Source organism: Mustelus asterias, chromosome 11, assembly GCF_964213995.1.
Source record: "Mustelus asterias chromosome 11, sMusAst1.hap1.1, whole genome shotgun sequence".
Taxonomy (NCBI): Eukaryota; Metazoa; Chordata; class Chondrichthyes; order Carcharhiniformes; family Triakidae; genus Mustelus; species Mustelus asterias.
The window spans coordinates 77,580,046-77,645,392 of record NC_135811.1 but is presented as its reverse complement, the minus strand read 5'-3'; the positions used below and the strand labels follow the sequence as shown (position 1 = coordinate 77,645,392).

The 65,347-nt window shown below is 44.7% G+C and overlaps 6 protein-coding genes and 1 pseudogene across 6 annotated transcripts in view; all 7 read left to right on the top strand.

Annotated features, from left to right (window-relative positions):
• Positions 1 to 13,914: 13,914 nt before the first annotated feature.
• On the top strand, positions 13,915 to 19,050 carry LOC144500954 (interferon alpha-B-like). Its single transcript, XM_078224451.1, has 4 exons — positions 13,915 to 14,046; positions 16,535 to 16,624; positions 18,604 to 18,843; positions 18,952 to 19,050. Exons 1-4 carry the CDS (start codon positions 13,915 to 13,917, stop codon positions 19,048 to 19,050), a joined length of 561 nt encoding a protein of 186 aa, XP_078080577.1.
• A 2,850-nt stretch (positions 19,051 to 21,900) lies between these two features.
• Positions 21,901 to 24,669, top strand: LOC144500953 (interferon alpha-B-like; annotated as a pseudogene).
• Positions 24,670 to 28,651: 3,982 nt separating this feature from the next.
• On the top strand, positions 28,652 to 33,831 carry LOC144500952 (interferon alpha-7-like). Its single transcript, XM_078224449.1, has 4 exons — positions 28,652 to 28,783; positions 30,598 to 30,702; positions 33,391 to 33,624; positions 33,733 to 33,831. Exons 1-4 carry the CDS (start codon positions 28,652 to 28,654, stop codon positions 33,829 to 33,831), a joined length of 570 nt encoding a protein of 189 aa, XP_078080575.1.
• Positions 33,832 to 39,562: 5,731 nt separating this feature from the next.
• On the top strand, positions 39,563 to 41,887 carry LOC144500951 (interferon alpha-B-like). Its single transcript, XM_078224448.1, has 4 exons — positions 39,563 to 39,694; positions 39,789 to 39,878; positions 41,441 to 41,680; positions 41,789 to 41,887. Exons 1-4 carry the CDS (start codon positions 39,563 to 39,565, stop codon positions 41,885 to 41,887), a joined length of 561 nt encoding a protein of 186 aa, XP_078080574.1.
• Positions 41,888 to 45,822: 3,935 nt separating this feature from the next.
• Positions 45,823 to 50,999, top strand: LOC144500950 (interferon alpha-B-like). The gene is made up of 4 exons (XM_078224447.1): positions 45,823 to 45,954; positions 47,745 to 47,834; positions 50,553 to 50,792; positions 50,901 to 50,999. Exons 1-4 carry the CDS (start codon positions 45,823 to 45,825, stop codon positions 50,997 to 50,999), a joined length of 561 nt encoding a protein of 186 aa, XP_078080573.1.
• Positions 51,000 to 55,018: 4,019 nt separating this feature from the next.
• On the top strand, positions 55,019 to 60,112 carry LOC144500948 (interferon alpha-B-like). The gene is made up of 4 exons (XM_078224446.1): positions 55,019 to 55,150; positions 56,961 to 57,050; positions 59,666 to 59,905; positions 60,014 to 60,112. Exons 1-4 carry the CDS (start codon positions 55,019 to 55,021, stop codon positions 60,110 to 60,112), a joined length of 561 nt encoding a protein of 186 aa, XP_078080572.1.
• Positions 60,113 to 65,070: 4,958 nt separating this feature from the next.
• The window catches only part of LOC144500268 (interferon alpha-B-like), a 5,609-nt gene continuing 5,332 nt past the window's right edge, over positions 65,071 to 65,347 (top strand). The window contains exon 1 of the mRNA XM_078222946.1: positions 65,071 to 65,202. Within this exon, the coding sequence (XP_078079072.1) occupies positions 65,071 to 65,202 (132 nt within the window). The remainder of the gene's footprint in view (positions 65,203 to 65,347) is intronic.

Below are 65,347 nucleotides of genomic sequence, written 5' to 3'. Positions count from 1 at the left end.
CTCCCTCCCACCTCAGGATTTCCGGGACGCGACTAGCGACATCCTGGATCCCGGCCCCAGGGAGGCAGACCACCATGCGAGAATCCCGCCTACCTCCGCAGAAACGCCTGTCTGTCCCCTTCACCATCGAGTCCCCGATTAATACCGCCTTCCTCCTCTTTTCCTTAGCCCTCTGAGTTACAGGGCTGGACTCCACTGCGGAGACACGGCCACTGCTGCTTCCCCCAGGCGGGCTGTCCCCCCCTTATGGTATAGGTGCACTCACAATGCAGAGTATCCCAAAGCACTTTAAAGGCAATGTCATAACTCTGAATAGCCATTGTTGTTTCATAGCCAACCATACCAGACAATTTACGTTGGACAAAATCCCACATAAAGCAAGTCATTAATGACTAAGTGACCTGTATGTAGTGTTGGCCAAGGGAGAAATAGTTATCAGGGCAGAAGAACTCTTTGCACTTTTCCAAATAATACATAGAATTTCACCCACACCTGAGAAAGCAGTTTGATGTCTCATCCAAAATGCAGTTTTTCCAAAAATGCAAAGTTCCTTCAAACTGCACGCAAATAGTAACATTGATAGGTCACATCCTCTAGCCCATAGTGGAATTTGAACCTACCATACTTAGCAATGACTCCTAGTTGAGAACCAAGTGAACAAGAGATAAAAAGGAAAAGTAATGCATAAATAGGACTTGGAAATATTTGTAATTTTTATTTCTTTGTTAAATTTCCATTGGCTAGGACATAATACTAAAGATCCTTTGATGGTACAGAGTCCTTTCTTTAACTGGAAGTTTCCTTTATTGTAGAGAACGCTCTGATGCCAGGAATCCATAAGGACCCCTTTTGAAAAAGCCAATACATTTGCTTCGCACGGAGCACCCTCCAAAGAGCCAAATACTTTGTTTGAGAAGAATTCTTTTTTTAATAAAATAATGTGCTGACACTTGTCAATTAATAGTTTTATACTCCAAATATAATTTGTACTTTATATGCAAGAATTGAAACTGTTATTGTGATGTAACCATCTGCAGCAATGTCTTCTATTTATCACTGGTGAATAACAGTTCTTACAGTTTCAGCTTCGAAAATTAAAAAATCTGAAAAGTATGAAATATAAAAATGCTACTGTCCAATATTGCACAGTAGATAAAAACCATGCCCCAGCAGCATTCACTTTATACAGCTACAGCTCAGCTTTGTCTGTTAAAACCAAGGCAGTATATTTAATGAAAAGAGCTCTCAACTATAACTTCACCATTATTTAATAATTTGTGTAAAAATATATGTAAATATTGACTGCCAGTAAGTGTTGCAATGGTAAATTGCTGACCTGAAAGAGTGTATTGCCATGTGCCATGCCTAAAGGTCGAAGCTAGTGCAGATGAGGTCAGATCTACAAGTGTAAGAGTAATAGTCTGCAATAGCTCAAACTGTGGTCAGTATATGTTTTGTTATATCCTTGAGCTAAATTTGTTTCAAAAATTGAACTGTTCTCATTCATTTCATGAAGACAGTAGTCTATCTATCCCACCAGTCGTATATTCTGGTCTATTGTGTACAAATAACAATTACTGAAGACTATTACTCAGTGTCATCAATTAGGCATGCCTACAGGTAAAACTATTTTCTTCTACAAGATGACTCTATAACCAGTTGTGTGTATTATTTCAATTAAAGAGTTTAATAAACATATGCACAGAGTGGTCCAAATTACAGTAGTGGTTGGCTAATTTCTAAGATTGTTGCTAAATCCTCAGACTGTTCTGATAATTTAAGTGCCTTAGTGTGAGGGGGTTGACAGGGTGAGGGAAAGTTACTGAATTAGGCTAATCACTTGCAGGTTCCTTTGTCAGTATGGGCATTCACTGGAAAAAAGGTAGAGGAAAACCGATGCGGAACAGTCACGACTGCAGCTGCCAGCATTAGCAGCATATTAGATCAATTTTAAGGGCTGATTTCCACCCCCTCTTCAAGGAGACTGATTCAATAAGCGTCTGAGCAATTATTTTTGAGGTGTTAAAGTCAGGGCCAAGATCTGAATCCTGAGTGGGTTCACACCGACCACTCTCGAGTGCCAGTGGAGCAAGGTCCCATCAAGTAGGACAGCCAGAGCTGAGGAAATTCCTATCAAAGGTATGCCTCCCGCTTCCACAAGCATCCTGCCCAAACATCACAACATGTTCTGGGTGGACAGAAGAAAGAAACTGACAGTCTGAGCCCACTGCACTGCACTCCCAGTCAATTTATACTTGGGAAGCACTTTTGGACCCAATAGATGTTCAAGGCGTGTTGTATTTATACTGTATACAGTAATGCTTTTCTCAGATAGCCCTTACATATTAATACAAACTTTACCTGCCTTTGGGTTGAAACCATGCTGAGTGATATTAGTCACAAACCACTCTGTTATGATTTTAACAAAAATGTTAACCCATAGGTAACTATCAGACAAACACATTTCTCACTAATACAATCATAAGCAATATTGTATTTGTCTTTCTTCTACAGAAATATCCACCACATAAACAGATCATATTTTATTGTTGTGAAATCACCTTAGGGGCAAACACTAATAATTTAAGCACTTCCCTGTGTGGCTTCCTCATTGTCATTCAATATATATGTGGCATATTCAGTTTGGTTTACTCAAAGCTCGTTTTCTGTAAAATTAGCTCAAACGCTGCAGAACTTGAAGTGACAGATAGATGGAGTTTGGTGCTTGGCTACTTAGCTATCTACAACTTGTTAATCGGCCTGCACAATATCTTGAAACACACGTAAATTAGATAAAAAGTTAAACTGATGGGAAGGTTTAGAGTAATAAATGTAACATTTCTAATCTCTATAAGATGTACATAGGAATAGGGGTACACCTTGAACCTCTTCCACCATTCAATTAGGTCCTAACTGATCTGTATAAATACAACACGCCCTGAAAATCTATAGGCTCCATTTAGCTGACTTGGTTCCATAAGCCTTAATACACTTACCAAACGAAAATCTATCAATCTTAATTTTTGACATTTACAATTGATCTAAGCTCAACAGCTTTTTGGTAGAGATGCTTCAAGAAGTGCTTTCTGATAGCACCCAGAATTCCCTGGCCTAATTTAAGGTCATGTTCCCCTTTTTCCAGGCTCTCCCTCCAGAGGAAATGGCTTCTCTCTCTCCCATTGACTCACTTCATCATCTTACCACATCTCAGTTAGATCGTATTTCTCTAAAATCTAAGTTGTGAAGTGAAGTCACTGTGAGGGTTTGTAATTCCTTGGCCTATGTAAAAATGGGAAGCCACCTAAGGCAGGAAACTTAGATATACTCAAAGTGCTATATGATCAGAGTGCCAAATCATATCGGGGCATAACATTTTGAAATTGACTCCTTTGAATGCATTTTTACACTGGGTTTACAACCTTTACATTAGACCTGGACCTCTGAAGGTGGTAAGTTAGCTGGTGGTACAGGAATCATGAAGCATCGATTCAGGGTGATCAGACACCCAGAAAAGTACTTGTTTGTGGAAGGAAGTTGGAACCAAATTTATAAGCAAGTTTGTGTGATGAATTTTACTTTCAAATGTATTGTGAGGGTGGGAGGAAAACTGTCTTGGAGAATTTCTCTTTTTGCAGCAAAATGATTGGGCATTTTTTTGGTGTGAAACATGATTAGGTGTAGTTTTTAAGTGAAATGTAATGGGGAGAAACAAATTGGAAATATTGGTATAGTATAATTGGTAAATAACAAAAATAGAAAATGACTAATTAGAAAGGGGAAAATGAAACTGATCCAGAGGGGAAGAAGAACATTGATCAGATGTACATGACACACTACATTGTACATCCAAGACCCTGCATTTTCAGCATAGACTTGCTCAAGACTTTGCAATTTTGGATGAGTGCAGGAAATGGGGCAGGGAAGCATTACACTGGAAACATATCTATTTTGTGGCTGCCTATTTTAATGCATGCTTTCTTGTGGACAGCAGCATTTCTACCCCATTTTAATCAAGCTCATATAATGGAGGTTTTGATGTTTTAGCATCACAGGGGTGGGGTTCTTCTTTTTGAGGGAGGTTCCCAACAGGTCCGAACTTCCAATTGCCGAACCAATCGTTGCTGGATCAAGATCCTGGAATTTTCCACCCAAGGCCATTGCAGGAACAACACCATCACAAGAAATGCAGCAGTTCAAGAAGAAAGCCCATCACCACCAAGTGAAACCAAGGATGGACAATAAATGTGGCCTCGCCAGCATCACCCATACCCCATGCCAGAGTATGGTATTTCAACTCAATCTAATCCTTCTATGTACTTTAGACTGCCTACGGTGTCTGATTGCATTTACATGGGATCTGGGGTACCCAATTTATAAAAGTTCCTCCATGTATAAGACAAGATTTTTTTACATTTCATGCAAAGCTTTCTGTAAGATAAGTAAATATATGCAATAATTTGAGCAAAAACTGTATTTGCAGCTGAATGCTGGAGGTGCAAAGGATGCTACCTCATTCATACAAGTAATTAGAGTACCCGAATACCCTAAATGGTAAATATGCTTGGACGAATGCATTCTCTGAAAGTGTAGCTGATTCCTTATACTTTGCTGATCTGGTAAGATCATTAAGCTTCCTGCAATGAGAGGCTGTGCACAAAGAGTTGCACTGGCTATCCTGACCCACTCAACTCACCTGCAAAAGTGTCAGATGATGACCATCTGTGAACATTTAAAGTCAGGTGCATCTAAGTTGATTTAATAATTGTGACTTCTGATACAGAAGAGTAAATCAAAAACAAAAGACAGCGCATAACTATCTCCCTTAAAGTTCAAAGGCATTGCTATCACTGAGGTCCCATCATTATCATCCTGGTGGTTAACATACCAGAAACTCAACTGAAACAGACACGTGATTGACATGGGTACTCGTGCAGAGGCTGAGAATTCTACGGAGAGCAACTCACTTCCTAACCCCGCCCCCCTCCCCCCCCCCCCCCAAAGCCCCAGGTGTATGATGAAAAATATTTTCCTGGATGGAGACAGGTGCAGCAACACTTAAGAAGCCCAGCGCCATCCATAACCCTTGATCAGCAACTCTTCCACTTGCCGAATTATTCAATCTTTCTACTGACAAGTCAACATGACTGAAATATGCATCATTGACAGGGTGCATTTCGGAAACTCACCAAAGTTTCATCTCCAAAATCTGGAACCTTCAATACCTTGAATGACAACGACAGCAGGTTCACAGGCATGCCCAAAGCTCCCCCCCCCCCCCCCCCAATTCACACGCCAGCCTGCTTAGGACATTTTATCACCATTCCATAATCGTCATTGGATCAAAATCCTGGAACTCATAACCTAACAAAACTATGAGAACACCTCTACGCATGGAGACCAGTAACTCAAAGAGAAGGTCCTCCGCCACCAAGGGTAACTCGGGCTGAATGCTGATCTTGCCATGCGAATGATTTTTATTTATTGAAAGAACTATTGAGGTGCCTTAGGGCACAACTAATAAATATTAAGAAATCCTTAAATCATCCTAATTGTTAATTTAACCTTAAAGTTTCAGAACCCATCCTCTGTACAGATACATAATTAATTGTTAATTTATAAACTATGGCCAAGGATGTTTTGTTGCAGGTACAGAAATCAGACATCTGACAACACAATGGGATGGGGTAGTTGATGGAGGGGTGGTGGTAGATGTGGAGAGTCTGCCTAAGTCATTCACTGCACTGGGTTTAGACATCCTAGCTGCCTTTCACACGGTCCCCCTCGGGAGTCAGAAACTGACTCGACTCCAAATTAAAAATGTTTCAACTCACCAATAGAGGGGGCTACACACTGCTTGCTGGATCTGTCCACGAGTATACACATTGATGCAGTTATTGGTAAACTTCAAAGTTTCATCTGATCATTGATCTTGGGAAACTCAGGAACCAGTTAGACATCTTCTTTGAAGCAATGCTTTAGCCAAAGGAACCCAAATGAAAAGATCTGAATGAATTTGCAACGCTAACTAACTTGATCACATTCCGAACAGAGTATTCTAAAAGCTGGGATGTTGTTTATGGCTTGCGGATATGTTACAAGCATTTCATTTGCATGTGTTTATTTACGTTCATATTTAAAATGCTGTAGAATGTATTCAAATAAAGTTATTGATTATTTCAAAAGTTAAAAAGTCCTGCACGGTCTTTAAGTTGACCCTGCTCAGCTATAAGGACACACAGCCAGATTCTAAAGGATCATTTATTAGCTCTGCCAGTTCATTCTCAAATAACTTCACCGCACGCCACTGCAAATGTTTTTACACTTGTACAGAATAAGGACTATTGAAGCATCTGTGTCCAGAGAGAGTAGGAAGAGTCCTGGAGAAAAACACACAAATTTACTCCCATCCTCTCTGGAATGTAATTCATGCCATCAGGTGGCAGGGAGTAAAACATTGTAAAAATTTCAATGTCACTACAGTTGGTATGGTAACACACTGGAATATCTATCCTTTGTTCTGTTCCCATTCTCCCCAGGTGCTGCCAGACCTGTCGTGTATTTCCATCCTTTTCTGTTTTTATAGCAGATTTTCAACATCCAGGGTATTTTGCTTTTGTATTCACATAATAAGCCTTTCACAATGCACTTTAGGTGGCATGATGGCACAGCAGTTAGCACTGCTGCCTCACAGCGCCAGGGATCCGGCTTCAATTCCAGCCTTTGGTGATTGTGTGGAGTTTGCATGTTCTCCACATATCTGCATGTCTTTGATTGACCATGCTAAATTGCCCCTTAGTGTCCCAAGATGTATAGGTTAGGAGAATTAAAAGGGTAAATACATAGGGTTACAGGGATAGGCCCTGGGTAAGATGCTTTCTCAGAGAGTCTGTGCAGACTCAATGGGCCAAGTGACTTCCTCCTGCACTGTAGGGATTCTATGATTTTAGATTGGCTCTGACCTGAAATTACATTTGTGATGGAATACTCTCCACTTGCCTGGACGAGTGCAACGCCAACAACATTCAAGAAACTTGATGTCGTCCAGGACAAATTGGCCCACTTGATCATAATTTATCATAATCATAATTGCCCACATACATAAATATTCACTCCCTCCACCTTAGTATTCGATTACTAAGAATATTTTCCAGAGTAGTAATTTCAAGAAAGAATCTGACAGATATGAGAACACAGTCCAGAGGCCAATGCGCATTATTAAAGATTAAGGCTGTATGAATTTTGGCATATCAGCCCCTAGATCAATGGGTTGATCAAGAGTTTCAATATAAATTTGAGAAGTGTACTAAGAGAAGTAGTAAACAAGGATTGTGAGAGCTGGGTCATCTTCTCACCAGACTTAATGTTGCAGTCCATTAAGTTGCACAGGCCTCCATTGGATTTTTATCTTTCTAATTTCTCTACAGTGGACTACCCCATGGTCCAACATATTGGGCCAGAACTTGCTGGCTGTCCAGCGTTGCATTTGGGGAGTACCCCAAAGATGCACAAAGAAATCTCTTGGAAGCGCTCATGTGAGGCTTTTCCTGGCAATTGTACAGAAGGGTAAACCTCCCCTGGACAATTGCACTGGGCTGGGAACCTTGCTACAAAGCAATTTAAATTGCAAATTTTAGATCTTTCAGCCAGTTGTACCCTCATTGTCTGAAAGAGTTAAAAGGAAAAAAAGCACTTCTAACTTCAAAGTAACTAATTCAAACTTCCAGACCAAACCCAGAATAGGACATCCACAACACCCCTGACCTCAAGGGGACCCCCAAATGCCCCCCAACTAAACACCCCACCCACCACAGTATTCCCCAACCCCCAGCCACACAGAATTCCCCACCCTCTCAGCCTGACCCCGAGACCTGACACTGCCCCCCACACCCCCCGATCTGAACAACATCTGACCTCCCCCATGTCCTGACAACACCATGACCAACCCATATCATGGCCAACCCCACTCCAATATCCAACCTGAACCCCCCCCATGTCCGGATCTGACTCCCCTCCCATGATCGACCAACATCCCCATATCAGGGTCCGAAAGCGCCCTCCCATGACCGACCCTCCACCATGTCCAGGCATGATACCCTCCATGTCCAGACCTCACCCTAAAGACCAGGCCCCTCTTCCCATGAATGGGACCCCCGCCCCCCCCCCTCCCCGCCTCTCCTTACAGCCAATTCACTTACCTTAGAAACTTACTTTCACCCTTTCAGTAGGACCTTTAAACTCACCTGCTTCACAGCAAACAGTGTCGTTAAAGTGAGCTGTGTCCTCCTTTTGTATTCTGCCACCAGAGTGGGGACATACTTCATTCAATTATTCCGCCTCACCCAGCTTGAGTCAGGAAAGTTGGGTTGTGCAGGCATTTTGGAATTCAAGCGTAGGTATGTGGCTACAGAGTGGCAACCTGCCACCGATTGCCACGTGGATCAATTTGTTAAAGCCAAGAAGTATCAGGCAAGTGAGCAAGCTGAAGCTTCTTTCTGAAACCCAGGCCTGAGAAATAGGGATAATTCAGCTGGCTCAAAAACCAGAGGCACATCATTGATTAAAATTTGTCAAAATTAACAGGAACATTGTCTGCACGTTCTCCCTGTGTCTGTGTGGATTTCCTCCAAATGCGAGGTTTTCCTCCCACAGTCCAAAAAACATGCTGGTTAGGCCTCTTTTAGGGAAGCACGTGCATTGGCTGTGCTAAATTCTCCCTCAGTGTACCTGGAGTGTGGCAACTAGGGGATTTTCACAGTAACTTCATTGCAGTGTTAATGTAAGCCTACATGTGACACTAATAAATAAACTTTAAACAAAAAGATTCAGCAGTTTATAATTGTGTGCAGAATAATTGAATTATGCAAGACTATTTGTAGCTATATGGGCAAGATTAATTAACATTTGCACTCAGGAGCAGACTTACAGTGAAATGCAGCATGCTCAAGCACAAGGCCTCCAAAATGCAGGTTGTCTGGTTCATGTGCTCACAGCCAGTCAGGTACAGACATTTACTGCCCACAGCTGAAAAGCCAATCACCATTTTCAACCGAGCACGAATAAGAGACTAGGACTTGTCTGATTTGTTGCAACTCTCAGTTCTGCACAGATGCTATGAAGATATTCACCCGTTCTGAACTACGTTATCCATGCTGACAAGTATGTGCACACTGAGGGGAGGGCGGGTCTGGAACCCGCGCACTGAGGGAAGGTCGGATTTAGAACCTGCGTGCTGAGGGGAGGGCGGGTCTGGAAGCCACGCGCTGAAGGGAGGGCAGGTCTGGAAGCCACGTGCTGAAGGGAGGGCGGGTCTGGAAGCCACACGCTGAGGGAAGGGCGGATCTGAAACCCACCTGCTGAGGGGAGGGCGGGTCTGGAAGCCACACGCTGAGGGAAGGGCGGATCTGAACCCACCTGCTGAGGGGAGGGCAGGTCTGGAAGCCACACGCTGAGGGAAGGGCGGATCTGAAACCCACCTGCTGAGGGGAGGGCGGGTCTGGAACCCACACACCAATGGGAGGGTGGATGTGGAACCCGCGCACTGAGGGAAGGTCGGATTTAGAACCTGCGTGCTGAGGGGAGGGTGGGTCTGGAAGCCGCGCGCTGAGGAGAGGGCGGGTCTGGAAGCCACGCACTGAGGAGAGGGCGGGTCTGGAAGCCGCACACTGAGGCTCTGAACCGCGGTGTCTGATGGGATACGGTGGCGGTTGGGAATTTGAATTTGAGCGCAAGCGGGAGAAAGTGGGCGGGGTTGGAATTTGAGATGCGCACCTGTAAATCTCAGCGTGGGTGCAAGATCACAGGCGTTTAACCCCCTTTGCCTCATACCCATTCCTTTACTCCCCATCTTCCCTCATTCCCACCCGCCAGCCTCCCCACCCCCCCCCCCCCAACCCCTTCATAGCCCCATTTCCTTCTTTCTAAGACAGAGATGCACAGGCTCTTGATCGGTTAGGGGATCAAAGGTTACGGTAAAAGGCAGGAGAATGGGGTTGAGAAACTTTCAGCCATGACTGAATGGCGGAGCAGATTCGATGGGCCTCATCCTGCTCCTATATCTTAAGGTGTTATGTCTCCCTCCATCACAGCCACATTCCCTTCTTTCACCCCCTCCCCCAACCTTCACTCCCCATCACCCCTCCCTCACCATCCCCATTCTCTCTCCTTCATTCATGTATGCCCTCCGTTCACCCCATCCCCATGCCACCCTCCTTCCCAGCCTCCTTCTCCCTTCCTTCATCTCCAACCCGCACCCCCCATCCCCAATCCTATTCCCCAGGAGGAAAACGCTGATTGTGTGTGTGTCCCACTTTCAAACTCCTTCAACAGTGAGCCACTCCTGACAGCGGCCTCCACTCTGGGAGGTGTCCCCTGGCATTGTAATGCAGATGGTTCCTGGAAGTGTTCGAGGGGCAGCCACCATCGCAATAGGATATGGCATACAGAGGTGTGCCACCAGCTCACCAGGATAGAGGAACACAATCTGCAGGTAAATCCCTCACCTTAGCATTAATGTGAGGCCAAGTCCGTCTACTTTAGGTCTGCATTCCCTCAGGGAGAACAAGGTGCTTTGCTTTTTGATTAATGTCCTTTCTTCCTTTGGCGCAGGAGCAAATCAAAGCAATGGCATCAATTACAAAATCTCAGCACCAGGCCTGTGATCCCTTTAGGCATGGAGAGAGTGTGTGAGGGAAGGGGGGAGAGAGAGTGTGTGAGGGAAGGGGGGAGAGAGAGTGTGTGAGGGAAGGGGGGAGAGAGAGTGTGTGAGGGAAGGGGGGAGAGAGAGTGTGAGGGAAGGGGGGAGAGAGAGTGTGTGAGGGAAGGAGGGAGAGAGAGTGTGTGAGGGAAGGAGGGAGAGAGAGTGTGAGGGAAGGGGGGAGAGTGTGTGAGGGAAGGGGGAGAGTGTGTGAGGGAAGGGGGAGAGTGTGTGAGGGAAGGGGGAGAGTGTGTGAGGGAAGGGGGAGAGTGTGTGAGGGAAGGGGGAGAGTGTGTGAGGGAAGGGGGAGAGTGTGTGAGGGAAGGGGGAGAGTGTGTGAGGGGAGGGGGAGAGTGTGTGAGGGGAGGGGGAGAGTGTGTGAGGGGAGGGGGGAGAGACAGTGTGTGAGGGAAGGGGGGAGAGTGTGTGAGGGAAGGGGGAGAGTGTGTGAGGGAAGGGAGAGTGTGTGAGGGGAGGGGGGAGAGACAGTGTGTGAGGGAAGGGGGGAGAGTGTGAGGGAAGGGGGGAGAGAGAGTGAGGGAAGGGGGGAGAGTGTGAGGGAAGGGGGAGAGTGTGTGAGGGAAGGGGGAGAGTGTGTGAGGGAAGGGGGAGAGTGTGTGAGGGAAGGGGGGAGAGAGAGTGTGTGAGGGGAGGGGGAAAAGAGAGTGTAAGCAGTGTGCGGAAGAGAGTGTGTGTGAGGGGTGGGCAGACATAGTTATTGGCAGAGTGGTTAGCACTGCTGCCTTAAAGCGCCAGGGTCCCAGGTTCAATTCTGGCCTCAGGTCACTGTCTGTGTGGAGCTTGCACTTTCTCCCAGTGTCCCCGTGGGTTTCCTCCGGGTGCTCTGGTTTCCTCCCACAGTCCAAAGATGTGCAGGTTAGGTGAATTGGCCATGCTAAATTGCCCCTTAGTGTCAGGGGGATGAGCAGGGTAAATGTGTGGGTTTACGGTCATAGGGCTTGGGTGGGATTGTGGTGGGTACAGACTCAATGGGCCAATAGTCTCCTTCTGCACTGCAGGGATTCTATGAAATCATGCCCGCCAACTCCAGCATCATGCCACTATTCAACACATCCTCTCGTCACTCCCCCTTTAGCATTCTGCAGGGATCTTTCTCTCCGGGACACCGTGGTTCACTTCTCCAGCAGACCCAACACCTCCCCCCCTTCCCACAGCAACTTCCCATACAATTGTAGAAGGTGCAATGCCTGCCCCTTTACCTCCTCCCTGCTCACCGACCCAGGCCCACTCTTTTCAGGTGAAGCAGCACTCACATGCACCTCCTTCAATCTGGTCTATTGCAGTCACTGCTCCTAATGTGGTCTACATCAGAGAAACCAAACGCAGACTGGGTGACCACTTTGCAGAACACGTTCAGTCCATCTGCAAGCAGGACCTTCTTGCCACTTTAATACACCACCCTGCTCTCCTGTGCACATGTCCGTCCTTAGCCTTTTGCAATGTTCTACCAAACCCCAACGCAAACTGGAGAAGCAGCACCTCACCTTCTGATTCGGCACTTTGCAGCCTTCTGGACTGAACATTGAGTTCCACAGATTCAGAGCATGAACTCACCCTTTCACCTTCACCCCCATTTTCATTATTTTTTGTCTCTCCTTTTCATCTCATTCATGCATTTGTATCACTTTTCATTCATACTTCTATTTTTCCACTTCTGTTATCTTGTCTCCTAACCGCCCCCGCCCCCCCCCCCCCAACCTTCAGGGCAGTGCCACGTTCCTCAGACAGTCCCTTAATATTATCTCTCTTCTGCCATTCACACATTCCGATCACTTAATGGACATTTCTCAGCCTTCATCATCACCATTTACATTTCCTTTGTCCAATTACGGCCCCCACCCTCACCTTTATGGCACAAATCTCTGCTGATTTTCTTTGCTCTCAGCTCCGACCAAGGGGCATCCAGACTGGAAAGGTTGGCTGTATTCTCTCTGATGTGGAGGTGCTGGCGTTGGACTGGGATAAACACAGTAAGAAGTCTCAAAACACCAGGTGAAAGTTCAACCGGCTTGTGCTACCAAATAAGCCTGTTGGACTTTGACCTGGTGTTGTGAGACTTCTTACTTTATTCTCTCTCCACAGATGTTGTCAAACCTGCTGAGATTTTCCAGCATTTTCTGTTCTTGTTTCAGATTCCAACACCCGCAGTTTTTTGTCTTTATCGCTGGAAATGACATAACTGGGGATCACCTTCTGCCACTCTTCTCCCCGACATGCATTCTCCTCCCAGACACTCTTCAAATTCCGGTGAAAAGGGAAAAGTGAAAGGACTCCCGAAAGACACTTTCAGCATAATTGACAGACGGATCACTTTCACTTTGAAAACAACAAGGAAATTGCCCATGGGATATTCTGACAGTGAACCAGGGGAAACCAGCATCAGAGACAAGCTATAGGTTCAGAATCGGTGAATATTGGGTGCCACAGTGGCACAGTGGTTAGCACTACTGCCTCACAGCGCCAGAGACCTGGGTTCAATTCCCGGCTTGGGTCACTGTCTGCGCAGTTTGCATGTTCTTCCCGTGTCTGCGTGGGTTTCCTTTGGGTGCACCACTTTACTCCCACATTCCGAAAGACGTGCTGGTTAGATGAATTGACCATGCTAAATTCTCCCTCAGTGTGCCCAAACAGGTGCCAGAGTGTGGCGACAAGGGTATTTTCACAATAACTTCATTGCAGTAAGCCTACTTGTGATACTTGTAAATAAACATTAAACTTCAAATATCCTCTGCAAGATAACCAGCACAAACACAGCACAAAAAAGAAGCAGAAATGAGCAACTTCCCTAGCATCTTAGTGCCCCCCGGGTGATGTGAAGCCCACACAACACTGAGCTGCTTGTGATTTTCTCCCGGGGATTTCTCACTCGCTGCTTCGGGAGTCTCCAGCTTTCCCATTCCTGACCTCACACAGAAACCGCACAAACTATTGATCTCCCAAAACCCCTGCAGCCCATTTTCACTTTTGCAATGTAATGGCCGCACATTAAAGCGGGCAGCCTGGCAGTGCCAGTGCCAGCTAGCAGCAGAATCCACACTCACACCATTCGGCAACACAGGCGCTCGCTCCCGGATCACAAGCGGCTCCAATTCCACTTCCCGACTTGAATTCTCTTCGCAAGAACCGTTCTCGCCGCTGAACCACCAAAGCCGCCGGTTTCTCCTCTTCCACATCGGGCTTTCCCTCTGACCCGGTTGGTCATGGCTTTGGCGAGGATTTGGAGATTTTGGATGGTGTCGCTCTTCTTGACCGGGACCCTCAGTCTGGGCTGCGAGAGGCTGCAGTTACAGCAAGTTCTCAACAAACACACACTCAGCAAACTCAATCAAATGGTGAGTTGAAACTGGGAATGATATTGAGGGGAGAGAGGGACCGGGAGAGATTGAATCTGAATCTGCTTGAAGGAGCAACTCTGATCTGAGAGAGAAATAGAAAGCAGAAATTGAGGAGAAGGGGACTGAGTGACGGATAAAGGGGAATGTGAGCCTGAGAGGGGGGAAATCAGAGACAGCCCATCAGTAACAAGCACTCATCATTATAGAGAGAGATTGATGGTTCAAAGTGATTCACAGGCGTGTTATCCAGAAACATTGGATCGCCAGTCAGACGAGGAGAGACTGAGGCAGGTGAGCAATAACTTGATGAATGAAGTTGATTTTAAGGAGCGTTGATTGGGGTAAAGAGGGGCGGAGTGGTTTAGGGCAAAAATTACATAGGTTGAGTGTTGAGCAGCTGAAGAGACACCACCCATGGTGGGTGAATTAAAATGGGGAATTCTGGAGAGGACAGAATTGGAGCAGAGCAGATATCTCGTAGGGAATCGCGGCTGGAGGTGATTACAGAGATAGGGAGGGATGTGGGACTGGCGGAGTTTGGAAATGAGGGTGAGATTTTTAAAATCAAGGCATTCCTGAAGCAGGAGCCAACATAATTCAACCAGCACAGGGGTGATGGGTAAATGGTGAGTGATGTCCCCATGGGGCAGCTTGGAGATGAGAATTAGAAAAGGGAGCAGGGAGAGACCCTCATGGACAGCAAAGGCTGAAAGTTGGGGTGCGTGGTGGAGTGGGGGGGGGGGGGGGAGAAAAGATGCGATTTTCGATATTCTCAGGGTACAATGACTTCAGTCAGAATGAGAGGCAGAGAGAGTTCTCCCAATCAGTTGCACCGTGGGGGAGAGATGTGAATGATGAGGGTCTGCTCGCCCATGTCAAAGGCTGCGGATAGAGCGTCAAGGAGGAGGGAGAGATTACCTGTGTCACGGGCACATTAAGTGTCATTTCTGAATGTAATAATCACCTTATGGAGCTCTTGTGGGAAAATGGGTTGGGCCCGCAATCGTGCCGAGAACTCAAGAAGAACAGCCTCAAAATCCAACAATCTGACCAACCGCAACTTTATTGTCCCCTTAATGTGAATCCGATGAACTTGAAGGCAATAATCTGTTTTTTACAAAATGGATATTAATATTAATAATATTGATCCAGATTGTTGGAACTTTGATCTGGAACCGAGCGCTGTTTGTGATTTTTCTATCGGGGACCTTCCAGTCCCTGGTTCCGGAATCTCCAGCTTTCCGATTCCTTACCTCAGACAGAGAGCAGACTGAAATCATAGAAATCATAGAAACCCTACAGTGCAGAAGGAGGCCATTCGGCCCATCGAGTCTGCACTGACCACAATCCCACCCAGGCCCTACCCCCACGTATTTACCTGCTAATCCCTCTAACCTACGCATCCCAGGACTCTAAGGGGCAATTTTTAACCTGGCCAATCAACCTAACCCGCACATCTTTGGACTGTGGGAGGAAACCGGAGCACCCGGAGAAAACCCACGCAGACACGAGGAGAATGTGCAAACTCCACATTGACAGTGACCCGAGCCGGGAATCGAACCCGGGACCCTGGAGCTGTGAAGCAGCAGTGCTAACGACTGTGCTACCGTGCCGCCCGTTTTATTTTTATAGAAACCCTACAGTACAGAAAGAGGCCATTCGGCCATCGAGTCTGCACCGACCACAATCCCACCTAGGTCCTACCCCCATATCCACCCGCTAATCCCTCTAATCTACACATCCCAGGACACAAAGGGGCAATTTTGGCATGGCCAATCAACCTAACTCGCATATCTTTGGACTGTGGGGGGAAACCGGAGCACCCGGAGGAAACCCACGCAGACACGAGAAGAATGTGCAAACTCCACACAGACAGTGACCCAAGCCAGGAATCGAACCCAAGTCCCTGGAGCTGTGAAGCAGCAGTGCTAACCACTGTGCTACCGTGCCGAGACTATTGGTCTCCTGAAGGACTTCCAAAACTCCCGCTATCAGATTTCACTTTAATATTATAATCACCAGCCCCTACGACAGCATGCAGGGACGGTTCCTCTCAGCACAGTCCACATATATACACGGATACACAGAGAGAGACACAGACACACGGAAAGAGAACTGAACAGTTCAGCCGATCACTCGGGCGTCAGAAGGGGAACTATTCGATTTTCATTCGTTTGAAAATAATTGTTGGCCTGAGTTGAACCCGGACCCCGTCGGTGTCTTATCCTCAGTCCGGGGTTTCACTCTGACTCGGTTGGTCATGGCTTTGGCGAGTATTTGGAGATTTTGGATGGTGTCGCTCTCTTGTCCGGGACCCTCAGTCTGGGCTGTGAGAGGCTGCAGTTACAGCAAGTTCTCAACGCACACACACTCAGCAAACTCAATCAAATGGTGAGTTAAAGCTGCATTCTGAGCAGCGTGTGAAATGTCAAATCAGGAGACATTTCTGGGGATTTATAATTAATTATATTTTTTCTCATCTCAGGGTGGCTCCTTTCCCCATCACTGTATAAAACAGAGACACTTCCTGAAATCCAAGCCCTTGGACCTGGTGAAACTTTCGAAGGGATTAGAGGTGAGTAAAATCTCGGTTCACTTTATTTAGACAGAGGTTTTAGAGAAAGTTAGATCAACAATCGTGTGATTTCCACCCATTGTGACAATGGCAGAATTCTCTGTCATTGTATTTCACTCTGTATCTAACTCACTCAGTAATTTCACTGTTACCGCACTTACTATCTCTCTGTCTCGAACCCCCTGAAATTATATCGATCTCTCAAACCATTCCTTCCTCTCCAATAAGCCCGCTCGCTCTCATGGTCAGATGCCCGCGAACTATTTTAAATTCTGCATCTCCCTGCCCCTTACACTTTCATTCTTCTGATCACTAACTTTAACCCCAAAAATATGAATTATTCATAACATTTGCGGAAGAGCATTACAAATCATTTCAACTTCAAAATCATAGAAAGTGCAATGAAATTCAACATGCCTCCATGCAGCATGTCCCACTCTTATGCGACTCAATGCAATTGAAATATCCTTAGCGTTAACAATGTACATGATATGGTTGGGATACAGCCTGAGTGCAGAATATTTCAGGATTATGGCTGTTTCCTAAAGGCAGTCAAGGGAAAACTGTTCCCAAGTAACTGATGTTGGACGGTCTGGGAGACACAGATTTAATGCCCATATAAGGGCCTCATCCTCACTGACAACTTTACACAACCAGGAAGAATCAGGGGATTCAGCAAGTGGGAATCCAGAAAGTCATCTTGTCGGTTTGCTTCCAGGTTGCTAACATTGTAGGTGGGGTCAGGAGGAGTTGTGGGTATGTCACTCATTCAAAGGCAGTACTGGACTGGTCATGTGACCGGCATCTGGTGCAGTGCAAGATGTGATGGAAGAACAACAACCTTATGCTTCTGACCATGTTCCCATATTGCCTACAATCCTCACCTCTCCAGGACTTCCACCCAGGTCTTACTCACCTGAGAAATGTCGTTCCTCTTTGATCCTGGACTTTTGACAGGTGCATTGAGGACAGGCAGCAACATTCCCAGTTTCGCCGCCACACTGATACCCGCTGTTTATCGACATTTATCCCATCCAATTTCGTGACTACTTCTCCCTTTACTGTAACATTTGAAGCATCTCCTTCTCAACTGGAGCCAAATTCAAATAACTGATTTCAATTAAACGTCTTGGACTTGTATTTTCTCCCCTGTAGTCCAACACCGCCATCTCCACATTCTTTTTGTTATTATGACCCATTTTTAGATTCCTCTTTACGATACCTCTCATTAATTCTCATGCACCATATTTACCCCTCATTCTTTTGATAATTTCGGTGTATATGGTCTGCATTCAGCTTGGTTCTATACTGAACAAAGAGTCTAAATTTTATTGTAAATCGGATGGCCTCTGACCTCTCTGCTTCAATAAAAGGAGCCCAGTTTGTATCCAAAACATCTCCACTTTTCAAAACTCCCATTGCTTATTTGCAATAATTATTGACCCAATAATGTTTAGGAGGTAATACTGGCACAGTGCTCATGCCACTGGACTAATAGTCCCAAGGCCTAGTGTTATGCTCTGGGAACCTTTGTTCAATTTCCACCAGGGCAGCCAGTCGAATTCATGCTCAATTCATAAATCTGGAAATACAGCTAATCCCAGATTGTTGTTAAGGTCCATGTGGTTCATTAATGACCTTTAAAGAAAGAAAACCTGCTGTCCTTACTCGGTCTGGCCTACAAGTGACTGCAAACCCACAATCATGTGGTTGACTTTTAAATGTTACCTGAAATATTCATGTCAAATACAATTAGGGACGAGCAACAAATACTGGCTTTACCAGTGACGCCCACATCCTATGAAGGAAGAAAGAGCAATCTTTGATTCCAATACACATAGGCCTGATCCCCTTTTAAGTTGCTGAAGGTGAGCATTTTCCATTTGAACATTTTTAGCCTTATTTGTTTGTGGCCTATATCATACTATGCCTTATGCAGAATGGAGTCTCTCTAATGACATTGTGTATATTTTGGACAGACACAGGACAGGATCCAGATTGTCCATCAAACTCTGCGACACATCAACAAGATCTACAGCATGAATCTGGGCACAGTCACATGGGCCCGAGACAAGGTGGAACATTTCCGGCTGATCTTGGATCGGCAGCTCAGTGAGCTGGAAGAATGTGTCAGGAAACAGGAGTCAGAGCACAAGATGAGGAGAAACTTCACCATTCACAATTACTTCAGGAAACTGGAAAAGTTCCTCAATCAGGAGGTAGGACTATTGATGATTGACTGTGTGGTTATTGGCCTGTCCATTAGTGCACTCCTTTGGAATCTATTCATTCTTTAATCCATTTTCCTGAATAATTTTCTTTTTCAGAAATTCAGTGAATGTGCCTGGGAAATAATCCGCACTGAGACCAGGGCCCGATTACAACAGATGACTTCCGTAATGGCACAAATCAGGAGAAGAAACTGAAAAAGACTTTTCTATTACAGACTGGGAACAATGAATATTTGTTTTAAAGAATTTTCATGTAAAACTATATTTGTTTATGGATATTTGTAATGAATTTTATACTTTACTTTAATGATGAGAGAACAATGGATGACTTGTTGGGTTATTTATTATTATTTGTTTTTTATTTATTGATATTTACGGCTGTGTTATTTTCCTCTGATGCAACGTTACATTTTCAGTGTGTGGAGAGTCTGATTTGGAATGTACTGTCAGGCTTTCAGGAAGTGGGTTTGCAGAACATTAAACCCAGAGCCACGCTGACCTTTCCATTTGTGCCCTCCTAAATGGACAACATTTCAACCAATTTCAGCTGCCCTAATTTATTGATATTTATTGTTGTGATGTCTTTGTGTAACAAAATGTGACAGTTTCCACAATGTATAAAATGACCTTAAAATGTTAAGTTATTGATATTTATTTAGAGTTAAGGAATAGACAATGTTTTTCTACGCTAGCAATTTTTGTACTGAATGAGACCAAGTTTTTATGTATTTAATATTTACAATAAATTGTTTTTAATAATACACATTTGTTGAAATTATGTTTCTTTCTCATTTCTATGAATTTGCCCGAAAAACCCATCTGATTCACTCATGTCTGTAAGGAAAGGAAATCTACCCTCCATTCCTGTTCTGGCCTGCACGTGGCTGCAGAACCACAACATTGTGGTTACTTTTGAGCTGCCCTCTAAAATGGCCAAGCATGCTATCTCCATTCAGGGCAATTAGGGATGGGCAACAAACACAGACCATTCCCGTGACATGCAATCCATGTGAACAAACTTTTAAAAAGCGGCAGAGTACAGATTGGGAAATCAGTCAATGGGCTGAGGAGACATCAGACTATGGGTATGAAAAAGACAGTAAGAAGTTTAACAATGCCAGGTTAAAGTCCAACAGGTTTATTTGGTAGCAAAAGCCACACAAGCTTTCGGAGCTCCAAGCCCCTTCTTCAGGTGAGTGGGAATTATGTTCACAAACAGGGCATATAAAGACACAGACTCAATTTACATGAATAGTGGTTGGAATGTGAATACTTACAACTAATCAAGTCTTTAAGATACAAAGAACGTGAGTGGAGAGAGCATCAAGAAGGGCTCAAAAGATGTGTATTGTCTCCAGACAAGACAGCCAGTGAAACTTTGCAGGTCCAGGCAACCTGTGGGAGTTACAAATAGTGTAACATGAACCCAATATCCCGGCTGAGGCCGTCCTCGTGTGTGCGGAACTTGGCTATCAGTTTCTGCTCAGCGACTCTGAGCTGTCGTGTGTCGTGAAGGCCGCCTTGGAAAACGCTTACCCGAATATCAGAGGCCGAATGCCCGTGACCGCTGAAGTGCTCCCCAACAGGAAGAGAACAGTCTTGCCTGGTGGTTGTCGAGCGGTGTTCATTCATCCGTTGTCGCAGCGTCTGCGAAAAGGAAAAAGAATACATGGAACGTGAGGATGAAAATTTATCATGTGGTATCATGGTTTACACCTTCTGGAAATCTGCATGTTAAATAATGATTGCATTACAAAAGAACACAAGAAGGAGGAGCAATCCACTAATTCCGGATTGCCAACCTGATAATTACCCACAATCAATATCATGAAACCAGGTTCTCTGTTCGTTATCAGAGTGCTGTTTGTGGGAGTATGAAGCACAAATTGGCTCATGTGTTTCCTATATTACAACAGACAATGAACCTCAAAGGCACTCCATCAGCTGTGAAATGCTTGAGATATTCTGTGACCACTGAGGGTGTCACATGGATGTAAGCCTTTTTGCGAAACAATTACACTGAAAACTGGGCCCACACGAAACTGGCTCAGGAGCCAACATAATTCAACGATCACAGGGGTGATGGGTAAATGGTGAGTGATGTCCCCATGGGGCAGCTGGGAGATGAGAATTAGAAAAGGGAGCAGGGAGAGATCCTCACAGACAGCAGAGGCTGATAGATGGGGTGCGTGGTGGAGTGTGGGGGTGGGGGGGGGGGGGCGGGGAGATGCGATTCTGAATATTCTCAGGGTACAATGACTTCAGTAAGAATGAGAAACAGAGAGAGGGCTCCCAATCAGCTGCACCGTGGGGGAGAGAGTTGAATGAAGAGGGTCTGCTCGCCCATGTCAAAGGCTGCGGGCAGAGCGACAAGGAGGAGGGAGAGTTTACCTGTGTCACGGGCACATTGAGTGTCATTTCTGAATGTAATAATCATCTTATGGAGCTCTTGTGGGAAAATGGGTTGGGCCCGCATTCGGGCAGAGAACTCAAGAACAGCCTCAACATCCAACAATCTGACCAACCGCAACTTTATTGTCCCCTTAATGTGAATCCAATTTGAAGGCAATAATCTGCTTTTACAAAATGGATATTAATAATATTGATCCAGATTGTTGGAACTTTGATCTGGAACCGAGCGCTGTTTGTGATTTTTCTATCGAGGACCTTCCAGTCCCTGGTTCCGGAATCTCCAGCTTTCAGATTCCTTACCTCAGACAGGGAGCAGACTAACTATTCGTCTCCTGAAGAACTTCCAAAACTCCCGCTACCAGATTTCACTTTTTAAATGTAATCGCCAGCCCCTGAGACAGCATAGCAGGGACAGTTCCTCCCAGCACAGTCCACATATATACACGGATACACAGAGAGAGAGACAGACAGACACGCAGAAAGAGAACTGAACAGTTCAGCCGTTCACTCAGGGTTTAGAAGCGGAACTATTTAGATTTTCATTCGTTTGAAAATAATTGTTGTTCGGAGTTGAACCCGGATCCGGTCGGTGTCTTATCCTCAGTTCGGGGTTTCACTCTGACTCGGTCGGTCATGGCATTGGCGAGTATTTGGAGATTTTGGATGGTGTCGCTCTTCTTGTCCGGGACCCTCAGTCTGGGCTGTGAGAGGCTGCAGTTACAGCAAGTTCTCAACACACACACACTCAGCAAACTCAATCAAATGGTGAGTTAAAGCTGTATTCTGAGCAGCGTGTGAAATGTAAAATCGTGAGACATTTCTGGGGATTTATAATTAATTATATTTTTTCTCCTCTCAGGGTGGCTCCTTTCCCCAACACTGTATAAAACAGAGACACTTCCTGAAATCCAAGCCCTTAAATCTGGTGAAACTTTCGAAGGGATTAGAGGTGAGTAAAATCTCGGTTCATTTTATTTAGACAGGTTTTATAGAAAGTTAGATCAACAATCTGATCGGAACTGGCAACTGCAAGAATTTTCAATCGTGTGATTTCCACCCATTGTGACAATGGCAGAATTCCCTGTCATTGTATTTCACTCTGTATCTAACTCATTAACTAATTTCACTGTTACCGCACTTACTAACTCTCCATCTCGAACCCCTTGAAATTATATCCGTATCTCTAACCATTCCTTCCTCTCCAATAAGCCCGCTTGCTGGAATGATCAGATGCCCGCGAATTATTTTATTTTCTGTCCCTTACAGTTTCATTCTTCTGATCACTAACTTTCACCCCAAAAATGTAAATTATTCATATCATTCGCGGAAGAGCATTACAAAACATTTCAACTTCAAAATTATAGAAGGTGCAATGCCTTCAATTCAACATGCCTCCATGCAGCATGTCCCACTCTTATGTGAGTCAATGGAATTGAAACATCCCTAGCGTTAACAATGTACATTACATGTTTGGGATACAGCCTGAGTGCATAAAATTTCAGGATAATGGCTGTTTCCGAAAGGCAGTCAACGGAAAACTGTTCCCATTAACTGATGTTAGACGGTCTGGGAGACACAAATTTAATGTCCATATAAGGGCCTCATCCCCACTGACAACTTTACACAACCAGTAGGAATCAGGGGATTCAGCAAGTGGGAATCCAGAAAGTCATCTTGTCGGTTTGCTTCCAGGTTGCTAGTATTGTAGGTGGGGTCAGGAGGAGTTGTGGGTATGTCTCTCATTCAAAGACAGTACTGGACTGGTCAAGTGACCCAGCATCTGGTGCAGTGCAGGATGTGATGGAAGAACAACAACCTTATGCTTCTGACCATGTTCCCAGATCTCCTACAATCCTCACCTCTCCAGGACTTCCATCTTGGTCTTACTCACCTTAGAAATGTCATCCCTCTGTGATCCTGGACTTTTGACAGGTGCATTGAGGACAAGCAGCAACATTCCCATTTGCACGGCAACAGTGATGCCCCTTTTGTAATCGATTTTTACCCCATCCAATTTCTTTACTACTTCTCCCTTTGCGGTAACATTTGAAGCATCTCCTTCTGAACTGAAGCCAAATCCAAATTACTGATTTCAAATAAACGTCTTGGACCCTGATCTTCTTCCCCCGAATCCAACACCGCCACCTCCACATTCTTTAGATACTTATGACCCATTTTTAGATTCCTCGTTACGATACCTCTCATTAATTCTCATGCACCGTATTTACCCCTCATTTCTTTTGATAATTTTGGCGTATATGTTCTATACTGAACAAAGAGTCTAATTTTTATTGTAAATCAGATGGCCTCTGGCCTCTCTGCTTCATCATAAGGAGCCCAGTTTGTATCCAAAACATCTCCACTTTTCAAAGCTCCCATTGCTTATTTGCAATAATTATTGACCCAATAATATTTAGGAGGTAACAGTGGCACAGTGCTCATGCCACTGGACTAATAATCCCGAGGCCTAGTGTTATGCTCTGGGAACTTTAGTTCAATTTCCACCAGGGCAGCCAGTCGAATTCATGCTCAATTCATAAATCTGGAAATACAGCTAATCCCAGCAATGGGAGTGTCATAGATTGTTGTAAAGATCCATGTGGTTCATTAATGACCTTTAAGGAAAGAAAACCTGCTGTCCTTACTCGGTCTGGCCTACAAGTGACTGCAAACCCACAGTCATGTGGTTGACTCTTAAATGTCACCTGAAATATTCATGTCAAATACAATTAGGGATGAGCAACAAGTTCTGGCTTTGCCAGTGATGCCCACATCCCATGAAGGAAGAAGTAGCAATGTTTGATTCCAGTACACATAGACCTGATCCCGTTTTAAGTCGCTGAAGGTGAACATTTTCCATTTGAACATTTTTAGCCTTATTTGTTTATGGCCTATATCATACTGTGCCTTATGCGGAATGGAATCTCTCTAATGGCATTGTATATATTTTGTATAGACACAGGACAGGATCCAGATTGTCCATCAAACTCTGTGACACATCAACAAGATCTACAGCATGAATCTGGGCTCAGTCACATGGGCCCGAGACAAGGTGGAACATTTCCGGCTGATCCTGGATCGGCAGCTCAGTGAGCTGGAAGAATGTGTCAGGAAACAGGAGTCAGAGACAAGATGAGGAGAAACTTCACCATTCACAATTACTTCAGGAAACTGGAAAAGTTTCTCAATCAGGAGGTAGGACTGTTGATGATTGACTGTGTGGTTATTGGCATGTACATTAGTTCACCCCTTTGGAATCTATTCATTCTGTAATCCATTTTCCTGAATAATTTTCTTTTTCAGAAATTCAGTGAATGTGCCTGGGAAATAATCCGCACTGAGACCAGGGCCCGATTACAACAGATGACTTCCGTAATGGCACAAACCAGGAGAAGAAACTGAAAAAGACTTTTCTATTACAGACTGGGAACAATGAATATTTATTTTAAAGAATTTTCATGTAAAACTATATTTATTTATGGATATTTGTAATGAATTTTATACTTTACTTTAATGATGGGAGAACAATGGGTGACTTGTTGGGTTATTTATTATTATTTATTTTTTATTTATTGATATTTACGGCTGTGTTATTTTCCTCTGATGCAATGTTACGTTTTCATTGTGTGAAGAGTCTGATTTGGAATGTACTGTCAGGCTTTCAGGAAGTAGGTTTGCAGAACAATAAACCCAGAGCCACGCTGACCTTTCCATTTCTGCCCTCCTAAATGGACAACATTTCAACCAATTTCAGCTACCCTAATTTATTGATATTTATTGTTGTGATGTCTTTGTGAAACAAAATGTGACCGTTTCCACAATGTATAGAATGAGTTTAAAAATGTTAAGTTATTGATATTTATTTAGAGTTATGGAATAGACAATGTTTTTCCACGCTGGCAATTTTTATCCTGAATGAGACCATGTTTTGATGTATTTAATATTTGCAATAAATTGTTTTTAATAATACACATTTGCTGAAATTATGTTTCCTTTTCATTTCTATGAATTTGTCCGAAAAACTCATCTGATTCACTCATGTCTGTAAGGAAAGGAAATCTGCCCTCCCTCCCTGTTCTGGCCTGCACGTGGCTACAGAACCACAACATTGTGGTTAACTTTTAACTGCCCTCTAAAGTGGACTAGCATGCTATCTCCATTCAGGGCAATTAGGGATGGGCAACAAACACCGACCATTCCCATGACATGCAACCCATGTGAACAAACTTTTAAAAAGCGGCAGAGTACAGATTGGGAAATCAGTCAATGGGCTGAGGAGACATCAGTCTCTGGGTAGGAAAGAGAATATGTGGAATGTCAGGATAAAAATCTCTCATGTGGTATCATGGTTTACACCTTCTGGAAATCTGCATGTTAAATAATGATTGCATTACAAAAGAACACAAGAAGGAGGAGCAATCCATTAATTCCAGATTGCCAACCTGATAATTACCCACAATCAATATCATGAAACCAGGTTCTCTGTCTGTTATCAGAGTGCTGTTTGTGGGAGTATGAAGCACAAATTGGCTCATGCGTTTCCTATATTACAACAGTCAATGTACCTCAAAGGCACTCCATCAGCTGTGAAATGCTTGAGATATTCTGTGACCACTGAGGGTGTCACATGGATGTAAGCCTTTTGTGAAACAATTACACTGAAAACAGGGCCCACACGAAACTGGCTAACCCCGGGTAAATTATTCTCCACTGAAATTGTTTACAGGCCTTCAATAAGGCTCCAGAAACGAAATTGAGTCATTTTGGTGTGAGGACAGCAATAGACCTGTGATGAAGTGATTGGCAATGTCACTTTTGAAATTGAAAAGAAAATAAATATTGCACCCCAGATTCACCAGAAAATGGACCTGCCTTTTTAAAGGTCATTTTCTGGCATTTTAAAGCAGGATTCTAACAGAGGGTAAACTGATAAGTTCATTAAAATATCTATGGTTTGGGTTAACAGATATCGTGAACGAGTTAATCTGCACCCAAATACACGCAGAAATGCATAAATTAATGGTTGAACGTATTTTTAAAAAATTAATTTGAATATACCGTTCCCTTGTGCTGCTACAGGTCACATTTGTTAATTGGCAATTAAATTGGAGCAGAAAGTTTTGCAAAAACCTCTCAATTTCGGAAAGGGTGATGGAGGCGGAAAGGGTGAAAAGTGTGGATAAAGAAACCGCTGGACAATTGTCTGTAATTTCTACATAGCATGAAATCTCCACTCATTGAATAATATCTATACCCGGACGTCTGGACCCCTTTCACGAACTTAAACATTGACTTCCACACCACCGGCGCACAGTGGCAGCACTGTGTCCCATCTACAAGATTCACTGCAGCAACCCACTCAGGCTCCTTCAACAGCACCTTCCAAACTCACCACCTCCACCCCCAGAAGATCAAGGGTAACAAACGCATGTTAAGAACACAACCTGCAAGTTCACCTTCAAGCCACCCAGCTTGCCGATTTGGGACCACATCACCATTCCTTCACTCTTTCTGGATAAACATCCTGGAAATCTCTTCCCAACACTCCTATAGGTTTATTTCCTTCACAAGGACAGCAGCAAGTAAAAAACAAACGGCTCACCATCACCGTCTGCGGGGCAATTAGGAATGAGCAACAAATATTGCCCTGCAGAGTCGCTCATATCTCATGAAAGCATTCAAGAAATTAAATTGGACCCAGGTATCTGTGAATGGAGCGGAGATTTCGACCGGGTGAAGGTGGACATGCTGCCAGAGGTCTTGTTCTTTCCGGGCATGTTCCTGGCTAATGTTGTTTGTAAAATTCTTCCCAGAGATTCCTGACCCTCCTTCTGCCTGTCATCCCAAATATTTACAATTCCGACAGTTTTATTTACCATTAGTTTATTCTTCTCAGCATTATTGTAAATTGCAATGTGTCTCCGGTCTACAGAAGGGGGTGGCACAGTGGTTAGCACTGCTGCCTCACAGCGCCAGGGACACGGGTTCAATTCCAGCCTCGGCTCACTGTGTGGAGTTTGCACATTCTCTCTGCGTCTGCGTGGGTTTCCTCCGGGTGCTCCGGTTCCCCCTCACAGTCCAAAGATATGCAGGTTCGATGGATTGGCCGTGCTGAATTAACCCTAGTGTCAAGGCGAGTAGCAGGGTAAATATGTGGGGTTACGGAATAGAGTGGGATTGTGGTCGGCGAGAAGACGCTTTGGGCCGAATAGCCTCCTTCTGCACTCTAGGATTCTATGATACGGTTGGTGCTGTGGAATCTCACTCCCACCGACACCCGGAATGAAGATTCGGATCCCAGTCCATCTGACAGGGATTCGGTGCCATTCCCAGTGGAACGGGGGGATAATCCCGGATATCAGAAAAGCTTTTGCAGCCCCTCCCCTCAGCCCTCTCAGTATGAGCCGCTCTCTTCACAAACTCTCCCCACTGTCGGAAATGACAAAACGCCTCACTTTCCCTGAGACACTTTCGCTTTCGGCACAAACTGACACAAGGTTCATTTCCAGAGAGAAAGTGAGGCGGACACTTTCCCGGGACAGAGAGGAGGAACAAACGGGGCGAAAGGAAAGGGAGCGGGATCACTTTCCCACTCAGAATCGGAACAGATTCAATATTCTCTCAGAGTCTGGAAATGGCTGCAGAAAAGAAGCGAGAAATCAGCAACTTCTTGCAGTTAAAGAGCAGATTGTGGGGCAGCTCAATGGGAGCGGAGTCAGTCTCCATTAAGCGGCGAGCCTGGGCTCTGAGCCGGTCTCTCTGCAATGTTCAAGCTGGGAATGGTTAACAGGACAAACGCGATGTGAACACAGCGGGGATATCAGAGGGAATGGGGCCGAATGCCCGCTCTAAAAGGCGCCGCTCTCGGTGTCTCCATCATCCGGGTGGTCAAATGCAGCCCCCAATCCATGTCCAAACTGCCCCCCAATACAGAGCCCACCTCTGCAGCACCTTAGTGCCCCCCCGGGTGATGTGAAGCCCACACAACACTGAGCTGCAACCGAGCGCTGCTTGTGATTTTCTCCCGGGGATTTCTCACTCGCTGCTTCGGGAGTCTCCAGCTTTCCCATTCCTGACCTCACACAGAAACCGCACAAACTATTGATCTCCCGCAGCTCTCCCAAAACCCCTGCAGCCCATTTTCACTTTTGCAATGTAATGGGCGCACATTAAAGCGGGCAGCCTGGCAGTGCCAGTGCCAGCGAGCAGCAGAATCCACACTCACGCCATTCGGCAACACAGGCGCTCGCTCCCGGATCACAAGCGGCTCCGATTCGACTTCCCGACTTGAATTCTCTTCGCAAGAACCGTTCTCGCCGCTGAACCACCAAAGCCGCCGGTTTCTCCTCTTCCACATCGGGCTTTCCCTCTGACCCGGTTGGTCATGGCTTTGGCGAGGATTTGGAGATTTTGGATGGTGTCGCTCTTCTTGACCGGGACCCTCAGTCTGGGCTGCGAGAGGCTGCAGTTACAGCAAGTTCTCAACAAACACACACTCAGCAAACTCAATCAAATGGTGAGTTGAAACTGGGAATGATATTGAGGGGAGAGAGGGACCGGGAGAGATTGAATCTGAATCTGTTTGAAGGAGCAACTCTGATCTGAGAGAGAAATAGAAAGCAGAAATTGTGGAGAAGGGGACTGAGTGAAGGATAAAGGGGAATGTGAGCCTGAGAGAGGAGAAATCAGAGACAGCCCATCAGTAACAAGCACTCATCATTATAGAGAGAGATTGATGGTTCAAAGTGATTCACAGGCGTGTTATCCAGAAACATTGGATAGTCAGTCAGACGAGGAGATACTGAGGCAGGTGAGCAATAACTTGATGAATGAAGTTGATTTTAAGGAGCGTTTTAATGGGGAAAAGAGGGGCGTAGAGATTTAGGGCAGAAATTACAGAGGTTGAGGGTTGAGCAGCTGAAGAGACACCGCCCATGGTGGGTGAATTAAAATGGGGAATTGTGGGGGGGGGGGGGGGGCGCGTGGGGAATGAATTGGAGCAGAGCAGATATCTCGTAGGGATTCGCGGCTGGAGGTGATTACAGAGATAGGGAGGGCTGAGGGACTGGCGGAGTTTGAAAATGAGGGTGAGATTTTTAAAATCAAGGCATTCCTGAAGCAGGAGCCAACATAATTCAACCAGCACAGGGGTGATGGGTAAATGGTGAGTGATGTCCCCATGGGGCAGCTTGGAGATGAGAATTAGAAAAGGGAGCAGGGAGAGATCCTCATGGACAGCAGAGGCTGAAAGGTGAGGTGCGTGGTGGAGTGTGGGGGAGAAAGGATGCGATTCTGGATATTCTCAGGGGACAATGACTTCAGTAAGAATGAGAGGCTCAGAGAGTGCTCCCCATCAGTTGCACCGTGGGGGAGAGAGTTGAATGATGAGGGTCTGCGCGCCCATGTCAAAGGCTGCGGACAGAGCGACAAGGAGGAGGGAGAGATTACCTGTGTCACGGGCACATTGAGTGTCATTTCTGAATGTAATAATCACCTTATGGAGCTCTTGTGGGAAAATGGGTTGGGCCCGCCTTCGGGCAGCGAACTCAAGAAGAACAGCCTCAAACTCCAACAATCTGACCAACCGCAATTTTTCTTGTCCCCGTAATGTGAATCCGATCAATTTAAAGGCAATAATCTGTTTTTACAAAATGGATATTAATAATCTTGATTCCGATTGTTGGAACTTTGAGCTGGAACCGAGCACTGTTTGTGAGTTTTCTCTCGGGGATCTTCCAGTCCCTGGTTCCGGAAACTCCAGCTTTCCGATTCCTTACCTCAGACAGGGAGCAGATTAAATATTCCTCTCCTAAAGAACTTCCAAAACTCCCGCTACCAGATTTCACTTTTCCAATGTAATCACCAGCCGCTGAGACAGCATGGCAGGGACAGTCCCTCCCAGCACAGTCCACATATATACACGGATACAGAGAGAGAGAGAGACAGACACACGGAAAGAGAACTGAACGGCTCAGCGGTTCACTCGGGGTTCAGAAGCGGAACTATTTAGATTTTCATTCGTTTGAAAATAATTGTTCGGAGTTGAAGCCGGATCCGGCCGGTATCTTATCCTCAGTTCGGGGGTTTCACTCTGACTCGGTCGGTCATGACATTGGCGAGTATTTGGAGATTTTGGATGGTGTCGCTCTTCTTGTGCGGGACCCTCAGTCTGGGCTGTGAGAGGCTGCAGTTACAGCAAGTTCTCAACACACACACTCAGCAAACTCAATCAAATGGTGAGTTAAAGCTGCATTCTGAGCAGCGTGTGAAATGTCAAATCAGGGGACATTTCTGGGGATTTATAATTAATTATATTTTTTCTCCTCTCAGGGTGGCTCCTTTCCCCAACACTGCATAAAACAGAGACACTTCCTGAAATCCAAGCCCTTGGACCTGGTGAAACTTACGAAGGGATTAGAGATGAGTAAAATCTCGGTTCATTTTATTTCGACACAGGTTTTATAGAAAGTTCGATCATCAATCTGATCGGAACTGGCAACGGCAAGAATTTTCAATCACTGATTTCCACCCATTGTGACAATGGCAGAATTCCCTGTCATTGTATTTCACTCTGTATCTTACTCACTCAGTAATTTCACTGTTACCGCACTTACTATCTCTCTATCTCGAACCCCCTGAAATTATATCGGTCTCTCTAACCATTCCTTCCTCTCCAATAAGCCCGCTTGCTCTAACGATCAGATGCCCGCGAACTACTTCAAATTCTGTATCTCCCTGCCCCTTACACTTTCATTCTTCTGATCACTAGATTTCACCCCAAAAATATGAATTCTTGATAACATTTGCGGAATAGCATTACAAATCATTTCAACTTCAAAATCATAGAAAGTGCGATGAAATTCAACATGCCTCCATGCAGCATGTCCCACTCTGATGCGACTCAATGCAATTGAAATATCCTTCGCGTTAACAATGTACATGATATGTTTGGGATACAGTCTGAGTGCAGAATATCTCAGGATTATGGCTGTTTCCGAAAGGCTGTCAAGGGAAAACTGTTCCCATTTACTGATGTTAGACGGTCTGGGAGACACAGATTTAATTCCCATATAAGGGCCTCAGCCTCACTGACAGCTTTACACAACCAGTAGGAATCAGGGGATTCAGCAAGTGGGAATCGAGAAAGTCACCTTGTCGGTTTGCTTCCAGGTTGCTAACATTGTAGGTGGAGTCAGGAGGAGTTGTGGGTATGTCTCTCATTCAAAGGCAGTACTGGACTGGTCAAGTGACCGGCATCTGGTCGGCACAGTAGCACAGTGGTTAGCACTGCTGCATCACAGCTCCAGCGACCTGGGTTCGAATCCCGGCTCGGGTCGCTCTCTGTGTGGAGTTTGCACATTCTCCCTGTGTCTGCGTGGGTTTCCTCCGGGTGCTCCGGTTTCCTCCCACAGTCCAAAGATGTGCGGGCTGGGTTGATTGGCCATTCTAAATTGTCCCTTAGTGTTCTGGGATGCACAGGTTAGAGGGGTTAGTGGATAAAATATGTAGGGATTGGTGGATAGGTACTGGGTGGGATTGTGGTCGGTGCAGATTTGATGGGCCGAATGGCCTCTTTCTGCACTGTAGGATTCTATGATTCTATGGTGCAGTGCAAGATGTGATGGAAGAACAACAACCTTATGTTTCTGTCCATTTTCCCATATTGCCTACAATCCTCACCTCTCCAGGACTTCCATCCAGGTTTTACTCACCTGAGAAGTGTCATCCCTCTTTGATCCTGGACTTTTGACAGATGCATTGAGGACAGGCAGCAACATTCCCAGTTTCACCGCCACAGTGATACCCCCTTTTTATCGATTTTTATCGCATCCAATTTCTTGACTACTTCTCCCTTTACTGTAACATTTGAAGCATCTCCTTCTCAACTGGAGCCAATTTCAAATCACTGATTTCAAATAAACATCTTGGACTTGTATTTTCTCCCCCCTCGTCCAACATCACCATCTCCACAATCTTTATGTTAGTATGACCCATTTTTAGCTTCCTCCTTACGATACCTCTCATTAATTCTCATGCATCATATTCACCCCTCATTTCTTTTGATAATTTTTGTGTATATGGTCTGCATTCAGCCTGGTTCTATACTGAACAAAGAGTCTAATTTTTATTGTAAATCGGATGTCCTCTGGCCTCTCTGCTTCAATAAAAGGAGCCAAGTTTGTATCCAAAACATCTCCACTTTCAAAAACTCCCATTGCTTATTTGCAATAATTATTGACCCAATAATATTTAGGAGGTGATAGTGACACAGTGCTCATGCCACTGGACTAATGATCCCGAGGCCTAGTGTTATGCTGTGGGCACATTTGTTCAATTTCCACCAGGGCAGCCAGTTGAATTCATTCTCAATTCATAAATCTGGAAATACAGCTAATTCCAGCAATGGGACTGTCATAGATTGTTGTAAACGTCCATCTGGTTCATTAATGACCTTTAAGGAAAGAAAACCTCTGTCCTTACTCGGTCTGGCCGACAAGTGACTGCAAACCCACAATCATGTGGTTGATTCTTAAATGTTACCTGAAATATTCATGTCAAATACAATTAGGGATGAGCAACAAATTCTGGCTTTGCAGGTGATGCCCACATGCTATGTAGGAAGAAATAGCAATCTTTGATTCCAATACACATAGGCCTGATCCCCTTTTAAGTCGCTGAAGGTGAACATTTTTAATTTGAACATTTTTAGCCTTATTTGTTTATGGCCTATATCATACTATGCCTTATAGAATCATAGAATCATAGAAACTCTACAGTGCAGAAGGAGGCCATTCGGCCCATCGAGTCTGCACCAACCACAATCCCACCCAGGCCCTACCCCCACATATTTACCCGCTAATCCCTCTAACCTACGCATCTCAGGATTCTAAGGGGCAATTTTTAACCTGGCCAATCAACCTAACCCGCACATCTTTGGACTGTGGGAGGAAACCGGAGCACCCGGAGAAAACCCATGCAGACACGAGGAGAATGTGCAAACTCCACACAGACAGTGACCCGAGCCGGGAATCGAACCTGGGACCCTGGAGCTGTGAAGCAGCAGTGCTAACTTATGGGGAATGGAATCTCTAATGGCATTGTGTATATTTTGTATAAACACAGGACAGGATCCAGATTGTCCATCAAACTCTGCGACACATCAACAAGATCTACAGCATGAATCTGGGCTCAGTCACATGGGCCCGAGACAAGGTGGAACATTTCCGGCTGATCCTGGATCGGCAGCTCAGTGAGCTGGAAGAATGTGTCAGGAAACAGGAGTCAGAGCACAAGATGAGGAGAAACTTCACCATTCACAATTACTTCAGGAAACTGGAAAAGTTTCTCAATCAGGAGGTAGGACTATTGATGATTGACTGTGTGGTTATTGGCATGTACATTAATTTACCCCTTTGGAATCTATTCATTCTGTAATCCATTTTCCTGAATAATTTTCTTTTTCAGAAATTCAGTGAATGTGCCTGGGAAATAATCCGCACTGAGACCAGGGCTCGATTACAACAGATGACTTCTGTAATGGCACAAATCAGGAGAAGAAACTGAAAAAGACTTTTCTATTACGGACTGGGAACAATGAATATTTGTTTTAAAGAATTTTCATTTAAAACTATATTTGTTTATGGATATTTGTCATGAATTTTATACTTTACTTTAATGATGGGAGAATACTGGATGATTTGTTGGGTTATTTATTTTTATTTATTTTTAATTTATTGATATTTACAACTGTGTTATTTTCCTCTGATGCAACGTTACAGTTTCAGTGTGTGGAGAGTCTGATTTGGAATGTACTGTCAGGCTTGCAGGAAGTGGGTTTGCAGAACAATAAACCCAAAGCCACGCTGACGTTTCCATTTCTACCCTCCTAAATGGAAATTTCAACCAATTTCAGCTGCCCTAATTTATTGATATTTATTGTTGTGATGTCTTTGTGTAACAAAATGTGACAGTTTCCACAATGTATAAAATGAGTTTTAAAATGTTAAGTTATTGATATTTATTTAGAGTTATGGAATAAACATTGTTTTTCCACGCTGGCAATTTTTATACTGAATGAGACCATGTTTTGATGTATTTAATATTTGCAATAAATTGTTTTTAATAATACACATTTGTTGAAATTATGTATCTTTCCCATTTCTGTGAATTTGCCCGAAAAACCCATCTGATTCACTCATGTCTGGAAAGGAAATCTACCCTCCATTCCTGTTCTGGCCGACATGTGGCTGCAGAACCACAGCATTGTGCTTACGTTTTAGCTGCCCTCTCAAGTGGCCTTGCATGCTATCTCCATTCAGGGCAATTAGGGATGGGCAACAAACACAGACCATTCCCGTGACATGCAACCCATGTGAACAAACGTTTAAAAAGCGGCAGAGTACAGATTGGGAAATCAGTCAATGGGCTAAGGAGACATCAGACTATGGGTAGGGAAGAGAATATGTGGAACGTGAGGATGAAAATCTCTCATGTGGTATCATGGTTTACACCTTCTGGAAATCTGCATGTTAAATAATGATTGTATTACAAAAGAACTAAAGAAGGAGGAGCAATCCACTAATTCCAGATTGCCAACCTGATAATTACCCACAATCAATATCATTAAACCAGGTTCTCTGTCTGTCATCAGAGTGCTGTTTGTGGGAGTATGAAGCACAAATTGGCTCATGTGTTTCCTATATTACAACAGTCAATGTACCTCAAAGCCACTCCATCAGCTGTGAAATGCTTGAGATATTCTGTGACCAGTGAGGGTGTCACATGGATGTAAGCCTTTTGTGAAACAATTATACTGAAAACAGGGCCCACATGAAACTGGCTAACCCCGGGTAAATTATTCACCATTGAAATTGTTTACAGGCCTTCAATAAGGCTCCAGAAACAAAATTGAGTCATTTTGGTGTGAGGACAGCAATAGACCTGTGATGAAGTGATTGGCAATGTAACTTTTGAATTTGAAAAGAAAATAAATATTGTACCCCAGATTCAGCAGAATATGGACCTGTCTTTTTAAAGCTCATTTTCAGTCATTTTAAAGCAGTATTCAAACAGAGGGTAAACTGATAAGTTCATTAAAGTATCTATGGTTTGGGTCAACAGATATCGTGAATGAGTTATTCTGCATCCAAATAAAAGCAGAAGTGCATAAATTAACAGTTTAATGTAGTTTTTAAATGAATTTGAATATACCGTCCCGTTGTGCTGCTTCATGTCACATTTATTAATTGGCAATTAAATTGGAGCAGAAAGTTTTGCAATAACCTCTCAATTTCGGTAAGGGTGGTGGAGGCGGAAAGGGTGAAAAGTGAGGATAAAGAAACAGCTGTACAATTGTCTTCAATTTCTACATAGCATGAAATCTCCACTCATTGTATAATATCTATACCCGGAAGTCTGCACTCCTTTCACGAACTTAAACATTGACTTCCGCACCACCACCGCACAGTGGCAGCAGTGTGTCCCATCTACAAGATTCATTGCAGCAATCCACTCAGGCTCCTTCAACAGCACCTTCCAAACCCACCACCTCCACCCCCCAGAAGATCAAGGGTAACAAACGCATATTAAGAACACAACCTGCAAGTTCACCTTCAAGCCACCCAGCATGCCGACTCGGGACCACATCACCATTCCTTCACTCTTTCTGGATAAACATCCTGGAAATCTCTTCCCAACACTCCTATAGGTTTATTTCCTTCACAAGGACAGCAGCAAGTAAAAAACAAACGGCTCACCATCACCGTCTGCGGGGCAATTAGGAATGAGCAACAAATATTGCCCTGCAGAGTCGCTCATATTTCATGAAAGCATTCAAGAAATTAAATTGGACCCAGGTATCTGTGAATGGAGCGGAGATTTCTACCGGGTGAAGGTGGACATGCTGCCATAGGTCTTGTTCTTTCCGGGCATGTTTCTGGCTAATGTTGTTTGTAAAATTCTTCCTCGACATTCCTGACCCTCCCTTACAATTCCGACAGTTTTATTTACCATTAGTTTATTCCTGTCAGCATTATTGAAAATTGCATTGTGTCTCCGGTCTACAGAAAGGGGCGGCATGGTGGCACAGTGGTTAGCACTGCTGCCTCACAGCACCAGGGACACGGGTTCAATTCCAGCCTCGGCTCACTGTGTGCTCGGCACAACATCGTGGGCCGAAGGGCCTGTTCTGTGCTGTACTGTTCTATGTGTGGAGTTTGCACATTCTCCCCGCGTCTGCGTGGGTTTCCTCCGGGTGCTCCGGTTTCCCCTCACAGTTCAAAGATATGCAGGTTCGATGGATTGGCCGTGCTGAATTAACCCTAGTGTCAAGGCGAGTAACAGGGTAAATATGTGGGGTTACGGAATAGGGTGGGATTGTGGTCGGCGAGAAGACGCTTTGGGCCGAATAGCCTCCTTCTGCACTCTAGGATTCCATGATACAGTTGGTTCTGTGGGATCTCACTCCCACCGACACCCGGACTGAAGATTCGGATCCCAGTCCATCTGACAGGGATTCGGTGCCATTCCCAGTGGAACATGGGTTAATCCCGGATATCAGAAAACCTTTGGCAGCCCCTCCCCTCAGCCCTCTCAGTGTGAGCCGCTCTCTTCACAAACTCTCCCCACTGTCGGAAATGACAAAACGCCTCACTTTCCCTGAGGCACTTTCGCTTTCGGCACAAACTGACACAAGGCTCATTTCCAGAGAGAAAGTGAGGCGGACACTTTCCCGGGACAGAGAGGAGAAACAAACGGGGCGAAAGGAAAAGGAGCGGGATCACTTTCCCACTCAGAATCGGAACAGATTCAATATTCTCTCAGTCAGAGTCTGGAAATGGCTGCAGAAAAGAAGCGAGAAATCAGCAACTTCTTGCAGTTAAAGAGCAGATTGTGGGGCAGCTCAATGGGAGCGGAGTCAGTCTCCATTAAGCGGCGAGCCTGGGCTCTGAGCCGGTCTCTCTGCAATGTTCAAGCTGGGAATGGTTAACAGGACAAACGCGATGTGAACACAGCGGGGCTATCAGGGGGAATGGGGCCGAATGCCGGCAACTCAAAGACGCCTCTCTCGGTGTCTCTATAATCCGGATGGTCAAATGCAGCCCCCAATCCATGTCCACACTGCCCCCCAATACAGAGCCCACCTCTGCAGTACCTTAGTGCCCCCCCGAGTGATGTGAAACCCACACAACACTGAGCTGCAACCGAGCGCTGCTTGTGATTTTCTCCCGGGGATTTCTCACTCGCTGCTTCGGGAGTCTCCAGCTTTCCCATTCCTGACCTCACACAGAAACCGCACAAACTATTGATCTCCCGCAGCTCTCCCAAAACCCCTGCAGCCCATTTTCACTTTTGCAATGTAATGGGCGCACATTAAAGCGGGCAGCCTGGCAGTGCCAGTGCCAGCTCGCAGCAGAATCCACACTCACACCATTCGGCAACACAGGCGCTCGCTCCCGGATCACAAGCGGCTCCAATTCCACTTCCCGACTTGAATTCTCTTCGCAAGAACCGTTCTCGCCGCTGAACCACCAAAGCCGCCGGTTTCTCCTCTTCCACATCGGGCTTTCCCTCTGACTCGGTTGGTCATGGCTTTGGCGAGGATTTGGAGATTTTGGATGGTGTCGCTCTTCTTGACCGGGACCCTCAGTCTGGGCTGCGAGAGGCTGCAGTTACAGCAAGTTCTCAACAAACACACACTCAGCAAACTCAATCAAATGGTGAGTTGAAACTGGGAATGATATTGAGGGGAGAGAGGGACCGGGAGAGATTGAATCTGAATCTGTTTGAAGGAGCAACTCTGATCTGAGAGAGAAATAGAAAGCAGACATTGAGGAGAAGGGGACTGAGTGACGGATAAAGGGGAATGTGAGCCTGAACTGGGGGAAATCAGAGACTGCCCATCAGTAACAAGCACTCATCATTATAGAGAGAGATTGATGGTTCAAAGTGATTCACAGGCGTGTTATACAGAAACATTGGATTGTCAGTCAGACGAGGAGATACTGAGGCAGGTGAGAAATAACTTGATGAATGAAGTTGATTTTAAGGAGCGTTTTAATGGGGTAAAGAGGGGCGGAGAGGTTTAGGGCAGAAATTACAGAGGTTGAGGGTTGAGCAGCTGAAGAGACACCACCCATGGTGGGTGAATTAAAATGGGGAATTCTGCAGAGGCCAGAATTGGAGCAGAGCAGATATCTCGTCGCGATTCGCGGCTGGAGGTGATTACAGAGATAGGGAGGGATGAGGGACTGGCGGAGTTTGAAAATGAGGGCGAGATTTTTAAAATCAAGGCATTTCTGAAGCAGGAGCCAACATAATTCAACCAGCACAGGGGTGATGGGTAAATGGTGAGTGATGTCCCCATGGGGCAGCTTGGAGATGACAAATAGAAAAGGGAACAGGGTGAGATCCTCATAGACAGCAGAGGCTGAAAGTTGAGGTGCGTGGTGGTGTTGGAGCGGGGCGAAAAGCTGCGATTTTGGATATTCTCAGGGTATAATGACTTCAGTAAGAATGAGAGGCAGAGAGAGTGCTCCCAATCAGCTGCACCGTGGGGGAGAGAGTTGAATGATGAGGGTCTGCTCGCCCATGTCAAAGGCTGCGGACAGAGCGACAAGGAGGAGGGAGAGTTTACCTGTGTCACGGGCACATTGAGTGTCATTTCTGAATGTAATGATCACCTTATGGAGCTCTTGTGGGGAAATAGGTTGGGTCCGCCTTCGGGCAGCGAACTCAAGATGAACAGCATCAAAATCCAACAATCTGACGAACCGCAACTTTTCTTGTCCCCTTAATGTGAATCCAATCACTTTGAAGGCAATAATCTGTTTTTACAAAATGGATATTGATAATACTGATCCAGTTTGTTGGAAATTTGATCTGGAACCGAGCGCTTTTTGTAATTTTTCTGTTGGGGATCTTCCAGTCCCTGGATCCGGAATCTCCGCCTTTCCGATTCCTTACCTCAGACAGGGAGCAGACTAACTATTCCTCTCCTGAAGAACTTCCAAAACTCCCGCTATCAGATTTCACTTTTTAAATGTAATCACCAGCCCCTGAGACAGCATGGCAGGGTCAGTTCCTCTCAGCACAGTCGACATATATACACGGATACGGAGAGAGAGAGAGACAGACACACGGAAAGAGGACTGAACAGTTCAGCCGTTCACTCGGGGCTGAGAAGCGGAACTATTAGATTTTCATTCGTTTGAAAATAATTGTTGTTCGGAGTTGAACCCGGATCCGGTGGGTGTCTTATCCTCAGTTCGGGGGTTTCACTCTGACTCGGTTGGTCATGGCTTTGGCGAGTATTTGGATATTTTGGATGGTGTCGCTCTTCTTGTCCGGGACCCTCAGTCTGGGCTGTGAGAGGCTGCAGTTACAGCAAGTTCTCAACACACACACACTCAGCAAACTCAATCAAATGGTGAGTTAAAGCTGCATTCTGAGCAGCATGTGAAATGTCAAATCAGGGGACATTTCTGGGGATTTATAATTAAGTATATTTTTTCTCCTCTCAGGGTGGCTCCTTTCCCCAACACTGTATAAAACAGAGACACTTCCTGAAGTCCAAGCCCTTGGACCTGGTGAAGCTTTCGAAGGGATTAGAAGTGAGTAAAATCTCGGTTCATTTTATTTAGACACAGGTTTCATAGAAAGTTCGATCAACAATCTGATCGGAACTGGCAACGGTCAGGATTTTCACCCATTGCGACAATGACAGAATTCTCTGTCATTGTATTTCACTCTGTATCAACTCACTCAGTAATTTCACTGTTACCGCACTTACTATCTCCCTATCTCGAACCCCCTGAAATTATATCGGTCTCTCTAACCATTCCTTCCTCTCCAATAAGCCCTCTTGCTCGAATGATCAGATGCCCGCGAACTATTTTATTTTCTGTATCTCCCTGCCCCTTACACTTTCATTCTTCTGATCACTAACTCTCACCCCAAAAATATGAATTATTCATAACATTTGCGGAAGAGCATTACAAAACATTTCAACTTCAAAATTATAGAAAGTGCAATGAAATTCAACGTGCCTCCATGCAGCGTGTCCCACTGTGACTCAATGGAATTGAAATATCCCTTGCGTTAACAATGTACAATACATGTTTGGGAAACAGCCTGAGTGCAGAATATTTCAGGATTATGGCTGTTTCCGAAAGGCAGTCAAGGGAAAACGGTTCCCATTAACCCATTAACATTCCCAGTTGCACCGCCACAGTGATACCCCCTTTTTATCAATTTTTATCCCATCCAATTTCTTTACTACTTCTCCCTTTACTGTAACATTTGAAGCATCTCCTTCTGAACTGAAGCCAAATTCAAGTTACTGTTTTCAAATAAACATATTGGACTCGTATCTTCTCCTCCCTCGTCCAATACCGGTATCTCCACATTCTTTATATTCTTCTGACCCATTTTTAGCTTCCCTTTTATGATACCTGGCATTAATTCTCCTGTACCATATTCACGCCTCATTTCTTTTCATAATTTTGGTGTATATGGTCTGCATTCAGCTTGGTTCTATACTGAACAAAGAGTCTAAATTTTATTGTAAATTGGATGACCTCTGGCCTCTCTGTTTCGTTGAAAGGAGCCCAGTTTGTATCCAAATCATCTCCAATTTTTAAAACTCCCATTGCTTATTTGCAATTATTATTGACCCAATAATATTTAGGATGTAATAGTGGCACAGTGCTCATGCCACTGGACTAATAGCCCCGAGGCCTAGTGTTATGCTCTGGGAACTTTAGTTCAATTTCCACCAGGGCAGCCAGTCGAATTCATGCTCAATTCATAAATCTGGAAATACAGCTAATCTCAGCAATGGGACTGTCATAGATTGTTGTCGAGATCCATCTGGTCCATTCATGACCTTTAAGGAAAGAAAACTTGCTGTCCTTACTCGGTCTGGCCTACAAGTGACTGCAAACCCATAATCATGTGGTTGACTCTTAAATGTCCCCTGAAATATTTATGTCAAATACAATTAGGGATGAGCAACAAATTCTGGCTTTGCCAGTGATGTCCACATCCCATGAAGGAAGAAATAGCAATCCTTTTCCATTTGAACATTTTTAGCCTTATTTGTTTATGGCCTATATCATACTATGCCTTATGGGGAATGTTATCTCTCTCATGACATTGTGTATATTTTGTATAGACACAGGACAGGACCCAGATTGTCTATCAAACTCTGCGACACATCAACAAGATCTACAGCATGAATCTGGGCTCAGTCACATGGGCCCGAGACAAGGTGGAACTTTTCCGGCTGATCCTGGATCGGCAGCTCAGTGAGCTGGAAGAATGTGTCAGGAAACAAGAGTCAGAGCACAAGATGAGGAGAAACTTCACCATTCACAATTACTTCAGGAAACTGGAAAAGTTCCTCAATCAGGAGGTAGGACCATTGATGATTGACTGTGTGGTTATTGGCATGTACATTAATTCACCCTCTTGGAATCTATTCATTCTGTAATCCATTTTCCTGAATAATTTTCTTTTTCAGAAATTCAGTGAATGTGCCTGGGAAATAATCCGCACTGAGACCAGGGCCCGATTACAACAGATGACTTCCGTAATGGCACAAATCAGGAGAAGAAACTGAAAAAGACTTTTCTATTACAGACTGGGAACAATGAATATTTATTTTAAAGAATTTTCATTTAAAACTATATTTATTTCTGGATATTTGTAATGAATTTTATACTTTACATTAATGATGGGAGAATAATGGGTGACTTGTTGGGTTATTTATTTTTTATTTATTGATATTTACGGTTGTGTTATTTTCCTCTGATGCAACGTTACATTTTCAGTGTGTGGAGAGTCTGATTTGGAATGTACTGTCAGGCTTTCAGGAAGTGGGTTTGCAGAACCTTAAACCCAGAGCCACGCTGACCTTTCCATTTCTGCCCTCCTAAATGGACAACTTTTCAGCCAATTTCAGCTCCCCTAATTTATTGATATTTATTGTTGTGATATATTTGTGTAACAAAATGTGACAGTTTCCACAATGTATAAAATGAGTTTAAAAATGTTAAGTTATTGTTATTTATTTACACTTATGGAATAGACAATGTTTTTCCACACTGGCAATTTTTATACTGAATGAGACCATGTTTTTATGTTTTAACATTTGCAATAAATTATTTTTCGTAATACATATTGGTTCAAATTATGTTTCTTTTTCATTTCTATGAATTTGCCCGAAAACCCCATCTGATTCACTCATGTCTGTAAGGAAAGGAAATCTGCCCTCCATTCCTGTTGTGGCCTGCACATGGCTGCAGAACCACAACATTGTGGTTACCTTTTAACTGCTCTCTAAAGTGGCCTAGAATGCTATATCCATTAAGGGCAATTAGGGATGGGCAACAAACACCCACCATTCCCGTGACATGCAACCCATTTGAACAAACTTTTAAAAAGCGGCAGAGTACGGATTGGGAAATCAGTCTATGGGTAGGAAAGACAATATGTGGAACATCAGGATAAAAATCTCTCATGTGGTATCATGGTTTACACCTTCTGGAAATCTGCATGTTAAATAATAATTGCATTACAAAAGAACACAAGAAGGAGGAGCAATCCACTAATTCAAGATTGCCAACCTGATAATTACCCACAATCAATATCATTAAACCAGGTTCTCTGCTCGTTATCAGAGTGCTGTTTGTGGGAGTATGAAACACAAATTGGCTCATGTGTTTCCTATATTACAACAGACAACGTACCTCAAAGGCACTCCATCAGCTGTCAAATGCTTTGTGATATTCTGTGACCAGTGAGGGTGTCACATGGATGTTAGCCTTTTGGCCAAACAATTACACTGAAAAATGGGCCAACACGAAATTGGCCTCACCCCAGGGTAAATTATTCACCATTGAAATTGTTTACAGTCCTTCAATAAGGCTCCAGAAACAAAATTGAGCCATTTTGGTGTGAGGACAGCAATAGACCTGTGATAAAGTGATTGGCAATGTAACTTTTGAATTTGAAAATAAAATAAATATTGCACCCCAGATTCACCAGAAAATGGACCTGTCTTTTTAAAGGTCATTTTCAGTCATTTTTGAGCAGGATTCTAACAGAGGGTAAACTGATAAGTTCATTAAAATATCTATGGTTTGGGTCAACAGATATCTGTGAATGAGCTAATCTGCCCCCAATTAAATGCAGAAATGCATAAATTAATAGTTTAGTGCATTTTCAAAAAAAATGAATTTGAACATACTGCCCCGTTGTGCTGCTTCATGTCACATTTATTGGCAATTAAATTGGAGCAGATCGTTTTGCAAAGACCTCTCAATTTTGATAAGGGTGATGGAGGTGGAAAGGGTCAAAAGTGAGGATAAAGAAACAGCTGTACAATTGTCTGTAATTTCTACATAGCATGAAATCTCCACTCATTGAATAATATCTATACCCGGAAGCCTGCACCCCTTTCACCAACTTAACATTGACTTCCACACCACCGTCGCACAGTGGCAGCAGTGTGTCCCATCTACAAGATTGACTGCAGCAACCCACTCAGGCTCCTTCAACAGCACCTTCCAAACCCACCACCTCTACCCTCGAGAAGATCAAGGGTAACAGATGCATGTTAACAACACAACCTGCAAGCTCACCATCAAGCCACCCAGCATCCCGATTTGGGACCACATCACCGTTCCTTCACTGTCTCTCGATAAAAAAACAGGAAATCTCTTCCCAACACCTCTGTAAGTTTATTTACTTCACAAGGGCAGCAGCAGGTGATGAAAGTGGCTCGCCATCACCGTCTGAGGGGCAAATAGGAATGAACAACAAATGTTGGCCTCCAGAGTCGCTCATATCTCATGAGAGCATTGAAGATATCAAATTGGACCCAGGTATCTGTAAATGGAGCTGAGATTTTTACCGGGTGAAGGTGGACATGCTGCCATAGGTCTTGTTATTTCCGGGCATGTTTCTGGCTAATGTTGTTTGTAAAATTCTTCCAAGAGATTCCTGACCCTCCTTCTGCCTCTCATCCCAAATATTTACAATTCCGACAGTTTTATTTACCATTAGTTTATTCCTGTCAGCTTTATTGTAAGTTGCAGTGTGTCTCCTGTGTCCAGAGAGGGATGGCAAGGTGGCACAGTGGTTAGCATTACTACCTCACAGCGCCAGGTACACGGGTTCATTTCCAGCATTGGGTCACTGTCTGTGTGGAGTTTGCACATTCTCCATGCGTCTGCGTCGGTTTTAAAACAGAGTTGAGGAGATACTACTTCTCCCAAAGAGTTGTGAATCTGTGGAATTCGCTATCCCAAAGTTCAGTGGATGCTGGGACAGTGAATAAATTTAAGGAGAACTTAGACAGATTTTTAAGTGGTAATGGGTTGAAGGGTTAGGGGAGAAGGCAGGAAAATGGGGAGGAGGAGCATATCAGCATTGATCAAATGGCGGAGCGGAATTGATGGGCCGAATGGCCTAACTCTGCTCCTATATCTTCCTCCCTGTGGAACATGGGTTAATCCCGAATATCAGAAACCCCTTGGCAGCCCCTCCCCTCAGCCCTCTCAGTGTGAGCCGCTCTCTTCACAAACTCTCCCCACTGTCGGAAATGACAAAACGCCTCACTTTCCCTGAGACACTTTCACTTTCGGCACAAACTGACACAAGGCTCATTTCCAGAGAGAAAGTGAGGCGGACACTTTCCCGGGACAGAGAGGAGAAACAACCAGGGCGAAAGGAAAGGGAGCGGGATCACTTTCCCACTCAGAATCGGAACAGATTCAATATTCTCTCAGTCAGAGTCTGGAAATGGCTGCAGAAAAGAAGCGAGAAATGAGCAACTTCTTGCAGTTAAAGAGCAGATTGTGGGGCTGCTCAATGGGAGCGGAGTCAGTCTCCATTAAGCGGCGAGCCTGGGCTCTGAGCCGGTCTCTCTGCAATGTTCAAGCTGGGAAGTGTGAACAGGACAAACGCGATGTGAACATAGCGGGGATATCAGAGGGAATGGGGCCGAATGCCCGCACTAAAAGACGCCTCTCTCGGAGTCTCTATAATCCGGATGGTCAAATGCAGCCCCCAATCCATGTCCACACTGCCCCCCAATACAGAGCCCCCCTCTGCAGCACCTTAGTGCCCCCTCGGGTGATGTGAAGCCCACACAACACTGAGCTGCAACCGAGCGCTGCTTGTGATTTTCTCCCGGGGATTTCTCACTCGCTGCTTCGGGAGTCTCCAGCTTTTCCATTCCTGACCTCACACAGAAACCGCACAAACTACTGATCTCCCGCAGCTCTCCCAAAACCACTGCAGCCCATTTTCACTTTTGCAATGTAATGGGCGCACATTAAAGCGGGCAGCCTGGCAGTGCCAGTGCCAGCGAGCAGCAGAATCCACACTCACACCATTCGGCAACACAGGCGCTCGCTCCCGGATCACAAGCGGCTCCAATTCCACTTCCCGACTTGAATTCTCTTCGCAAGAACGGTTCTCGCCGCTGAACCACCAAAGCCGCCGGTTTCTCCTCTTCCACATCGGACTTTCCCTCTGACTCGGTTGGTCATGGCTTTGGCGAGGATTTGGAGATTTTGGATCGTGTCGCTCTTCTTGTCCGGCACCCTCAGTCTGGGCTGCGAGAGGCTGCAGTTACAGCAAGTTCTCAACAAACACACACTCAGCAAACTCAATCAAATGGTGAGTTGAAACTGGGAATGATATTGAGGGGAGAGAGGAACCGGGAGAGGTTGAATCTGAATCTGTTTGAAGGAGCAACTCTGATCTGAGAGAGAAATAGAAAGCAGAAATTGAGGAGAAGGGGACTGAGTGAAGGATAAAGGGGAATGTGAGCCTGAGAGGGGGGAAATCAGAGACAGCCCATCAGTAACAAGCACTCATCATTATAGAGAGAGATTTATGGTTCAACGTGATTCACAGGCGTGTTATACAGAAACATTGGATAGTCAGTCAGACGAGGAGATACTGAGGCAGGTGAGCAATAACTTGATGAATGAAGTTGATTTTAAGGAGCGTTTTAATGGGGTAAAGGGAGCCGGAGAGGTTTAGGGCAGAAATTACAGGGGTTGAGGGTTGAGCAGCTGAAGAGACACCACCCATGGTGGGTGAATTAAAATGGAGAATTCTCGAGGGGCCAGAATTGGAGCAGAGCAGATATCTCGTCGGGTTTCGCGGCTGGACGTTATTACAGAGATAGGGAGGGATGAGGGACTGGCGGAGTTTGAAAATGAGAGTGAGATTTTTAAAATCAAGACATTCCTGAAGTAGGAGCCAACATAATTCAACGAGCACAGGGGTGATGGGTAAATGGTGAGTGATGTCCCCATGGGGCAGCCTGGAGATGACAATTAGAAAAGGGAGCAGGGAGAGATCCTCATGGACAGCAGAGACTGAAAGGTGGGGTGCATGGAGGAGTGTGGGGGAGAAAAGATGCGATTCTGAATATTTTCAGGGTATAATGACTTCAGTAAGAATGAGAGGCAGAGAGAGTTCTCCCAATCAGCTGCACCGTGGGGGAGAGAGTTGAATGATGAGGGTCTGCTTGCCCATGTCAGAGGCTGCGGACAGAGCGTCAAGGAGGAGGGAGAGATTACCTGTGTCACGGCACATTGAGTGTCATTTCTGAATGTAATAATAACCTTATGGAGCTCTTGTGGGAAAATGGGTTGGGCCCGCATTCGTGCCGAGAACTCAAGAACAGCATCAAAATCCAACAATCTGACCAACCGCAACTTTATTGTCCCCTTAATGTGAATCCGATGAACTTGAAGGTAATAATCTGTTTTTTACAAAATGGATATTATTAATATTGATCCAGATTGTTGGAACTTTGATCTGGAACCGAGCGCTGTTTGTGATTTTTCCATCGGGGATCTTCCAGTCCCTGGTTCCGGAATCTCCAGCTTTCCGATTCCTTACCTCAGAAAGGAGCGGACTAACTATTCGTCTCCTGATGAACTTCCAAAACTCCCGCTACCAGATTTCACTTTAATATTGTAATCGCCAGTCCCTGCGACAGCATAGCAGGGACAGTTCCTCCCAGCACAGTCCACATATATACACAGATACACAGAGAGAGAGACAGACAGACACACGGAAAGAGGACTGAACAGTTCAGCCGTTCACTCGGGCGTCAGAAGCGGAACTATTTAGATTTTCGTCTGAAAATAATTGTTGTTCGGAGTTGAACCCGGATTTGGCCGGTGTCTTATCCTCAGTTCGGGGGTTTCACTCTGACTCGGTCGGTCATGGCATTGGCGAGTATTTGGATATTTTGGTGTCGTTCTTCTTGTCCGGGACCCTCAGTCTGGGCTGTGAGAGGCTGCAGTTACAGCAAGTTCTCAACGCACACACACTCAGCAAACTCAATCAAATGGTGAGTTAAAGCTGCATTCTGAGCAGCGTGTGAAATGTCAAATCAGGGGACATTTCTGGGGATTTATAATTAATTATATTTTTTCTCCTCTCAGAGTGGCTCCTTTCCCCAACACTGTATAAAACAGAGAAACTTCCTGAAATCCAAGCCCTTGGACCTGGTGAAACTTTCGAAGGGATTAGAGGTGAGTAAAATCTCGGTTCATTTTATTTCGACTGAGGTTTTATGGAAAGTTCGATCAACAATCTGATCGGAACTGGCAACTGCAAGAATTTTCAATCACTGATTTCCACCCATTGTGACAATGGCAGAATTCCCTGTCATTGTATTTCACTCTGTATCTTACTCACTCAGTAATTTCACTGTTACCGCACTTACTATCTCTCTATCTCGAACCCCCTGAAATTATATCGGTCTCTCTAACCATTCCTTCCTCTCCAATAAGCCCGCTTGCTCTAACGATCAGATGCCCGCGAACTACTTCAAATTCTGTATCTCCCTGCCCCTTACACTTTCATTCTTCTGATCACTAGATTTCACCCCAAAAATATGAATTCTTGATAACATTTGCGGAAGAGTATTACAAAACATTTCAACTTCAAAATCATAGAAAGTGCGATGAAATTCAACATGCCTCCATGCAGCATGTCCCACTCTTATGCGACTCAATGCAATTGTAGAATCATAGAATCCCTACAGTGCAGAAGGAGGCCATTCGGCCCATCGAGTCTGCACCGACCACAATCCCACCCAGGCCCTACCCCCACATATTTTACCTGCTAATCCCTCTAACCTACGCATCTCAGGACTCTAAGGGGCAATTTTTAACCTGGCCAATCAACCTAACCCGCACATCTTTGGACTGTGAGAGGAAACCGGAGCACCCGGAGGAAACCCACGCAGACACGAGGAGAATGTGCAAACTCCACACAGACAGTGACCCGAGCCAGGAATCGAACCCGGGACCCTGGAGCTGTGAAGCAGCAGTGCTAACCACTGTGCTACCGTGCCGCCCACAATTGAAATATCCTTAGCGTTAACAATGTACATGATATGTTTGGGATACAGTCTGAGTGCAGAATATCTCAGGATTATGGCTGTTTCCGAAAGGCTGTCAAGGGAAAACTGTTCCCATTTACTGATGTTAGACGGTCTGGGAGACACAGATTTAATTCCCATATAAGGGCCTCAGCCTCACTGACAGCTTTACACAACCAGTAGGAATCAGGGGATTCAGCAAGTGGGAATCGATAAAGTCACCTTGTCGGTTTGCTTCCAGGTTGCTAACATTGTAGGTGGGGTCAGGAGGAGTTGTGGGTATGTCTCTCATTCAAAGGCAGTACTGGACTGGTCAAGTGACCGGCATCTGGTCGGCACAGTAGCACAGTGGTTAGCACTGCTGCATCACAGCTCCAGCGATCTGGGTTCGAATCCCGGCTCGGGTTGCTCTCTATGTGGAGTTTGTACATTCTCCCTGTGTCTGCGTGGGTTTTCTCCGGGTGCTCCGGTTTCCTCCCACAGTCCAAAGATGTGTGGGCTGGGTTGATTGGCCATTCTAAATTGTCCCTTAGTGTTCTGGGATGCACAGGTGAGAGGGGTTAGTGGATAAAATATGTAGGGATTGGTGGTAGGTACTGGGTGGGATTGTGGTCGGTGCAAATTCGATGGGCCGAATGGCCTCTTTCTGCACTGTAGGATTCTATGATTCTATGGTGCAGTGCAAGATGTGATGGAAGAACAACAACCTTATGTTTCTGTCCATTTTCCCATATTGCCTACAATCCTCACCTCTCCAGGACTTCCATCCAGGTTTTACTCACCTGAGAAGTGTCATCCCTCTTTGATCCTGGACTTTTGACAGATGCATTGAGGACAGGCAGCAACATTCCCAGTTTCACCACCACAGTGATACCCCCTTTTTATCGATTTTTATCGCATCCAATTTCTTGACTACTTCTCCCTTTACTGTAACATTTGAAGCATCTCCTTCTCAACTGGAGCCAATTTCAAATCACTGATTTCAAATAAACATCTTGGACTTGTATTTTCTCCCCCCTCATCCAACATCACCATCTCCACAATCTTTATGTTAGTATGACCCATTTTTAGCTTCCTCCTTACGATACCTCTCATTAATTCTCATGCATCGTATTCACTCCTAATTTCTTTTGATAATTTTTGTGTATATGGTCTGCATTCAGCCTGGTTCTATACTGAACAAAGAGTCTAATTTTTATTGTAAATCGGATGTCCTCTGGCCTCGCTGCTTCAATAAAAGGAGCCAAGTTTGTATCCAAAACATCTCCACTTTCAAAAACTCCCATTGCTTATTTGCAATAATTATTGACCCAATAAATAATATTTAGGAGGTGATAGTGACACAGTGCTCATGCCACTGGACTAATGATCCCGAGGCCTAGTGTTAGGCTGTGGGCACATTTGTTCAATTTCCACCAGGGCAGCCAGTTGAATTCATTCTCAATTCATAAATCTGGAAATACAGCTAATTCCAGCAATGGGACTGTCATAGATTGTTGTAAACGTCCATCTGGTTCATTAATGACCTTTAAGGAAAGAAAACCTCTGTCCTTACTCGGTCTGGCCGACAAGTGACTGCAAACCCACAATCATGTGGTTGATTCTTAAATGTTACCTGAAATATTCATGTCAAATACAATTAGGGATGAGCAACAAATTCTGGTTTTGCAGGTGATTACCACATGCTATGTAGGAAGAAATAGCAATGTTTGATTCCAATACACATAGGCCTGATCCCCTTTTAAGTCGCTGAAGATGAACATTTTTAATTTGAACATTTTTAGCCTTATTTGTTTATGGCCTATATCATACGATGCCTTATGGGGAATGGAATCTCTAATGGCATTGTGTATATTTTGTATAGACACAGGACAGGATCCAGATTGTCCATCAAACTCTGCGACACATCAACAAGATCTACAGCATGAATCTGGGCTCAGTCACATGGGCCCGAGACAAGGTGGAACATTTCCGGTTGCTCCTGGATCGGCAGCTCAGTGAGCTGGAAGAATGTGTCAGGAATCAGGAGTCAGAGCACAAGATGAGGAGAAATTTCACCATTCACAATTACTTCAGGAAACTGGAAAAGTTTCTCAATCAGGAGGTAGGACCATTGATGATTGACTGTGTGGTTATTGGCATGTACATTAACTTACCCCTTTGGAATCTATTCATTCTGTAATCCATTTTCCTGAATAATTTTGTTTTTCAGAAATTCAGTGAATGTGCCTGGGAAATAATCCGCACTGAGACCAGGGCCCGATTACAACAGATGACTTCCGTAATGGCACAAATCAGGAGAAGAAACTGAAAAAGACATTTCTATTACGGACTGGGAACAATGAATATTTATTTTAAAGAATTTTCATTTAAAACTATATTTGTTTATGGATATTTGTAATGAATTTTGTACTTTACTTTAATGATGGGAGAATACTGGATGATTTGTTGGGTTATTTATTTTTATTTATTTTTTATTTATTGATATTTACAACTGTGATATTTTCCTCTGATGCAACGTTACAGTTTCAGTGTGTGGAGAGTCTGATTTGGAATGTACTGTCAGGCTTGCAGGAAGTGGGTTTGCAGAACAATAAACCCAAAGCCACGCTGACCTTTCCATTTCTACCCTCCTAAATGGAAATTTCAACCAATTTCAGCTGCCCTAATTTATTGATATTTATTGTTGTGATGTCTTTGTGTAACAAAATGTGACAGTTTCCACAATGTATAAAATGAGTTTTAAAATGTTAAGTTATTGATATTTATTTAGAGTTATGGAATAAACAATGTTTTTCCACACTGGCAATTTTTATACTGAATGAGACCATGTTTTGATGTATTTAATATTTGCAATAAATTGTTTTTAATAATACACATTTGTTGAAATTATGTATCTTTCCCATTTCTGTGAATTTGCCCGAAAAACCCATCTGATTCACTCATGTCTGGAAAGTAAATCTGCCCTCCATTCCTGTTCTGGCCGACATGTGGCTGCCGAACCACAGCATTGTGCTTACGTTTTAGCTGCCCGCTCAAGTGGCCTTGAATGCTATCTCCATTCAGGGCAATTAGAGATGGGCAACAAACACAGACCATTCCCGTGACATGCAACCCATGTGAACAAACTTTTAAAAAGCGACAGAGTACAGATTGGGAAATCAGTCAATGGGCTAAGGAGACATCAGACTATGGGTAGGGAAGAGAATATGTGGAACGTGAGGATGAAAATCTCTCATGTGGTATCATGGTTTACACCTTCTGGAAATCTGCATGTTAAATAATGATTGCATTACAAAAGAACACAAGAAGGAGGAGCATTCCACTAATTCCGGATTGCCAACCTGATAATTACCCACAATCAATATCATTAAACCAGGTTCTCTGTCTGTCATCAGAGTGCTGTTTGTGGGAGTATGAAGCACAAATTGACTCATGTGTTTCCTATATTACAACAGACAATGTACCTCAAAACCACTCCATCAGCAGTCAAATGATTTAAGATATTCTGTGAACAGTGAGGTTGTCACATGGATGTAAGCCTTTTGTGAAACAATTATATTGAAAACTGGGCCCACACGAAACTGGCTAACCCCGGGTAAACTATTCTCCATTGAAATTGTTTACAGGCCTTCAATAAGGCTCCAGAAACAAAATTGAGCCATTTTGGTGTGAGGACAGCAATAGACCTGTGATGAAGTGATTGGCAATGTAACTTTTGAATTTGAAAAGAAAATAACTATTGCACCCCAGATTCAGCAGAAAATGGACCTGTCTTTTTAAAGCTCATTTTCAGTCATTTTAAAGCAGGATTCTAACAGAGGGTAAACTGATAAGTTCATTATAATATCTATGGTTTGGGTCAACAGATATCGTGAATGAGTTATTCTGCATCCAAATAAAAGCAGAAGTGCATAAATTAACAGTTTAATGTATTTTTTTTAATGAATTTGAATATACCGTCCCGTTGTGCTGCTTCATGTCACATTTATTAATTGGCAATTAAATTGGAGCAGAAAGTTTTGCAATAACCTCTCAATTTCGGTAAGGGTGGTGGAGGCGGATAGGGTGAAAAGTGAGGATAAAGAAACAGCTGTACAATTGTCTTCAATTTCTACATAGCATGAAATCTCCACTCATTGTATAATATCTATACCCGGAAGTCTGCACTCCTTTCACGAACTTAAACATTGACTTCCGCACCACCACCGCACAGTGGCAGCAGTGTGTCCCATCTCCAAGATTCACTGCAGCAACCCACTCAGGCTCCTTCAACAGCACCTTCCAAACCCACCACCTCTACCCCCCAGACGATCAAGGGTAACAAACGCATATTAAGAACACAACCTGCAAGTTCACCTTCAAGCCACCCAGCATGCCGACTCGGGACCACATCACCATCCCTTCACTCTTTCTGGATAAACATCCTGGAAATCTCTTCCCAACACTCCTATAGGTTTATTTGCTTCACAAGGACAGCAGCAAGTAAAAAACAAACGGCTCACCATCACCGTCTGCGGGGCAATTAGGAATGAGCAACAAATGTTAGCCCTGCAGAGTCGCTCAGATCTCATGAAAGCATTAAAGAAATTAAATTGGTCCCAGGTATCTGTGAATGGAGCGGAGATTTTTACCTGGTGAAGGTGGACATGCTGCCATAGGTCTTGTTCTTTCCGGGCATGTTTCTGGCTAATGTTGTTTGTAAAATGCTTCCTCGACATTCCTGACCCTCCCTTACAATTCCGACAGTTTTATTTACCATTAGTTTATTCCTGTCAGCATTATTGAAAATTGCATTGTGTCTCCGGTCTGCAGAAAGGGGCGGCATGGTGGCACAGTGCTTAGCACTGCTGCCTCACAGCACCAGGGACACGGGTTCAATTCCAGCCTCGGCTCACTGTGTGCTCGGCACAACATCGTGGGCCGAAGGGCCTGTTCTGTGCTGTACTGTTCTATGTTCTATGTGTGGAGTTTGCACATTCTCCCCGCGTCTGCGTGGGTTTCCTCCGGGTGCTCCGGTTTCCCCTCACAGTCCAAAGATATGTAGGTTCGATGGATTGGCCGTGCTGAATTAATCCTAGTGTCAAGGCGAGTAGCAGGGTAAATATGTGGGGTTACGGAATAGGGTGCGATTGTGGTCGGCGAGAAGACGCTTTGGGCCGAATAGCCTCCTTCTGCGCTCTAGGATTCTATGATACAGTTGGTTCTGTGGGATCTCACTCCCACCGACACCCGGACTGAAGATTCGGATCCCAGTTGCATCTGACAGGGATTCGGTGCCATTCCCATGGGTTAATCCCGGATATCAGAAAACCTTTTGCAGCCCCTCCCCTCAGCCCTCTCAGTGTGAGCCGCTCTCTTCACAAACTCTCCCCACTGTCGGAAATGACAAAACGCCTCACTTTCCCTGAGGCACTTTCGCTTTCGGCACAAACTGACACAAGGCTCATTTCCAGAGAGAAAGTGAGGCGGACACTTTCCCGGGACAGAGAGGAGAAACAAACGGGGCGAAAGGAAAGGGAGCGGGGATCACTTTCCCACTCAGAATCGGAACAGATTCAATATTCTCTCAGTCAGAGTCTGGAAATGGCTGCAGAAAAGAAGCGAGAAATGAGCAACTTCTTGCAGTTAAAGAGCAGATTGTGGGGCAGCTCAATGGGAGCGGAGTCAGTCTCCATTAAGCGGCGAGCCTGGGCTCTGAGCCGGTCTCTCTGCAATGTTCAAGCTGGGAATGGTTAACAGGACAAACGCGATGTGGACACAGCGGGGATATCAGAGGGAATGGGGCCGAATGACCGCACTAAAATGCGCCGCTCTCGGTATCTCTGTAATCCGGATGGTCATTTGCAGACACCAATCCATGTCCACACTGCCCCCCAATACAGAGCCCACCTCTGCAGTACCTTAGTGCCCCCCGGGTGATGTGAAGCCCACACAACACTGAGCTGCAACCGAGCGCTGCTTGTGATTTTCTCCCGGGGATTTCTCACTCGCTGCTTCGGGAGTCTCCAGCTTTCCCATTCCTGACCTCACACAGAAACCGCACAAACTACTGGTCTCCCGCAGCTCTCCCAAAACCCCTGCAGCTCATTTTCACTTTTGCAATGTAATGGGCACACATTAAAGCGGGCAGCCTGGCAGTGCCAATGCCAGCTCGCAGCAGAATCCACACACACCATTCGGCAACACAGGCGCTCGCTCCCGGACCACAAGCTCCAATTCCACTTCCCGACTTGAATTCTCTTCGCAAGAACCGTTCTCGCCGCTGAACCACCAAAGCCGCCGGTTTCTCCTCTTCCACATCGGACTTTCCCTCTGACCCGGTTGGTCATGGCTTTGTCGAGGATTTGGAGATTTTGGATGGTGTCGCTCTTCTTGTCCGGTACCCTCAGTCTGGGCTGCGAGAGGCTGCAGTTACAGCAAGTTCTCAACAAACACACACTCAGCAAACTCAATCAAATGGTGAGTTGAAACTGGGAATGATATTGAGGGGAGGGAGGGACCGGGAGAGATTGAATCTGAATCTGTTTGAAGGAGCAACTCTGATCGGAGAGAGAAATAGAAAGCAGACATTGAGGAGAAGGGGACTGAGTGAAGGATAAAGGGGAATGTGAGCCTGAGAGGGGGGAAATCAGAGACAGCCCATCAGTAACAAGCACTCATCTTTATAGAGAGAGATTGATGGTTCAAAGTGATTCACAGGCGTGTTATCCAGAAACATTGGATAGTCAGTCAGACGAGGAGATACTGAGGCAGGTGAGCAATAACTTGATGAATGAAGTTGATTTTAAGGAGCGTTTTAATGGGGTAAAGGGAGGCGGTGAGGTTTAGGGCAGAAATTACAGAGGTTGAGGGTTGAGCAACTGAAGAGACACCACCCATCGTGGGTGAATGAAAATGGGGAATTCAGGGGGGGTGGGGGGGGGGCGCGGGGAAAGAATTGGAGCAGCGCAGGTATCTCGTAGGGATTCGCGGCTGGAGGTGATTACAGGGATAGGGAGGGATGAGGGACTGGCGGAGTTTGAAAATTTGGGTGAGATTTTTAAAATCAAGGCATTCCTGAAGCAGGAGCCAACATAATTCAACCAGCACAGGGGTGATGGGTAAATGGTGAGTGATGTCCCCATGGGGCAGCGTGGAGATGAGAATTAGAAAAGGGAGCAGGGAGATATCCTCATGGACAGCAGAGGCTGAAAGGTGAGGTGCGTGGTGGAGTGTGGGGGAGAAAGGATGCGATTCTGGATATTCTCAGGGTACAATGACTTCAGTAAGAATGAGAGGCAGAGAGAGTGCTCCCCATCAGTTGCACCGTGGGGGAGAGAGTTGAATGATGATGGTCTGCGCGCCCATGTCAAAGGCTGCGGACAGAGCGACAAGGAGGAGGGAGAGATTACCTGTGTCACGGGCACATTGAGTGTCATTTCTGAATGTAATAATCACCTTATGGAGCTCTTGTGGGAAAATGGGTTGGGCCCGCCTTCGGTCAGAGAACTCAAGAAGAACAGCCTCAAACTCCAACAATCTGACGAACCGCAAATTTATTGTACCCTTAAAGTGAATCCAATTTGAAGGGAATAATCTGCTTTTACAAAATGGATATTAATAATATTGATTCCGATTGTTGGAACTTTGAGCTGTAACCGAGCGCTGTTTGTGATTTTTCTCTCGGGGATCTTTCAGTCCCTGGTTCCGGAAACTCCAGCTTTCCGATTCCTTACCTCAGACAGGGAGCAGATTAACTATTCCTCTCCTGAAGAACTTCCAAAACTCCCGCTACCAGATTTCACTTTTCCAATGTAATCGCCAGCACCTGAGACAGCATGGCAGGGACAGTCCCTCCCAGCACAGTCCACATATATACACGGATACACAGAGAGAGAGAGACAGACACACGGAAAGAGAACTGAACAGCTCAGCGGTTCACTCGGTGTTCAGAAGCGGAACTATTTAGATTTTCATTCGTTTGAAAATAATTGTTCGGAGTTGAACCCGGATCCGGTCGGTGTCTTATCCTCAGTTCGGGGTTTCACTCTGACTCGGTTGGTCATGGCATTGGCGAGTATTTGGAGATTCTGGATGGTGTCGCTCTTCTTGTGCGGGACCCTCAGTCTGGGCTATGAGAGGCTGCAGTTACAGCAAGTTCTCAACACACACACACTCAGCAAACTCAATCAAATGGTGAGTTAAAGCTGCATTCTGAGCAGCGTGTGAAATGTCAAATCAGGAGACATTTCTGGGGATTTATAATTAATTATATTTTTTCTCCTCTCAGGGTGGCTCCTTTCCCCAACACTGTATAAAACAGAGACACTTCCTGAAATCCAAGCCCTTGGACCTGGTGAAACTTTCGAAGGGATTAGAGGTGAGTAAAATCTCGGTTCATTTTATTTAGACAGAGGTTTTATAGAAAGTTAGATCAACAATCTGATCGGAACTGGCAACTGCAAGAATTTTCAATCGTGTGATTTCCACCCATTGTGACAATGGCAGAATTCTCTGTCATTGTATTTCACTCTGTATCTAACTCACTCCGTAATTTCACTGTTACCGCACTTACTATCTCTTTCTCGAACCCCCTGAAATTATATCCGTCCCTCGAACCATTCCTTCCTCTCCAATAAGCCCTCTTGTTCGAATGATCAGATGCCCGCGAACTATTGTATTTTCTGTATCTCCCTGTCCCTTACACTTTCATTCTTCTGATCACTAACTTTCACCACAAAAATATGAATTATTCATAACATTTGCCGAAGAGTATTACAAAACATTTCAACTTCAAAATGACAGAAAGTGCAATGAAATTCAACATGCCTCCATGCAGCGTGTGACTCTTATGTGACTCTTATGTGACTCAATGGAATTGAAATATCCCTTGCGTTAACAATGTACATTACATCTTTGGGAAACAGCCTGAGTGCAGAATATTTCAGGATTATGGCTGTTTCCGAAAGGCAGTCAAGGGAAAACTGTTCCCATTAACTGATGTTAGAGGGTCTTGGAGACACAGATGTAATGCCCATATAAGGGCCTTATCCCCACTGACATCTTTACACAACCAGTAGGAATCAGGGGATTCGGCAAGTGGGAATCCAGAAAGTCATGTTTTCGGTTTGCTTCCAGGTTGCTAGTATTGTCGGTGGGGTCAGGTGGAATTGTGGGTATGTCTCTCATTCAAAGGCAGTACTGGACTGGTCAAGTGACCCGGCATCATTGCAGTGCAAGATGTGTTGGAAGAACAACAACCTTATGCTTCTGACCAATTTCCCATATCTCCTACAATCCTCACCTCTCCAGGCCTTCCATCCAAGACTTATTCACCTGAGAAATGTCATCCCTCTTTGATCCTGGAATTTTGACAGGTGCATTGAGGACAAGCAGCAACATTCCCTGTTTCACCGCTACAGTGATACCCCCTTTTTATCTATTTTTATCCCATCCAATTTCTTGACGACTTCTCCCTTTACTGTAACATTTGAAGCATCTCCTTCTCAACTGGAGCCAAATTCAAATTACGGTTTTCAAATAAACACCTTGGACTCGTATCTTCTCCTCCCTTGTCCAATCCCGGCATCTCCACATTCTTTATATTCTTATGACCCATTTTTAGCTTCACCTTTACGATACCTGGCATTAATTCTCATGCATCGTATACACATAGAACATAGAACATAGAACAGTACAGCACAGAACAGGCCCTTCGGCCCACGATGTTGTGCCGAGCTTTATCTGAAACCAAGATCAAGCTATCCCACTCCCTATCATCCTGGTGTGCTCCATGTGCCTATCCAATAACCGCTTAAATGTTTCTAAAGTGTCTGACTCCACTATCACTGCAGGCAGTCCATTCCACACCCCAACCACTCTCTGCGTAAAGAACCTACCTCTGATATCCGTCCTGTATCTCCCACCACGAACCCTATAGTTATGCCCCCTTGTAATAGCTCCATCCACCCGAGGAAATAGTCTTTGAACGTTCACTCTATCTATCCCCTTCATCATTTTATACACCTCTATTAAGTCTCCCCTCAGCCTCCTCGGCTCCAGAGAGAACAGCCCTAGCTCCCTCAACCTTTCCTCATATGACCTACCCTCCAAACCAGGCAGCATCCTGGTAAATCTCCTCTGCACTCTTTCCAGCGCTTCCACATCCTTCTTATAGTGAGGTGACCAGAACTGCACACAATATTCCAAATGTGGTCTCACCAAGGTCCTGTACAGTTGTAGCATACACCCTTCATTTCTTTTGATAATTTTGGTGTGTATCGTCTACATTCAGCTTGGTTCTATACTGAACAAAGAGTCTAAATTTTATTGTAAATCGGATGACCTCTGGCCTCTCTGCTTCATCGAAAGGAGTCCAATTTGTATCCAAAACATCTCCAATTTTTAAAAACTACCATTGGTTATTTGCAATTATTATTGACCCAATAATGTTTAGGAGGTAATAGTGGCACAGTGCTCATGCCACTGGACTAATAATCCCGAGGCCTAGTGTTATGCTCTGGGAACTTTTGTTCAATTTCCACCAGGGCAGCCAGTCGAATTCATGCTCAATTCATAAACCTGGAAATACAGCTAATCTCAGCAATGGGACTGGCAAAGATTCTTGTAAAGATCCATGTGGTTCATTCATGACCTTTAAGGAAAGAAAACTTGCTCTCCTTACTCGGTCTGGCCTACAAGTGACTGCAAACCCACAATCATGTGGTTGACTCTTAAATGTTACCTGAAATATTCATGTCAAATACAATTAGGGATGAGCAACAAATTCTGGCTTTGCCGGTGATGCCCACATGCTATGTAGGAAGAAATAGCAATGTTTGATTTCAATATACATAGGCCTGATCCCCTTTTAAGTCGCTGAAGGTGAACATTTTCCATTTGAACATTTTTAGCCTTATTTGTTTATGGCCTATATCATACTATGCCTTATGGGGAATGGAATCTCTCTCATGACATTGTGTATATTTTGTATAGACACAGGACAGGATCCAGATTGTCCATCAAACTCTGCGACACATCAACAAGATCTACAGCATGAATCTGGGCTCAGTCACATGGGCCCGAGACAAGGTAGAACATTTCCGGCTGATCCTGGATCGGCAGCTCAGTGAGCTGGAAGAATGTGTCAGGAAACAGGAGTCAGAGCACAAGATGAGGAGAAACTTCACCATTCACAATTACTTCAGGAAACTGGAAAAGTTTCTCAATCAGGAGGTAGGACCATTGATGATTGACTGTGTGGTTATTTGCATGTACATTAATTCACTCTCTTGGAATCTATTCATTCTGTAATCCATTTTCCTGAATAATTTTCTTTTTCAGAAATTCAGTGAATGTGCCTGGGAAATAATCCGCACTGAGACCAGGGCCCGATTACAACAGATGACTTCCGTAATGGCACAAATCAGGAGAAGAAACTGAAAAAGTATTTTCTATTACAGACTGGGAACAATGAATATTTATTTTAAAGAATTTTCATTTAAAACTATATTTATTTCTGGATTATTGTAATGAATTTTATACTTTACGTTAATGATGAGAGAAAAATGGATGACTTGTTGGGTTATTTATTTTTATTTATTTTTTATTTATTGATATTTACGGCTGTGTTATTTTCCTCTGATGCAACTTTACATTTTCAGTGTGTGGAGAGTCTGATTTGGAATGTACTGTCAGGCTTTCAGGAAGTGGGTTTGCAGAACATTAAACCCAGAGCCACGCTGACCTTTCCATTTCTACCCTCCTCAATGGAGAACATTTCAACCAATTTCAGCTCCCCTAATTTATTGATATTTATTGTTGTGATGTCTTTGTGTAACAAACTGTGACAGTTTCCACAATGTGTAAAATGAGTTTAAAAATGTTAAGTTATTGATATTTATTTAGAGTTATGGAATAGACAATGTTTTTCCACATTGGCAATTTTTATACTGAATGAGACCATGTTTTTATGGATTTAATATTGACAATAAATTGTTTTTAGTAATATGCATTTGTTGAAATTATGTTTCTTTTTCATTTCTGTGAATTTGCCCGAAAACCCCATCTGATTCACTCATGTCTGTAAGGATAGGAAATCTGCCCTCCATTCCTGTTCTGGCCGACACGTGGCTGCAGAACCACAATAATGTGGTTACTTTTTAACTGCCATCTAATGTGGACTAGCATGCTATCTCCATTAAGGGCAATTAGGGATGGGCAACAAACACCGACCATTCCCGTGACATTCAACGCATAGAGTCATAGAGTCATAGAGGTTTACTGCATGGAAACAGGCCCTTTGGCTCAACTTGTCATGCCGCCCTTTTGATCAAACCCCAATTGCCCGCATTTGGCCCATATCCCTCTATACCCATCGTACCCATGTAACTATCTAAATGCTTTTTAAAAGATAAATTTGTACCCGCCTCTACTACTACCTCTGGCAGCTTGTTCCAGACACTCACCACCCTCTGTGTGCATAAATTGCCCCTTGGGCACTTTTGTATCTCTCCCCTCTCACTTTAAACCTATGTCCTCTAGTTTTAGACTCCCCTACATTTGGAAAAAGATATTGACTATCTACCTTGTCTGTGCCCCTCATTATTTTATAGACCTATATAAGGTCACCCCTCAGCCTCCCTGTCTATTCAGCCTCTGCTTATAACTCAATCCATCAAGACCCGGTAGCATCCTAGTAAATCTTTTCTGCACTCTTTCTAGTTTAATAATATCCTTTCTATAATAGGGTGACCAGAATTGCACACAGCATTCCAAGTGTGGCCTTACCAATGTCTTGTACAGCTTCAACAAGATGTCCCAACTCCTGTATTCAATGTTCTTTTAATGAACATGTGAACACCCCATGTGAACAGACTTTTAAAAAGCGGCAGAGTACAGATTGGGAAATCAGTCAATGAGCTGAGTAGACATCAGTCTCTGGGTAGGAAAGAGAACATGTGGAATGTGAGGATGAAAATCTCTCATGTGGTATCATGGTTGACACCTTCTGGAAATCTGCATGTTAAATAATGATTGCATTACAAAAGAACACAAGAAGGAGGTGCATTCCACTAATTCCGGATTGCCAACCTGATAATTACCCACAATCAATATCATTAAACCAGGTTCTCTGTCTGTTATCAGAGTGCTGTTTGTGGGAGGATGAAGCACAAATTGGCTCAAGTGTTTCCTATATTACAACAGTCAATGTACCTCAAAGGCACTCCATCAGCAGTCAAATGCTTTGAGATATTCTGTGACCAGTGAGGGTGTCACATGGATGTTAGCCTTTTGGCAAAACAATTACACTGAAACATGGGCCAACACGAAGTTGGCCTCACCCCAGGGTAAATTATTCACCATCGAAATTGTTTACAGTCCTTCAATAAGGCTCCAGAAACAAAATTAAGCCATTTTGGTGTGAAGATAGGAATATACCAGTGACAAAGTGATTGGCAATGTCACTTTTGAATTTGAAAAGAAAATAAATATTGCACCCCAGATTCACCAGAAAATGGACCTGTCTTTTTAAAGGTATTTTTCTGGCATTTTAAAGCAGGATTCTAACAGAGGGTAAACTGATAAGTTCATTAAAATATCTATGGTTTGGGACAACAGCTATCTGTGAATGAGTTAATCTGCACCCAATTACATACTCACGTGAGAACACCATCCACCCGGTGCACAGTACAAACTCATGCAACTCGGCCAACTTTGTCTACCTGATACGCTGCAGGAAAGGATGTCCCGACGCATGGTACATTGGGGAAACCATGCAGACGCTGCGACAACGGATGAATGAACACCGCTCGACAATCACCAGGCAAGACTGTTCTCTTCCTGTTGGGGAGCACTTCAGCGGTCACGGGCATTCGGCCGCTGATATTTGGGTAAGCGTTCTCCAAGGCGGCCTTCACGACACACGACGGCGCAGAGTTGCTGAGCAGTAACTGATAGCCAAATTCCGCACACATGAGGACGGCCTCAACCGGGACATTGGGTTCATGTCACACTATCTGTAATCCCCACAGCTTGCCTGGACCTGCAGAGTCTCACTGGCTGTCCGGTCTGGAGACAATACACATAACTTTAGCCTGTCTTGATGCTCTCTCCACTCACATTGTTTGTATCTTAAAGACTTGATTAGCTGTAAGTATTCGCATTCCAACCACTATTCTGTAAATTGAGTTTGTGTCTTTATATGCCCTGTTTGTGAACAGAATTCCCACTCACCTGAGGAAGGGGCTTAAGGCTCCAAAAGCTTGTGGCTTTTGCTACCATATAAACCTTTTGGACTTTAACCTGGTGTTGTTAAACTTCTTACAGAAAGGGGCAACAAGGTGGCACAATGGTTAGCACTGCTGCCTCACAGCACCAGTGACACGGGTTCAATTCCAGCCTTGGATCACTGTCTGTGTGGAGTTTGCACATTCTTCCCACATCTGCGTGGGTTTCCTTTGGGTTCCCCAGTTTCCTCTCACAGTCGAAAGATACGCAGGTTAGGTGGATTGGCTGTGATAAATTGACCCTAGTGTCAAAGCGAGTCGCAGGGTAAATATGTAGGACTACGGGATTGTGGTCGGTGCAGACTCAATGGGCCGAATAGCCTCCCTCTGCACTCTAGGATCCTATGAGACTGTTGGTGCTGTGGGATCACACTCCCACCTACACCCGGACTGAAGATTTGGATCCGAGTTCCATCTGACAGGGATTCGATGCCTTTATAGCTAAAGGAATAGAATATAATGTAAGGAAGTATTGTTGATTCTATACAAGGCATCAGTGAGGCTGCATCTGGAGTATTGTGCACAGTTTTGGTCCCCTCATTTGAGGAAAGATGTAGTGACATTGGAGGCAGTTCAGAGGAGGTTCACTAGATTGATTCCACAGATGAGGGGTTTGTCATATGAAGAGAGATTGAATAGTTTAGGCCTATACTCTCTGGAATTTAGAAGAATGAGATTAGAAAATTGAGGTATACAAGATGATACAAGGTGTGGATAAAGTAGACGTGGAGCGGATGCTTCCTCTGGTGGGGCATTCTAGGACGGGAGGTCATAGATTTAGGATAAGGGGTAGCAAGTTTAAAACTGAGTAGAGGAGAAACTACTTCTCCCAAAGGGTTGTGAACCTGTGGAATTTGCTACCCCAAAGTGCGGTGGATGTTAGGACAGTGAGTAAATTTAAGTAGGAGTTGGACAGATTTTTAATTGGTAATGGGATGAAGAGTTCGGGGAGAAGGCAGGAAAATGGTAGTTGAGGAGCATATCAGCCATGATCGAATGGCGAAGCGGACTCGTTGGGCCAAATGGCCTAATTCTGCCCCTCTATCTTATTGCCTGTTGAAAGCGGGGATAAATACGAAAATCAGAACCCCCTTGGCAGCCCCTCCCCTCAGCCCTCTCAGTGTGAGCCGCTCTCTTCACAAACTCTCCCCACTGTCGGAAATGACAAAACGCCTCACTTTCCCTGAGGCACTTTCGCTTTCGGCACAAACTGACACAAGGCTCATTTCCAGAGAGAAAGTGAGGCGGACACTTTCCCGGGACAGAGAGGAGAAACAAACGGGGCGAAAGGAAAGGGAGCGGGATCACTTTCCCACTCAGAATCGGAACAGATTCAATATTCTCTCAGTCAGAGTCTGGAAATGGCTGCAGAAAAGAAGCGAGAAATGAGCAACTTCTTGCAGTTAAAGAGCAGATTGTGGGGCAGCTCAATGGGAGCGGAGTCAGTCTCCATTAAGCGGCGAGCCTGGGCTCTGAGCCGGTCTCTCTGCAATGTTCAAGCTGGGAAGTGTGAACAGGACAAACGCGATGTGAACACAGCGGGGCTATCAGAGGGAATGGGGCCGAATGCCCGCAACTAAAAGACGCCTCTCTCGGTGTCTCTATAATCCGGATGGTCAAATGCAGCCCCCAATCCATGTCCACACTGCCTCCCAATACAGAGCCCACCTCTGTAGCACCTTAGTGCCCCCCCGGGTGATGTGAAGCCTACACAACACTGAGCTGCAACCGAGCGCTGCTTGTGATTTTCTCCCGGGGATTTCTCACTCGCTGCTTCGGGAGTCTCCAGCTTTCCCATTCCTGACCTCACACAGAAACCGCACAAACTATTGATCTCCCGCAGCTCTCCCAAAACCCCTGCAGCCCATTTTCACTTTTGCAATGTAATGGGCGCACATTAAAGCGGGCAGCCTGGCAGTGCCAGTGCCAGCTCGCAGCAGAATCCACACTCACACCATTCGGCAACACAGGCGCTCGCTCCCGGATCACAAGCGGCTCCAATTCCACTTCCCGACTTGAATTCTCTTCGCAAGAACCGTTCTCGCCGCTGAACCACCAAAGCCGCCGGTTTCTCCTCTTCCACATCGGGCTTTCCCTCTGACCCGGTTGGTCATGGCTTTGGCGAGGATTTGGAGATTTTGGATGGTGTCGCTCTTCTTGTCCGGGACCCTCAGTCTGGGCTGCGAGAGGCTGCAGTTACAGCAAGTTCTCAACACACACACACTCAGCAAACTCAATCAAATGGTGAGTTGAAACTGGGAATGATATTGAGGGGAGAGAGGGACCGGGAGAGATTGAATCTGAATCTGTTTGAAGGAGCAACTCTGATCTGAGAGAGAAATAGAAAGCAGAAATTGAGGAGAAGGAGACTGAGTGAAGGATAAAGGGG

Excerpts from the sequence above, each read along its gene's own strand:
- LOC144500948 (XM_078224446.1), top strand. The coding sequence starts at position 55,019 with ATGGCTTTGTCGAGGATTTGGAGATTTTGGATGGTGTCGCTCTTCTTG. Across the intron at positions 55,151-56,960 it reads TCAGCAAACTCAATCAAATG|GGTGGCTCCTTTCCCCAACA; the intron begins GTGAGTTGAAAC and ends TTCTCCTCTCAG. Across the intron at positions 57,051-59,665 it reads AACTTTCGAAGGGATTAGAG|ACACAGGACAGGATCCAGAT; the intron begins GTGAGTAAAATC and ends TATTTTGTATAG.
- LOC144500950 (XM_078224447.1), top strand. The coding sequence starts at position 45,823 with ATGGCTTTGGCGAGGATTTGGAGATTTTGGATCGTGTCGCTCTTCTTG. Across the intron at positions 47,835-50,552 it reads AACTTTCGAAGGGATTAGAG|ACACAGGACAGGATCCAGAT; the intron begins GTGAGTAAAATC and ends TATTTTGTATAG. Across the intron at positions 50,793-50,900 it reads AAAAGTTTCTCAATCAGGAG|AAATTCAGTGAATGTGCCTG; the intron begins GTAGGACCATTG and ends TTTGTTTTTCAG.
- LOC144500951 (XM_078224448.1), top strand. The coding sequence starts at position 39,563 with ATGGCTTTGGCGAGTATTTGGATATTTTGGATGGTGTCGCTCTTCTTG. Across the intron at positions 39,879-41,440 it reads AGCTTTCGAAGGGATTAGAA|ACACAGGACAGGACCCAGAT; the intron begins GTGAGTAAAATC and ends TATTTTGTATAG. Across the intron at positions 41,681-41,788 it reads AAAAGTTCCTCAATCAGGAG|AAATTCAGTGAATGTGCCTG; the intron begins GTAGGACCATTG and ends TTTCTTTTTCAG.
- LOC144500954 (XM_078224451.1), top strand. The coding sequence starts at position 13,915 with ATGGCTTTGGCGAGGATTTGGAGATTTTGGATGGTGTCGCTCTTCTTG. Across the intron at positions 16,625-18,603 it reads AACTTTCGAAGGGATTAGAG|ACACAGGACAGGATCCAGAT; the intron begins GTGAGTAAAATC and ends TATTTTGGACAG. Across the intron at positions 18,844-18,951 it reads AAAAGTTCCTCAATCAGGAG|AAATTCAGTGAATGTGCCTG; the intron begins GTAGGACTATTG and ends TTTCTTTTTCAG.
- LOC144500952 (XM_078224449.1), top strand. The coding sequence starts at position 28,652 with ATGGCTTTGGCGAGGATTTGGAGATTTTGGATGGTGTCGCTCTTCTTG. Across the intron at positions 30,703-33,390 it reads TAGAGATGAGTAAAATCTCG|GACAGGATCCAGATTGTCCA; the intron begins GTTCATTTTATT and ends GTATAAACACAG. Across the intron at positions 33,625-33,732 it reads AAAAGTTTCTCAATCAGGAG|AAATTCAGTGAATGTGCCTG; the intron begins GTAGGACTATTG and ends TTTCTTTTTCAG.